Here is a 72,089-nt window from a genome sequence, read left to right on the forward strand (position 1 = left end):
AGACACAGAGACACGCGACAAGGCTCGTTTGGAACTAAATGCGATACCTTACGCAAGTGTAGCATATCTGGAGCCAGTTCCTCAAAGTGAAGCTGACTGTGACTTCCACTGGACAGCCCATGTGCAGTCCGTTAATATGGAAAATTATATAAACAATGATTAAAGTAAAGTAACATAATATCACTTTCGTTTTGTTATTTACGACAATATAGGAATACCAAAATAAATGCTTTTATATAGAGTGTGTTGTGGATAACATCAGTGTCAGATTTTTCGCAAGTTGCCTAAAGACACCTGACTTGATTATTATCACCATCAAACGGCAAGTAGTCGCTCATGTCTAATCGGTTAATCTGGTAATAATGAAATCATCTTTTTCGTCCACTTATTTCCTTCAAAGTTTCCATTATAAAACAAATTGTGGTTTTAACTTTAAAATAAACTTTACTGTGAAAGAAAAAATATATAAGTCTGTAGAAACAACAATATTGTTTATAAAGATCGTATCGATTTAAAGACTAAATTCTAACTATTAAAAATAGTAAAATATTACTATTTTTTAGAGTGAGGTCTTCGGTATACTTTCATTTTGCAGTTGCCGTTTATCCGTCGTTTGACTGGTGTGAAAAGCCCATTAATTCCACCGATTATTTGTTAAATAAAAAATAAAATATAACAAATACATGTATTACACCCATTTAAATGGGTACAGGGTATCTAAATGTCATGGGTTCAGTCTCCTCATCGGAATAATACTTCGGTGCGCAGTTAGAGTTGTCATCTTTTACCAACGTCTCTGGGTCTACACCAATCTGACTCAATGGCTTGATGGCCAATGTCTTGGAAACCTCGTTCAGTGATGGTGTCCTTGATAATATCCATACGTATACTGAAAAAACATAAATAGTGAATTGATAATAGGCAAATTTAGGATTTTTGAAATTCAGTGGCCAATAGAGAAAGGACACTAAAAATAGTTACAGATGATAATATAATTCTTACTCATTACCCAAAATATATTTAATATTTAATAGGCACAAAATTTGCAATGTTATCTTTGATTTAGATTTTTAATATAGTGCAGCCACGGGCTTCGCTGATAAATCAAAAGGTATTTTCGAAATTAATTCAGATAATAATGGACAATACACAGAAATATCTAATTATTGACAAAGATTTGTCGCAATCACAGAAACTGCTGACATGTTACTATAAATACAGGAATAATAGCTTGTTATTAAAATCTATTTCAAGATAGAACTGTACTTAGATGTTGTTATATTTATCGAAATAAATTGATGAAACTCACTGAAATGTTTGTTGATGAGTGGGCTGTATTGACACGTGTACACAGTGGCGTAATGGTGGTAGTTAGTGGCCAGAATATGGAATGGATATCTTCTATTCTTTACTGAAATCATAAAATAGATGTGTACGTACATATGTGGAACTAGCTTGCTCGCGACTCCTCCCACGGTAGTCTATATTTGAATTAGGGTTAATTATGTAATGGGTAAATTTAATCGCTTCGTCCAAATCAAAATCCACGAGAGGATATATGGTCCTATTCTAGGACGGAACCACACAATACCGAAGTAGAACTTTTAACGTATATCGCCATCAGCTACCAATAACTACTAAAACTCACCGTCACCTGTGAAGCGGTGTTGGCCCACGACTATGGACCGAAAGGTATACCAATTGCTTCCGATGAATGAAAACATTCTGAGGAAACATACATTCTAGTCGATGATTTATCATCTAGTGTGTGAAATAGAGAAGGCAATGGCCAACGACTACATTAAGAATGCGAAGAAATTCATTATATATCTCACATAATGGTAACCCTCAGCCTTGAGAATACGGAAGAATATAGGAAAGGAAAACTCACTTCTTCTAGGAGCATTCTGATAAGTGAATGTGATGTCCAAATTCGATCCCTTCTCTATGTCACTAGGTATCTCCAGTTTCCCTAAACTGTATCTGTGAAATAAACCCCGGTCTACCCTGGACTGGTTGAGGTAGATTCCTGTGGGTGTGTTGAGTAACTTTAACGTAGAACAGTTGTTCTTCTGTTGTCCGTCACTCGCGAAATGATAGGCTTGGTACCAGGTATCGTAAAACTGGAAAATAAATTTAATAATGTTACTCAATTTGTCGAAGCCATTAAAGTTCGGCGAACTGTTTGCCGATAGTATTTCTTTCTTTTCGAATGTTTTACTTGGTAACACTACTGGTCTAAGATTTTATTTGTCACCTAAGGTTTCTGACATGTCTTTAACGGCTACCTACCGCTACTAGTATAAAGCTGGCATTAAATTTATCTCGGATATTATTTATATATTCAAAGGTGTAAGTAAGTTATTTGAAAGAATAAAGTTTAATAAATAAACAATTTAACTAGCAGGTAAATTACAAATTTACACAAATTTAAAGTTTTTATAAATCAAATGTTATTTAACCCTATAAATATTTTTATTTGACCCCATTCACATCAATATAAACACAATTTTACTCGTAAGTAAATAGATGGTTTGGACTTACATCTTGAAGTCTAAAATATTCTTGCAAATTAACATTTTCTGGACATTTGTCTGGTAAAGTGAAATAGGCGGAAGCACCATACAAACTTATACAAAATATAACAATCTTAAACATAATGAACGCGACCAAGGCACTCTGAGATTTCAATACAAATAAACTTCAGTAGTTAACAACTTATAGGTTATCTCAGTTCAAATTGCAAATGTTGTGACGCCAGATAAATCACTTTAATTCTAAGAAGATTTATTTGTAAATAGCCACACAAATAGATTAAATCAATATATTTTTACAACTACTAACTAACGAGGAAAAGCTGACTATAAACGATGAAAAGGAACGGAAGAATGTAACTAGCAGGAGCTATATAATTTTAGTTATAAGCCGTGCTAATTCTCTGAAGTAGTGCGATGCGTTACGATACGAAGCGATACGATACGAAGCGATACGATACGAAGCGATACAATACGAAGCGATACGATACGGTATGATGGGGTGCGACTAAACAACAAAGTACCTTTTTCCATTTAGGTACATAATTACGTAATACATACCACGTCATACCTTTAGAAGTAAGACATAGAAGTGAGAAAAAAACTATAGCAAAGATATGAAAATACAGTTGTTTTCTTCATATAAAGTAGGTGTGTAAATGCAATGTTAAATATTCATAATCGTAAAGTTTCATACTTGGTGTTTTTTGACTAAATGTCAAAAAACAACAAAAAGCAGGCGAAGTCGCGATTATATAGCTATAATCGCGACTTCGCATGCTTTTTGTTGTTGTCCTATATAAATATAATAACAATTCTTAGTAACAAATGTTATTATCACTTTCGACGAATTGTTTATCGCAATATTGATTCCTTTATGAATTTGAACCCGGTAACCTCATTACGAAAGACGCGTTTACATTAGTTCCGAATTATACCGTATTTTAAAAATATACCTGCTCGATTTTTTTGTAGCTCGATGCATAATGCCTTGTCAATGGCCTTTCTGACCCGTGGAAAACCAAAGTGGTTCTCCTAGGTGTTCCGCTATTCAAAATCTTGGACCCGTAGTTCACTTATTTCGTAAACTACTAGTAATTTCTGTTATATAGTGCCCAGGGTTCACATAACGTAAGAAATCGCCGGAATGGAACTAAATGATTTCCAAAATTTCAGATCCATCGGTCGAACATTTCTGCCTCCAAATTGGAGTTACAAAAATCTACCCGACAAACATATTTATTTATTTACCATACGATATTACAAACTAGTTTTAGCCCGCGGGATTTTCCACAAGATCAGTTATTTTTCCGGGATGAAAGGTGTCCTTCTACGTACATCAAACTATATGTCTGCAAAATATCAAGAAGATTTGTTGAGTAGATAGAATATGAAGAGGTAACAATCAAACTTAACTAAAAGCGAGTAAAATGAGGAATTCTTATAAATCTTGGCCACCAAATTCCAATGCAAATAACGTTCCATATTTCTAAAAATAGTTAAGGATGTGCATATTAAAAGACAATATAGATGATTTACGCGACAGTATAATACCGCTTTAGAAGGGGTCCGTTTATTGAATAATTGCCGCGTGGGTCCACTCGAGATCTTACGTTCGTGTAGCTTGCTTGTTCTAACATGCAGCTGTTTATATTATGTTTGGTATTTGTTGGCGCTCTCTCAGCTGAGTTCACCCTGCCTGGGGAATGTCCCGATGTTAAATTACAGGAGAACCTGGACTATACAAAGGTACAAGTATTTCTTGATTAATCTTTTCCTTTACCCTTTCCCATTCTAATAATGATTTACGGAACATGTCTCTTCCTTACATAGTTGATCTTTACTCACTCCCAAACGTTTTACAACATTTCTAATACGCGAGGTTCTTTCTTCCTCTTTTTATTCCTTCTCTTTCTATTTTCCTCCTGTCCTTGGTCATCACAAATCATTTTTTCTATTTATAAAATACTTCCAAAGCCGAAGAAGGTATTTAGAAGAAGTCAAACTTTATTTTCATTTCAATCCATCCTCCTATATATTTATTTATCCATTACATATTTAATGATATTAACAATCGTAATCCTTTCGATAAAATAGTAATGAAAAAAAAATCTATTAACTTAATGTCAAATATTTACATGCCCAATTTAATTAATAATGTTTTCTTATCATTATTTTTTGTCGTGTATAGATGACTAACATTAGATGTAGGTAGGTACAGTCTGCATGTTCCAATATTTTAAAATGATAATGGTAGATAATTTTAATTTCAATTAAGTGATTTCAAGTAAATTGTAATTTTTGTCATGCAAACGTATTTTACATAAAAGGATATTCAACTAATCCTAACTTATAATTAGTCATGCGAAAGTAAGTTTGTTACCTCCTCACGCTCTATCTACTCAACAAATCTTCTTGAAATTTTGCATACATGTAGTTTGAAGTATGGAGAAAGACATAGATTACCTTTCATCTCGGAAACTTAATGTGGGCGAAGCCGCTAGCATAAGTTAGTAAGAAACATTTTAAAATTTCTATATCTCATTGTCTATGGTTTGGATGCGGCCGGCAGCGCTGCTCCCATATATCTTCAGAAAAATCATATTTAAACAGACATCATATGTAAAAATAAGACAGTAACAGTCACATACTTATAATTCCAGCTACAAAAACTCAGATAAAGCGCAAAAAATAGACATAATTACACTCATATAGGATATTTCTATTATGTGAATACATTTATATTACTCATATTAAATTATAATTAACTATGTAATCATTAAGATCATCGTTGTGCACTCAGCTGGCAAATAAATAAATATTACTGATATTCATTTCCAGTTTTCGGGCATCTGGTATAACGCAGCCAGCTTCGCGAGCGATGGCCGCGCCATCTACGACTGCGCTACCCTGGAGTTTAAGGAGGACAACATGGGCTACACCCTGAGGGAGACCTTCGTCACTACTGATGGAAACAGGACCCAGAAGTCATACCTCGCTAGAGTTGACCCTACTTTCGATGCGGGGAACAAAGCGCAGTTTATTGTTAGTCATGAAGATGGAGGTAATTTTGATATATGGATTTTTTTGCTAATCTGTAATTGTCCCACTGCTGAATCTGCCATTCCGTCTTCCAATGAATCTCTATTGATGGCAGTTTGCTGCCACCCTGGCAGGGAATCAACCAAATCATCACTCCTTAAATCAAACTAAAACATAATTTTATTTGAAAATCAGAAGTTTCTGACTGAATTTGACCCAATAGCAAATACAGTTGAAGATACCAAAAAGAATACAGTATTATACATTCCTTAAATGGGAAGACAAAAAAATTGCATGTGTGACATGTATAACAAATCCATTTAAATAAAATAGATATACCTTTAGTAAGTTTTTTTAAACAGCCAAGTTTGGTAGGATTTTTCACAATTTTTTGTTTTAAATATCTAACTTGAATGCCATGTGTGCCAGAAGGGCGTAAACACAGAGGGAGACCGCGAAACAGATGGTAGAACGATATTGATGGGTTCCAACTGTAAACTGCTTCTTCTGATAAATTATTTTAGTTTCTAAATTAGGTATGATATAAATTTTTATTTTCAGACAAAGTCCTGCAATTCCCTTTCTACATTCTATCAACGGACAACGATAACTATGCAATCGCATATACCTGCAAATCTTTAAAGAAAAAAGCGAGAATGCACTATGGTAAGTAAAAATAAAGATTAGAAAAATAATGATCAGTTTTCTAGAAAATGGAATGGAGCATAGTTGTTAAATTTTACGAACAGCTACAAAATAATAATTTAAAACTTTGGACGGTGATTTCAATTTACTTTTAGACTAGACTATTATAATTATATTTTCGATATTTGTTTAGTGAAATTTTATTTAATAGGACAAAGACAAAGCATAGATATTCTCGTCGTGTCGAATAATATAAACCAATACCTGCAATTTGGCAGTCGTCAATACATGTTTGATGTCATTATGTGATGTATATGTGAAATAAAGTTTTACCTTAATTTAGAAATGTAATTTGTATTTCAGTATTCACCTGGATCTTATCTCGAAGCAAGGATACTCTTCATGGCGACACTTTGAAGAAGATGGAGAACGCGCTGTCCAAATACACGGAATTGGCTGCGCACCGCAACGCTTTCGTTTTTAAAGATTTCACCGAAGAAAGCTGCTCGTACACAGACCAGTATGGAGTAGATTTCTTCACCACTAACTTCTGGTAGTTTGTAGATTCTATGTTGTTATATATCTGTGATTTAAAAATTGTCTTCGGAGTTTGATTTTGTTTTTTTTTTTTTGTAAAAACAAATCCATAACTTATACTTACCTTACAATTACTAGTTGCTCCCCGGGGCTTCGCTCCTGTGGGAATTTCGGGATATAAAGTAACCTATATTCTATTCCAGGTTATATTCTACTCGAGTATCAAATTTCATAATAATCGGTCCAGTAGATTTTGCGTGAAAGAGAAACAAACATACATACACACATACTTTCGCATTTATAATATTAGTAGGATTCGTAGGAAGGATGTTTAGAATCCAAATAAGTTTAGCAATCTCTTCACTTAAATCGATTCGATGAACCAAATCTCCTATTAGAGCTGTTATGGTTAATGTGGTGGATGGACTGGTACAGACACCACAATCGCATGCAGGTGAGTCTCGCGGACCACATTTAAACATTAATCACCACAACGCCCACAATCAGTGACACAACTCTCAAAAAAAGATTGATGAACCAAAGAAACCGTAAAACTTCCTCCTTTTACATTCATAGTGTTTTTCCCAATAGGCTCTCCGACTATTTTTTCTACTTCGTAGGTTCTTCACCGTCCTTCGTCATCAGATCGGGGGCACGAATGTTCTATTTTCTGTTTGACGACCTTCAAGCCAGCACTTTTTGGACCTTATGCCAGGACCGCATGGTACGGCCTGACATTTGTTCCCGTTATATTGGTTTACTCAAGACGTGGCCGTACCGTCACGACAGGAATCGGCTACTTACTACGTAGTAAAGCTAAACACGTGCAAATGAAAGTGAGACTTAATCGGGTGGGATTATCAATTAAAATGTCAGGTCCAGAATTGTTTTGTCCGAATAAGTAATAGTAAGAAAATATTATTTTTTATCTATACTATTATTATAAAAAGAGAAAACACTACCGAACCAATATCAACAATTATTTTACCACTTGAAAGGTAGGTATATTATCCAAGATGGCTGTAGGCTATATTTTGTCTCAAAATTCCCATAAGAGCGAAGCCCCGCGTGACATCTAGTATTTAAATATTTATTTAAATATATATTCACATAGTTCAGGTCCTACAGATAATGCTATGTGGTTGCAAAAAATGTACTCACATCAGGACCATTAATAGTTTTAGCACTAAGTCGGCCTGTTGTGCAATAAAGCTTATATAAAAAAAAATATTAATTTTATTCTTTCAAGTGAGATAATTGTTTTCAGTGATTGATGTCCAAACCCAATAGCACTGAATATTGCTCTCGAGAATTTAGATCTAGGTAAATTAGAATTATTATATTAGTTGAAATTAATGAAGCTAAACAAGACCTACTTTATGAGCCAAATAGTTACTAGCCACAACCTGTTATCGAAAATTATATGCTCGACTTGCAGGGGCAGATAATAGCCATTCCGACTCGACATAAAAAAGATAATAAACAAATGAAATACCAGTTTCGATCAGAAAATTGTATTTATTTAAAAAAAACTGCCAACCAAAACTTATTCTAGTAACATGTCTTCAACTTGCTCTTTTCTAGTCACTGTTTCTTTTGCGCCTGCGCCTGAGTAACTGGGCTGCTGCTGGTGAACTTGCACGCTTCTTCAGTGAAGTCTGTCACGATCAGCTTGGTGGAGTCAATCTCCTTGGTGTGGGCTTTGAGGAAGTTGTCCACGGCTTTCTTGGCGTCTCCTTCAAGGCCCTTGCTACGGGAGAGGATCCATGCTGAGTCTGAGAATGAAAAATCACAGGAATTAAAAATCATCATTGCTCCATTGGACTTTACATTTGGTGCCGACTCTATGCAACACTATTTTATCACTCTAGTGTGACACATACGATTTATTTGAAGTGAAAACTTCTTTAGCGGCCTTGTGCACTTCTTGTGATAGGTAAATAAAAAATGTTAAAACTCGCGTCAGGACACGTGACATGGGGGCGAAGTGCGGATTTGCATTTCACTTCTCACTATCGAATCGATTCGAAGTGATACGCAACGAACCAATCACATTGCGGTATGGTTGATGTTGCGTCACAATGGCACACTGTGATTGGTTAGCTGCGTCTTACTGCGAAACTGATCGAAAATTCGTAAGACGTCAAAAATGCGCAACGTTAATATTCTAGATTTCACTTCTGCCGGCACTACCGCAGTACAACCCGTTTTTTTTTTTCTTAACTGTCACATTATCTAGTATAACAGATAATAACATAGCAAAATAGGACATAAGCGTCATACTTGGCCAGAATATCGTTCTGTCTTACTTAACATTGCTTGTACCGGCTTGCATTACACTACTACACACGGAGTCTACAAAAATATTGAAGATTCAGCTCTAGGAAGTAAAGGACGAAAGTATACAATATAAAAATAAGTTGATAAATGTACATATAAATGAAAAATTAAGTAATGTGTAGATAATACATAGATTTGTGCAAGCATCTTTGATAATATAGTTACAAGAATTACAGTTACGTCAAAGTGATGACGCGTGGAAAGATATGATGATATGAAATGTATTTAAGTACTTTTTAAAGACAAAATGTAAATATAATATTATCTGTATCGTGCATAAATCAGAGTTATTATTTAATCTTATCAAATTTTAATAAGTTTTTTGATTGAATTAAGACGATTACTGGGCAGGATTTATTATATCTAAATGCAACAAAAGGAAGTAGTTTTATATCATCTTTAATAATTAATATATTTGCCAAGCTACTAGTTCTTATCAATGTAAGATTTATCACCCGTGAATACAAATTAAATGTGTAAGTATCAATATAAAAAAAAACTTATAAAGAAAGGTCACAATGTCGTAGTTAAGTAAAAAATTGCAAAAAACTCAATTCACATACAAAGCTTTTCATATTGATCTCGACAATTACTTACATGAAACAATCAAAACAAATTAAGAAACTCACTGCTTACCCGCGGCTTCGCCCACTTATAAAACAGAATTGTATTTAAATATGTAGGTATGTTTGAAAATTAAAATTTTGATTCAGAAATTAAAATTTCTGCGGCTAATTTCCTCATGATAATTTATTGGTAAATATTTATGAATTATTACTATAAGAGAGTTACAATTACTATGAACTTTAAGAACTTGATCTTACCTGTGTGTGCCTTGGTCTGATCGTCGTACTTGCAGCTGTACGCAACAGCATAGTGGGTATAGTCAGTAGCGACTACGCTCAGTGGTGTTTCACGACTCTGATCTGAAAATATACAGAAAAATATCTATTATCATGTCTATCCCTTGCGGGGTAGACAGAGCTGAGAATTGCGACACTGGACGCCCAAGTTTTAGCTGTCTAGTGTCATTATTATTGGAATTGAGATTAAATAGTGACAGGCTGCCCATCCTTGATTGACTTTTATAATCAGCGTGATAGGAGAAGCAGCTGGAATATTGTATAAGTATTTCTTTGTATCGCTATTGTATTATTATATTAATTGTATTATTCGTCATCACAATTTTGGATTTTGCTAACATGGCCAAGAGAGAAGTCCATATTTCAATTTCAGAAATCCTTCAATAAATTCGTGATTAAACTCCATCCATCCATTGAAAGTGGTATGGTTTATATTATTATATTATATCTACTATAACCTAAACACTGCTTGGGTTTTTTAATAGATAATAAAATTATGTTGCAATAATGTCGTATGAAATCTCTCATCCACTAGTTTTTACTATAGATAGAGTTTCTTTCGGCATTTCTTCTCAGCAGTGGTCGTTCTGAAATGCTAGTAGTCTGTAGCTTTGGTAAATATCATTTAATTTAATATATGACGTGAAAAAGTGCCTGTGAAGGCCTAATTTCTGAATGAAATGATTTGATTTTGATTTTGTTTATCGTAACTAAATTTATAAATGCGAATTTTTTTTTTTATTATTTATATCTTTGTTACGTCTTCACGCTTTATCTACTCAACCAAACTTCTTGAAATTTTGCAAACATATAGTTTTAATTACGGAAAAGAACATAGGGTCCGTTTCATCCTGTAAAATTAACTGCTCCTATGGGAAATATAGAGACGCAAAAGCTGGTCTCTTGAATAGCTTTAATAATTTACTTACCACCAACTTTAAGAGAAACCACCAACTTGGCACTCTTGTTTGCATCCGTAGCCAATTTGGCTGTACCTTCGACGTACTTCTGGACTCCGTCTACCACATGGGAGTTCTTCACTTTGACCGTCTCCCCCTCTTGCTTGTACTCAGCTTGGCCACACTTCCCTCCCTGTTCGTTCAGGTTGGGCGTTTTTGATACTTCATACCAGGTGCCTACGTACTGTAACATAGAATGAGAAAAATATTTAGCCAAATATTACTCTAGCTGGATCTTTCTCTGGGCTTCGAAGATTCCAGCAAAACGTTCGATGACAGATTATATTTATATATTTCAACTAAAAAAAGGGCTTCAAAAAACTCTGAAAAGTTAGAAATTGGCTATGATGTTACAAATGGCCACCTATCTATCAGCTGCCTAGGCTCTTTGTTCCTTAATCGCCTCGTACGACCTCCACGAGTGGAAATGGAGTGGTCCTATCCTAGGGCGGAATAACACACGCCATATTCCACAAAACATTATATAAATATGTCTACTAAAATATGATACCTATTGTAGGATCTTGTCTGAGTATATATTTATAAAGAATTATACTCGGTATTTGACAAAGATTATTTATTTAGGGCTGGTAAATCACGAGCAATACATTTAAAATACCAACAGCCAAGAATCGTCCACCTATGACGATTACTGATTCCTGATAACGCTTGGACTTTTTATCACATGCTGTTATTATTTTATTATCATTAGATCAATATTATTGATAACAGTCGTACCTAGAAACACCTTCACCTTATTTATTCATATTACTTAATTATTATATTTCTAGCTGCGCCCCCGGGCTTACGCTCCCATGGGAATTTCGGTCGGTCGAGTAGATTTTACATGAAAGAGTAAAAAACATACATACACATCCTCACAAACTTTCGCATTTATAATAGTAGCAGAATTTACGCATATTTGTTACATCGTGGAAATAAACTGTTTTCATTTTGTTTTTCATAAAAAATATTTGGTCTCATTTTTTAAATACTGAGCAAGCGAACAGGCATACGGCCCACCTAATGGGAAGTAGTCACCGCAGCTGGACCCCTGCAACACCAAGTTTATCCGGCCCTGAATGAATATTTTCGCACTCTTTTTAAAGATCTCCATGTTGTATTCCCTAGGGAAACGGCGGGCATACATTCCACAACCTCAGATAGTAAGAAGGACTAAGTTACTTTTACTCTGTATGCGACATTTTGGGTTCTAAAGTGTGAGGATAAATTCCCCAAGGTTAAATTTAACAAAGTAAACCATCACACCCACTCATCTTCTGGGCTACGACGCCGCGAAGCCCAGAGTCAGCATAAAAATAAACTTTAAAATTTTGAAGATTTGCCTATTATTTTACAACCGGCCGCAGGCATGTTAACCCTTATTGGGAATTATATTATTGCCATTAACTAATGGCAATGGTGAAGACTTTAGTTGCCTCGTACGACATCTATGGGATATAGGGTGGTAGCGGGACCACAGGCCATAATTAATAAAATAAAGCCATCATCATTGATGAATGTACAATTTGTGATTGAAAAATTGGATTTTCAATTGTTGACTAAACGGTGGATCGTTCTGGCGATAATCGGTCAATTAGATAACTCACGGTTGGTGACGCGCGAAGGTCATCTGAACCCACCAATTGGTTTCCTATACAATGTCAAGGTCAATTCTGATCAACCGGTAGACTGTTCGAGGTATGTCGTTCAGAGCACCGATTCAAATAGCTCCTTAGGCTTGCTTGTTGACGCGATAAACTCGGAATACATATTCGTTCCACGAGAAAAGGAATCTTATGAACAGCGTTGCCAGGTTCATTTTAAGAGAAAAGCGGAATTTTGAAATCTATTAGGTAAAAAAACGGGACATATATCTTTTTCACGTGTTCAATAAGAACACAAATGTTAAATTTTATTGAAAATTTAAATTACCTATTTTATAGATTTGTACAAAAGTAAGCCGATCTCGTGTTCTTTTTTTTTTGCTTCTGACTGCAAATCCAAAAAAGCGGGACAAAGCCCGCGCGGGAACAGTACATTTTTGAGTCAAAAATCAGGAGGTCCCGCCAAAATCGGGACGTTCCTTTGCTGCTTTTGGGGGGCATTTGCTTATACAACATTTTATGCGCATCTATAGGATTTTTATCTCATGGAACGTCACAGTCATAAATTTGTTAGTGTCAAACAATGATATGAAAACCCCGATTTTGCGCGACTTCGCCCGCATTCATTTCGTGCGTCCGCTCAATGTTATTATTGTCAATATCTCGGATTCTAAGCAACGTTTCGCGATGAAGCCTATACCAGATTTTAAATTAGACCATCCGCCATACAACTGTTAACCTGTTAACTGTAAAAAATAGCTATCAAATAAAAAAACCGCATCCAAATCGGTTCACCCGTTGATGAGCTATGGCGCCAATCCAAACATTGAAATACAAAATCTTTTGAAACGCATGCCCATAATTTAATTACCTAACACTTATTTTGCTTAGCAAGTCTCTCACGTTCTCCATCAAAACTGATCTTCATAGTATCGTAGCGATGATTTCTTCTTAATTTTTTTACTACTTTTGGATTATAACACCAAAAGAACTTTGCAGCATTTTAATTGAAAAAGTATTTTGAAAGAAAATAAAACAATCACTGACCATGAAGCTGTTCCCCATTTCCCACAGGAGCGTCTCCCATCGAAGTGCAGCTAGTAATATTAAAAAAAAGGAAAACTTACAGCTGAGATGTTAAAATTCTCCACAGGTTTGATGTCTGGACAGCCACCTTCATGGACGACGCTGGCCGAAGCGGCCGCGACGAGCCCCAACACGAAAAAACGCAGCATTTTAATTTTAATAATATTAAGTCCTATCTGCCAACCTGTCTCCTCGGGAGTCAAAGGTAAACTGGCTATTCTGGACGCAAATCCACCCTTATATACTAGCCGTGGGGGTCACGGACGTTATTCAATTTTCGTTGGATTAGTTAATTGAAGAAATCGCTCAGTTGCAGAGTTCTAGAGCAATCGATGTGATTCTAGATGACCTATTGTTGCGATCGAACAGTCTTGCTTGAAGATTGTGAATAGAATGCTGCTCCTATCTTATGGAATCTTATCGATATCATGTCGATTATTCGGTGGATTTTGCACATAACTTAATTTTATTTAGGCTTTCTAATTAGAAAGGCTACTAGATATGAGTTTGCATACTAATCTGACTCAAATATAGTATGAGACAACCGTTATTACGATTGAAGATGCCCCTGAACTTAATAGGCTTTGATTAGGTCTTTACCTAGCCCGTAATTGATAAGTACAAAATAAGTATGTATAACAGTAAATTGGAAATCCTGTTAATTAGACTTCCATCAGAAGCCGTCACAATCATAAATCCTAATACGATTACTGTGAAACCTCTCTTCATAGCCATATTCCTCTTGGCTAAGGTCTTTCTTGGCACTAATAATGCAGTGTTTGCCATTGCCTTCTCCATTTCACACACAAGTGGATAATCAAGCAATGTGCAGGTTTCCTCATGATGAGTTCCTTCACCGGAAGTAAGTGGTGGTCAATGAAAACTACTACACATGAGTCACATTGGTATACAAACTCATATGACACAAGTAGGATTCGAACCTGGGCCCTTTCGATCCTCAGGCGGGCGTCGTAACCATTACACCACCACCGCTTCTCCTCTCTCCGCTCCATCTCTGCTGTACAAAGGGCATTATCGCCGATCATCCACGACCATTTTACACAACATTCAGAGCGTGAAGCCATCACCGAGTCTAATCTACTGCATCATTGAAAGCCCTTTTTGAAACCCAATGAGCATACGACCTGATGTCATCCACAATAATATTATATTTTTGGTATTTTACTTTACCTTATTTATTCAAGGATTTCTTACAAACTAGTTACCTACATAAAATATATTCCGAAAATGAGGAACGATACGGTACTTCAGGGGATGGGTAAATTGTTTGAATTCCTAACATTAATAAAGAGAAGGAAGCTGGATTGAGAGGTCCCAAGTAAGAACTGCAGCTAATTATGCAAGGAAGGAAGCCGAGGCAAGAGAAGCGTCGGGAGAAGAAGAATATACATGGCTGATAAATCTACTCCAGGTTCCAGAGAAGCACTGAGAGCTGTATCTGTAGCTGCAGCTGTAGCTGTTGAAATCGCCTTAATGATTGACATACTGCGGTAGCAGATGATAACTACCACGAGAAAAACAATAATTTAGATAATTTTAATATTACAATTACTGATAAGGCTTCGCTCTTAAAGAAAGAGTCCATTTTTTAAATGCGAAAGTGCTTCTCTCTCGCTAGTATAATACCACCTTATATCCTGACCTGGATGTTGTTCAAAGCGACTAAAGGGACATAACTTTGGAAACTGATGGACAACAATAGCATTCCCAAGGAGGGTTAACGTAAGACCACCTCCTTCACAAGAGAGACGGCTGTAAAATCACAACCGAATCTTCAATATTTTAAGGTTCATATTTTAGGCTGACGCCGGCCGGGCTTTGAGGCGTTGCAGCCCTGAATACAAATGGGATCTCGCAAAGAGAGAGGGAAAATAACATGTCTGTATGTTAGCTAGCATAAATAACATTTATATGGAGCACAAACGCACTTGATGGAAAGTTTTGAGGATGAGAGTGATTCGATAATTTGGCGATGCGAGCAATTGCTGTGTCCGGCGCGCGTTGCTGCGCAGACGCACGGTGTTAGTGGCTATCCTGTTCGGGTTTTCTTATGTGATGATGACTCATGAATTAAGTAACACATTGAAGTCAGTATATTTTTGTCTTTTCAATTTAATTTCTTAATCTATTCTTACATATTATAAAATAAATCCCACTGTCGCGTCTGTGAGTAAAATGCGATAAAACTTCCAGACCGTTTTTTGTACTGTTTTCAACAAAAGATAGTGTGTATCCTGTGGTAGGTTTAGGTGTATAATTTATTATGGTTTTACCCGAGCGAAGCGGCGTCGGGCCGCTAGTTTATTAACATGAAAGTGTGTTTATTTGTACTTCTTTCACGTGGTCACCACCGGAGTGTTGTAAAATAAACTACGTTTTGAAAACTTCCTTTGAGATAAGTCTCTCATTCTCGCATTTCTCGGTTCAGTTATATCATTTAATTAATATTTCACTAATTTCCTATATTTCAATTGATGCAAATGTAAAGATAACTGATAAGCTGACGTATTATATTACGATAAAATAAAATGTGTTAATTATATCGACATAGTTTATGTGAAGTGGTGGGACTATTACCATCTCATAATGTGTAAATTAAAATGTTTAACGTTCGTGACAACTTTTTTGGGTCTGTTTGGGATTAGTGCGTCGACCATATTGCAAACGGGACGATGTGAAAGTATAAATGTTGAAAGTGACTTTAACATTACTGAAGTGAGCGCTCTTTTATCTACTTTCACGAGCTTTTATTTAACTTTCTATATATGTATAAATGTAACTATGTTAATAAGGGTCATGCAAGTCAATTTTTAATAGTCGTATACGCTTTTTTAGTTGGGATGACATCACGTTATTGTATTGTGCATGAATGCATTGTGAACCCAGGATCGGCTCCCGATGAGGGAACTCTTCAACTGTATACTATAATGCACGGGCATGTTTTTGTTGCGCGTTGAATGCAAAAAGATCTCTCTAATGGCAATAAAAGCATAATTTGTACCTAAAATGTGTACGAAATATCAAAGACTTCGTGACTTTCATATTAAAATTAGAATAAAATTAATTCTGGATAAATTGGGTACTAGTAAACTTTATCTTATATCTTACCAGAGGTCCGAATCTCTGCCCGGCTTCGCTCAGGTTAAATCATAATAAATTATAAACCTAAGGAATCACAGTATCTATTCGTGGAAACCGTACAAAATAATACATCCGTAGTTTTTGAGTTTATCGCGTTTATACAGGCAGACAGACAGACACAACAGGGCCTTGTTATAATATGTCCATAAGAAATCTTGTTGTAAATGTTAATGCTAGGGTTAATTATGTCAATGGTCACATTTTTTATGATTGCATAAGCGATCGTAAGGTGCGATTTCTTCGATATTTAGCTTATTTATTGCTTGTTGACGAAATTAATATATACTTATTTCTTTTAAATATACCCCAAAATATTTATCTAACAATCTTTCCTCAAATTGAGATTACAATCTAATCACAAGTAATTAACTTTATCAAGTAATGTATCGATTATAGCATTTTGTTGATAAATGCTAAACTGATTAATTGGTACTACAATGTTATGCCAGAAAATTCCAGAAAATATAGAAAAGACCTTCGACCCAGGCTCTGATAATATCTCAGATCAGGAAAGTGGAGATTGAAAATTAGAAACATAAAATCACACTTCTGAGACAGACAACTGAAGTGTGTGTCACAGATAATATGTGTAAATCCGATTTGATCAAAGTGGACATAATATTTAGTGGTCATTTAACGGTATTACGAGGAATGTCTGTCTGAAAATTAAGTTTAACTTTTTATATTTCATATTAAATCTGTTTTTCTGTTTCGTAGGCAGAATTTTGACATGATTTGATTGATTTTGATTCTCCTCGTTGGTACTCCCTGAAAAAAGTCCGGACGACTTTTGTGCTTCAGTACGAAATACCATGCATGTTTCACTTTTTGGATACTTTTTGGCCACGTACAATATACGTAAAAAATTAAGAAAAACAACGTTCCTTTCTCATTTTTTTTTATGTTGACATTAAAATGGCCACATTAAATTTAATTTTTACATTTATATTGATAAACAGGTAAATTCTTTTTATAGTATCACTTCCATTGTAGTTAAAATAATAAAGACTTTTCACACTAAGTAATTACGATGACGATTATGAAGTTTGAAACAAATACGTTGATTAATATATGAGGCTAGCATGAGTTATTCTGCGAAATACGGAACACAAACTTTTACCCCCCATTACAGTCAAATGGGAGTTAAGATTTGAAAAAATCTACTCTATGTTCGAGCGGGCCTTGCTACTACTTACTATATGCATACCAAATTTCATGAAAATTAGTCCAGCGGTTTAACCGTGAAAGAAGAACAGATAGACAGACTTTCGCATTATATTATTTATATGGATTATGTTTTATTTCCTCACCGTAACCAATTGCTATTGTGTCTCGATTCTCCGCGATCAACATGTTAAAAATAGTAATTTTAACTAATTTGATCCTAAAGAGTATGATGTACCGATTTCTTCTAACACTTTTGAATAATGTTCTGATTTATATTGATTTTTTCAGTTCGCAGGATCATGGGAGGAAGCGCGGCGTTCTGGCAGCGTGACACAGGGCAGCGACTGTTCCAGGGTCGAAGTAACTGAGACTGAAGATGGAGTATCGTTCGTGAATAGGGCTGTCGACAGCAACTTCTTGGTCATCACTGAGGGCAACGGCGTTGAGGCTAATGGGATCATAACTTTGGATGTCAACGGGAGTCGTATGTTCCTTTAAACACACACTTTATTGCGTTTCCGCTGACGTTATAATTTCAACACAGTATTGTAAATTATCGTGCTGTACAGTCACTAGCTCTCTCTCTATTTCATCTCATTTCATCTTTCATCTGCTTTCCAGTTTCTTCCTCAGCCGTTGAGCGTTGAAGACCAGGGTTCACTTTCCTACTTTTTCGTCTCCACTTCGCATGAACACATATTATTACACGTGTCTCACAACTATCTTGTTTTATTTCAGCGGTGGTAATAAACGTCCTTCTTATCAATTACAACATTTATGCTCTCATGTACAGCTGTGTTGACATCGGAGAGTCGAATAGAGAAGGTACGTTTAATCTTACTTCTTCTAAATGTAAGATATTTAAGTTCTTCATTCGTCAGTTCGCAGTCGTTCAGTGTTCATGACACTGATGCCAGATTTCACCAAAAGCCATCTGCATGACTTATACTACTACCGCCATCAAAAGGCTGAACACATAGAACTCACTAGATAAATATTTAAACGGAAACCAATGGTGGTCATTTAAAACTCCTATACAAAGCCAGATGGTGTGTAAGCTGGTATATACTCGTATAGCACGAGTGAGATTCGAACCAGACGCGCCATTGTGACGCAACGACAACTACACTGCAATGTTATTGGTTCGCTGCGTCTCACTTCGAATCGATTCGATGGTGAGAAGTGAAATGCAAACCCGCACTTCGCCCACAGGAAACTATGTATCACAGGAGGAAATCTTAATCACTGGACCGCTACCGCTTTTAAACTAGCCATTTAATATATTTCTATTCGTCCTCATAGAGTGATTTCAATAAGATGTTTTACGTTGCAGTGACTATCTACCTCCTGCAAAGAGAAGATGCCGTGCTAACAGAAATGATGACTGAGCTGATTATTTTCACTTTGAACAGCAACTTCGGCATAACTCTCAATGACCTAAGGCAGATAGATCATTCAGAAGAGGCATGTTTTGAACTGCCTGTGATAAATCCTGGTCTTCCTGTGGTTCTAGATGGGTTGTGTGATCAGAACATCCCTGCTGTGCCTGGGTTTCAGCCTGAAGATGTAAGTTTTTGTTTTTAATACACATATTATGCTGTGCAGTTTCAGATAGCTTCATAAGTGATATGGTAAAAGAAAATAGAAACTTTAGCACACATGTTTCCTGACGAAACAATTTTTCATTTGCTAATGTTTTATATCATATTTTACAAATAATATTACTTACAATTATATTATTATCTTAATAAATTAGGGATAAGCATTGAAGACTTCTTAAAAATTAAATAACATCATCTAGTTTTCAAAAAAATTCTCCAATTTTCTCTTTGTTCTCTGCTATCAAGGGAATTTCGAGATACAAAATACTCTAATCTAAAAAATACTCATATCTTAAATACTCTAATCTCAAAATGACAAATGACAGAACGAAATGAAAGAACCTTACATTATTGTAACAACTTTGTTAGTAGCAAAGGTCAAGGAGAAAAAGATAGGATAGCCTACTTATTTGTTTTTGAAGCTTACTTTGGCAGTGACGCAATATTTACGATAATGTCTCATTTGTTCATTTATTTGGCAGTTCATCGGTGTATGGCACCAAATCGGCAGCTACTACTCCGAAAGCTCGGTCGGCACGTGCTCTCGCGCAGAATACAGCCTCGGCAATGACGTCATCAATGTATTGAACAGTGAAGTCGTCCAACAAACGCTTTCAACCATCTCTGGCACTGCGTCTATCGTAAGCGCTGATGGAAGTGGAAAACTCCAGGTTCTTCTGGAAATTGGGCCAGAACGTAATGATTCTTTTATTAGAAACTCTTTGACTAAAACGTTTTTTTTTACATAAATATTATAGTTACATTCCAAGGTATCAATCAATAAATGAAAATGTATAAACGAAGGCAGATCACAAGACATATTATTTAAAATTGAGTTTATCGTTAACGAAACATTAATTTTCAGTTGTGGCAGAACAAGAGCTGTACATAATTGGAACAGATTACAATAGCTTTGCTGTGTCATACTCTTGTCTCAACTTGACGGAAACCAATCAGAGAAAAGGTGAGTTTTGACGATACTGTTGTACAGACAATAGCAGATCCGTCTATCCTAATTTATTATTAATTCTCCGCTATTACCGCGGCATAGAGATCCATGCTTGACAATACATGACATGCGATTGATTGTACATTATGTTCAATTCGTATTTTTCTTTTAGTATTTCTTGAACTGTATTTTACCTATAAGTATTATTTATCATATTGTTGTGCCTATTCTAACCTTGAATTTTCCGATTTGCTTTATAGATATATTGTTTCTGCAAAAATTAATCACTACTGTCGCTTGAAGTTACTTGGATAAAATTTCTTTAATTATACCTTCTCCTCGCCTCGATCTATGATTGCATGCATTATATATGATGAAAATATAGTTCATAGCTCAAATTATATAATTTTGGATGACAGTTTACAGTTGGATCCTAACTAGGTCTCCGCAAATAACGAGTGAAACCCAAACCCTGATTGACGAAACTCTCCACTCGTTCAGAGACCTCAACCAGAGGTACTATCAAGATACTCCAAGAAGTAATGATGACTGCTTCTACTTCCCTGTACCTGATGGTTCTCCTGTCGTCTTTAGAGGACCGTGTGATCAGAGTATCCCGGTTATGCCTGACTTTGATCCCGCGGAAGTAAGTTTCTTAAATTGTTTTATGCAAATTTATCAAATACTGTACACTTATATTAATTTTAACTTCCTTGTCTACTTGTAACGTAACAATTTCGTCAATTGGCCTATATATCTCCTATAGTGGCCGCTTATACAAGCGTATTTTAAATCTGTCTGTTCTTGTTCATTAAAATTTATCCAAAAATCATCCTTAAAAACATTTTTTATAGAATTTCCCTACTTGATCAAAAGATCAGTTTTTAGATACCTATTTAATTTAAGATAAAATGACAACGATATCAATACATATGATATATATAGGTATTAGAACAACAATTTATAATGATTTTGATCTTGGTTTTCGTATCATAAAATCTTGAAACGATTACTTCTTTTCAGTATCTCGGAATATGGCACAGCATCCAATCTTACCCATCCCAATTCATATTCGGTTCATGTGTCAACGCCGAGTATTCTCTTATCGATGATAGTAATATTGAAGTCCGGAACACTCAGGTCGTTGGAGAAAGACTTCTCACTATTGAGGGTACTGCAGTTGTGGTTAATGCTTCTGAGGCTGCTAAGTTGTCAGTCACTTTCCCCATTGAAGGAACTAATCGTAAGTAATAATAAAACAGGAAGCGTAATGAAACACAACTCAAAATAAACATTTTGAATTGTTTTTGGTTACACTTCCAGTTTTATTTTATGTAGATAATAGCATGTGCATAGATCTTTAGATTTCAAACGTCTTCTAAAATCATTATTTTTATTTCAGTAACAACCACAACTGATTACTGGGTACTGGATACGGATTACACAACATATTCTCTGGTATACACGTGTGTGGATGATTTGGAAAATAATGAAAGAGCAGGTAAATTATAAAACCATAGTCTATATCACAAAGCATCCTTCTTTTGAGATTTAAGCTAAAATAGTCATGTTCAGAGATTTTTTCCTCGTGATTGGATGTTTATATACATATGTCTAAATTATAATAAATAGCATCATTAACTTAGCCCATACCATACAAGTGTGTGACAACTACTTGTGTGATTTGTGTCTAAATAAATTCATTATCATTATTATTTTCAGTCACCAGTTGGAAGCTCAGCAGAACGAAGTCCCTTAATACAACAGTATTATCTCTCATGGACGATATAATTGACACGATCCCAGTCCTCAAGAACAGCTACTACCTGACAGAAGACCAATCTCTAACAGGTTGTTTCTACTACCCTGAAGCTGTGCCTGGTCAAGTGGTCATCTTTCCTGGACAGTGTGGAGATATTGAAACAGTGCCAAACTTCAATCTGACCGCGGTTAGTGTTTTGTATTTTGCAAACCTCTTATGTAGCTGTTGATTTTTTTTTTGTCAATGATTTTGGCAACAATTTAATTTTTTTATCCTTCTTGTATAATGATAAAAACTTATACATTGCAAACTATGATTTTGTTTCTTTTGGAATTAATTATGTCGCTGGAAGATCATATGAAATTATATACAAAATTGCCGGCAAAAAATACTTACCTTGTTAATGAGGTTATAGCCCGTGGTCAAGAAATATTTTTGGGTCAGATATGAAGCAGAACGCTGATTACATCTACTCAATAGCACGTCAGCCGAATTCAGATTTTTTTACCATTTTACTACTAATCCTGAGGGGATTGGTAGAAGAAAGGTAAATGAAAATCAAATAATTAAATATTTTGATTATATCAGTTCGCCGGCACCTGGTTTGAATTGGAAGCCTACCCTAAAGACCAGCAAGGCGGGCAATGCATCAGTCACGAATACGAATACACGGGAGACAACACATTAAGTCTGCAGTCTTCACAAATCGTGAATCACCGCCTTGTAGTCTCCAACGGTGTTGTTACTTCTGATAGTGCCAATAGTGCGCGATTGACTATCAGTATTACTTCTGATGGCGAGAGTAAGTTTATGGTTTGTTTCATAATAATACCAAGCTTGTTTATTTTATGTACCATCATAAAGCTAAACATGACCGTTCGAGTCTTTAATAGGGGAGACCGGGGATGGTTGACTATAGGGGTAGGTGGACTAATCGTCGAAAACACTCCGGCATCACGTGTTTCGTGACCTTCAATCAGGCGCAAGGATCGAGCCCAGCGCCCCGCTCAGTCGTACGAAGTGGCGTATTGCCGACGCGCGTCGTTTTTGTGTGGTGCGGAGAAATCGAATTTTGACCAACGTAAGTATTATTTTCCTACTTCCCACTTTTTGTTGTCACGTGTATAAATACGTTGTGAAGTTTATTGTTCGTATTTCACAGATAGTTTTAAGCATATCTCTTTCCGATGCATAGCTTTATTTTCTGTTAAGCATGTTTGTTTAGGATATGCATGCGATAAAAATCTAAAATGGCGTCTGGGGCTGATTGACTAGTTTTCTATGGGGCTGGTAGACTAATAAGTCAACCAACCCCAATAAACCTAACAGATAACAAATTCATTATGTCTTGATTTTGAATAATTTCTTTTGTTACAGAAAATGAGAACATATAAGAGAAAAACAACTAGAGCTGATGTACCCCAAAATATAGTGGAAAGAGCTTGCCATAATGTAATTTTTGATAACATGAGTATTAATTCCGTATCTAAACAGTTCGATATTCCATATAAAACATTGCATCGATATGTGTCCAAATTAAAACAAAATCAAAAAAGTAATCCAAGCTTATCACGAGCTGAGTTAACTCTAGATTCTGTAGGGTACAAAAAAAATAGACAAATATTTACTGCTGACGAAGAAGAGGCTCTCGAGGATTATTTAAAGACATCTTCTGATATTTATTTCGGTTTGACGCCATACAAAGCACGTAAATTTGCTTACGAGTTTGCAGAAAGAAATAGTAAAAACGTTCCGGAGTCATGGAAGATTAAGAAGGTAGCTGGAGAGGATTGGCTCGGAAATTTTCTAAAACGGCATCCCACATTATCAATAAGAACACCTCAAGCCACAAGTTTATCCAGAGCCACTTCATTCAACAAAACGAATGTGGGTGACTTTTTTAAAAATCTGAAAACAGTTTACCAACGCTTGAATCTGGGTCCAGGGGACATCTGGAACGTTGACGAGACAGGTCTAACCACAGTTCATGTCCCTAACAGAGTGATAGCACGCCGTGGTGTAAAGAACTTAGGTCAAATTACTTCTGCTGAACGAGGCGCGTTGGTAACAGTTGTAGTGGCAGTTTCAGCACTTGGCAATATGGTTCCTCCATTTTTTATATTTCCGCGAGTTCATTTTAAGGATCATTTTGTACAATGTGGGCCTGTAGGTTCAGATGGCGATGCTAATCCATCTGGGTGGATGAAAGAGGAGAATTTCATAAAATACGCTAGACATTTTGTTAAATATGTCAAACCCAGTAAAGAAAAACCTGTACTCTTATTGTTAGATAACCACGAGTCGCATTTATCTATAGAAGTTATTGATTTTTTCAAAAACAATGGAGTGACAATTCTCTCGTTCCCTCCTCATTGCAGCCATAAACTACAACCCCTTGATAGAAGTGTTTACGGGCCACTGAAAAAATATTACAACAAAGCAAGTGATAACTGGTTGGCTAGCCATCCTGGCAAAACGATCACAATTTATGATATACCAGGATTAGTAAAAACTTCTTTACCTCTGGCTGCTACCATTGAAAATATACAATCTGGTTTTAGAGTATCCGGTATTTCACCACTCAATGAAAATATATTTTCTGAATCGGAGTTTAATGGAGCTTATGTGACGGATAGGCCAGTGCCAGTATCACAAGATATTGCTGGTTCTTCGACGGCTAGGATGAACGTAAATGCCATACCATCAGTGCCAGAACAGAATATCGACAGTGCAGGGCCTTCCAGAGCTGAGCATTTGATCACCCTTCCGAATTCTGCTGTACCATTCGATAATATGGTTGATATTGAAAATACTTCAGAAGAACCAGTTGTTTCAAGTGAATTGTCTACTGCTTTACCATTACGCTCAAGATCTGCTAGTACTAATTGCGAATCACCTTCAATTCTTGAACAACCTGAATTAGGAGAAGAGCTCAGTTTACAAATACCCGAAAGTGAATATCAATTGGAAAAACACCCAAGTGTGACTCCACCGTCTTCAACTTCTGATACCCCTTTTACTTCTTTTATTCATCCAACAGAGATAATGCCCTTTCCTAAAGCTCCAGCTCGTTTAGAAAATCGAAGAAGTATACGCAAACGTAAAAGTACTATTTATACAGACACGCCTGAAAAAGAAAAACTTATGGAATTAAAACAGAAACAATCGTGTACAGAATATTTGAAGAAGAAAAAAACTGAAAAACTTACACCTAAAAGTCAGGAAAAGGGAAAAGGAAAATGTAAAGGGAAGGTTAAGGGTAAGGGAAAAGGTAAGGGAAAAGGCAAGAGCCGTAACAAAGGAGCTAACAACAAAAATAAAGATAATGATGCAGCAGCTTCAGATGAAAGTGATGATGATGATGACACGATTTGTATAGAATGTACTGAATCGTATTCTGTTAGTCTTCCTGGTGAAGAATGGATTCAGTGTATTATCTGTAAACTATGGGCTCATTCAAAATGTGCAAAAGGCAATTTAATGTTTTATGAGTGCAAAAATTGTGATACTGATGAGGAAAATTAATTTGAAAGTTCCTAAAAGAGACTGATACTTAATTATAGGAGTAAGATACTTCATTATAGGAGTCAGATTTTTTGGTAAATATTACAAGACTAGAAGCGAGAAAGACAAGACTGATTACTGTCTCAGTATTCATAATTAGATTTAATTAAAATTGTTACTTTATATGCCATGATCAGTTAAAAAAATGTTTTGTTTAAGATTGAGTTTCTTTATGTTAAATTTTGTGAAAATAAGGTTTTCATCTGGATTGCAGAAGTTATTATGATTGTTAATTTTATTAGTTTTTTTTACTAAGTTACCTGATATTTTTATTATTAAATACTTCGATACTGAATTGTTAGATACCTTTGCTTGGTAAATACTACAAAAAAAGTACAAGACTGATTATTATGAAAGTAATTATTAGATTTAATGTACCATGTGAAGTGGTGAAAAGATTTTGTTTACGTTTGAGTTAATTTATGTTCTTAATTGTTGTTCAAATAAGAAGTGTTCCATCTGTATTAAAGAGGGTTAATGTGATTATTAATTTTGTAGCTTTATTTTATTTTCTAAATTAGATTTCTCTAATTTGTGTTGATAAATCATCATCGTCAGTACCATAGGTCAACTTACCCCCTGAATATGGTCAACATACCCCGTGTTTGGGGTAGATAGGCTAAAGGTAAGAGCTCTTAAAAAATCTATAAATATCTAATTAAATGTTAATATATGTTAATGAAATAAACTTTTTTAGTTAGAGGAATATATAATTAATCATGTGAGTTAAAATTTTGGTATGTTTATCTTAAAACTCCAAAGTTATTAAGGTTCAAACATAAAACTAGTCAACCATCCCCGGTCTCCCCTATATTAAGCTGCTCGTTTTTAGAACTCAGGTGAGATTAAACGATTGATAAATTATCTAAACTTTAAATTTGTTTTCAGTTATAACAATTCCATTCTGGATTGTCAGCACCGACTATGAGAACTATGCTCTTGCATACAGTTGTGTTGAACGAAATGAAGATTTCAGGGCAGGTAAGACGAAATATACTTTTCTTAGAATCATCTCTTGGCATCTTTATTGGAATTGATATTTTTAAGATTGGAAAGAATGTCTTGTGAAATGAATTCTTCGTGAATATAAGAGATAAAAAATGAATATTATTTATTTCAGTGTACAGTTGGAAACTTAGCAGATCGTACGGTCTCAGCGAAGACTCTATCAATTATATCGAAGCTGCTATGCTTCCTATTGAAGTTCTCAACAACACTTACTTCGAAACAATCGACCAATCTCTAAGTGCATGTTTCTACCTCCCTGACTTAGAGCCTGGGGAACCAGTGGTTCTTGTAGGACAATGTGAATATGATTTGCCTCTGGTGCAAGACTTTAGGCCAGATTTGGTAAGATTCAGATATTACAGATACTGGTGTCTAAACTAAAAAGAGTTTGTACTATAGTACACAACCCTCTCAGATTTGAACATAACGATGAAAACATATAGGTATCACCAAACAAAAGAATTTAGATACATAAGCATAATTTTCTAAGTATCATGGTAACTATGACTAGACTAGTTAATATAATTAAACTTATCTTTTAGTATACTGGCAAATGGAGATTACTCTCGACATACCCTGCGGAATTTCAAGATGGAACCTGTAACGACGCCACATACACTCTCCTAGATGATGACACAGTAGAAGTGTATAATACGCAGGTGGTAGACAAGACATTAGATACTATTACAGGATCAGCTGTTCTGGCTTCTGAAAATGGAACTGGAATATTGCTTGTTACTTTCCCTGGCAGTAAGTTATCACAAATGTTTACACCGCTTAAAGAACATCTGCTCAACACATCTACTCGCATAGGTAGATTATTTCGATCGGATTTACAGTGAATTTCTTACAACAATTATCTATATGTTTGTTTTTAATGTCTTTATTGTACAAAGAACACATCATACACCATCGAATAATTTTATTACTAAAGTTGGCCTTTTTAGGTACCTGGTACATTTTGTTGAAGTCTTATATTTGACTTCTTACTCTGTCCATCACAGTTAATAGTTATTTATTTTAATTTCAGATCCTATACAATCCGAATATTATATACTAGATACCGACTACACCACGTATTCATTAGTATATTCCTGTATCAATCTAAACGAAAGAGAAAGACGAAGTAAGTACACTTCAATGTTTTCCATTATACATCACATAGGTAATCTATCTTTTATTCTCGTTACTATGTTTACATTTTCTTTCATAGGCCATTAAATGATAAATTAATTTTGTACTTCTCTTGGTAATTATTTTTTCTCTCTATATATTATGTTTACTAACTTTACACCTGAACTCTAACAATAAATCTGTAAACTAACAACATAAAACTTATTTCTTAACGCATCAATAATTACAATATATATATTTTTAACATAATACTGAAACGTATTTTCATTAACAATATTTTTTACCATTTTCCAGTCTACAGCTGGATCCTCAGCCGTAACGAGACGTTACCAGAGGAGTCTCTCGCTAGCATTGACGCAATCATCTATAACGTCACAGTGTTAGACCACAGGTTCTACCAAACCGTCAACAGATCTGATGAAGACTGCTTCTACTTCCCAGAGGCTGATGGTAGACCAGTGGTATTTAGAGGACAGTGCGATCAGAATATTCCTGTTGTTCAGAACTTTAACGCTGCAGGTGTAAGTACATAGCAGATTAAAATATAATATGAGGGGTCTAAGAGGGGGAGGACTACCTGCTCCCGTCACTCCAACATATAAAAAAAATTGAAAATAATCAATTCAGATACAGATACACGGCTTCTCCTAAATTATATGTATTTTGATAAAATATAACAAATATCTTTCCAGTATCTCGGCCTATGGCATAACATTCAGTCGTACCCCTCATTGTCCCAAGTGGGTACTTGTAATAACGCTTACTACGCCCTGGACGATGGATTGATCGAAGTCTTCAACACTGAAGTCATCAACCAAACGCTAAGCACCATCAATGGCGTTGCTTATATCAATGAAGAAGATCCTGCTAAGCTGGTAGTTTCATTCCCAAGTGTACCAGAAGGTAATTATTCTTTCGCATATATTTTATTTTTAAACAATTGTAAACGACTTTGTTTTTAAAATGTATGTTTCTTTACAGTGACTATAGACTACTGGATTCTAGATACCGATTACGTGTCCTATTCCTTAGTATACTCATGTGCCAACCAGGGTGACGAATATCGTCAAGGTAAGATAAAATTTAGCGTTATTCAAATAATATACATTCCTTACTATAAAAATTACCAACATCATTAAAAGTAGCATATATACAAAATTAACAAAATAATAAGTAAGTTGACAATGTGTATTAGAGATTCATACCGTGATATTGTCTAGAATCAAGGAAATTGTAAGTAACTTTATTTGAAATCTAATATATTTTGTCTATTAACTACCATGTTCTTCTACAGCTAAAATGTTGTCGAATTTGCCTTTGACATTAGAAATTACTGGCATTAATCCTGTCATAAAAGTCAAAGAAAACTATAGACAAGAGCTAAGCGTAGCCACATGAGAGAGAGCTATGCAAAAACTCGTTAGTAAACTGCCAGCTCAAGAAGGAAAAAGATATTAGCGCATTATTCCGTTACCCTTCACGTTAGAACTACATAACGGGTAATGGAATAAAGCGTTTTTGTTTCTTGTATGAGCGAAATTGACGATATGACAATGTCTATAAGATCCTTTTGTCTACTACATATACTATAGAAGTTTATACTCTCATTAAGAAATTTACTTTCAGTGTGGAGTTGGAAGCTCAGTAGAACAAAAGACTTTCCCGTGGCAGCTGATTCAGCTATCAATGAAACTATGAGCAACATTGAGATTCTAGATCAAAGGTACTACGTGGTCGGTGATCAGAGTCCTGAAGGTTGCTTTTACTATCCTGAACCGATCCAAGGCGTACCTGTGGTTTTCCCAGGACAGTGTGATGCTAACATCCCTGTTGTTAGCGATTTCAACATAACGAGGGTGAGATTTTATATTAACCTTCCAGTCCCGAATTCGCTCGTCTAGACCACCCTTATCGCTTAAGTGTATAAAAATTTGTTAAAAACATATTTTCAGACCTGCTGAATATTATATAAAAAATTCGGTTAAGTCGTTTCGGAGGATTATTAGACAGTAACTTAAATATATATACGAGAAATTTATATAGGTATCAGATTTGCATGACAACAATAATTGGCCATTGACACGAAAGTGACTCTAACTAAGTAGGTACACGATTGATTAATACAATTTTGTTAATTAAAAATACAGAAATATTTATTAATTCACTTGTTATTTGGATGGATAACATTATATCATTACTCAAACCTTCTGAATTATTAATATCATGTAGATTCTACCTTATTAGTCGTTTAATAATTATTTATTTTAGTTTGAAGGCAGATGGATTGAGATAGAAGCTTACCCTGACGAGCAAGAAGGGGAATGTTTGAGTCACACCATCTCATCTGGAACTGGCAACTCTTGGAATGTGGTCTACAGCAGTGTTACCAATTTAACTTTGAATACAAGCGATGCAGTTTTGAGTCAATCGACGACCGAGCCCGGAAAACTAACAATCACTTTAACTACACCAGCTGGAGGTGATTTAAAAAATGTTGATCCTATGATATATTTTTTCAAATATTCAAATTTCATTGGATATTAATACAAATTATCATATAAATAATATTTTACCATAGAGTGATTAATATTTTTCAAATTGTTTCAGTCGTTACAAGACCGTTTTGGATTCTGGACACCGATTACGAAAACTACGCTTTGGCTTATAGCTGTGTTGATAATGAAAATGACGATACACGAAATGGTAAATGTAACTTACTATATATATATATATATATATATATATATATATAATCATAAAAGAGATGATGTGTCTTTCTACTTCATTTCTACAAGCATTTAGTAATATAATTAGATATTTTATCCATTGTAATTTATCAAATAGGTAACCACTTAATACACATGAAAAATTGATAGACTAATTTGTTAATTGTTTATAGATGCTTAAATATGCGTTTTTTAGGAATTCACCATTTCACACTTTTGTTTCAATTTTCAGTGTACAGTTGGAAGCTCAGCAGAACGAGGGACCTGCCTTCAGAATACAACGATCTATTCGACAGTACTATCGACAACATAGATGTACTTCGTAACAGTTACTTCTGGCCAGTAGACCAAGCAGACGATGCTTGCTTCTATTTACCAGATCTACAACCAGGAGAACCAGCCATCTTCCCTGGACAATGTGACCAAACTATACCTGTTGTTTCTAATTTTGATGTTGAAAGGGTAAGATTAAATGATGATAAAATTCAATAACTAATCAAAAAATAACTAATTAAATAAATTCAATAACTAATTAAATTACAAAAGCAAATCTAAAGATCAAGAAATATTTATATATGTACTGATAGATCAAGTAATATGTACTGAACAGATAAATAAAGCAAAAACCTATCTAATAAAAAATAAATAATCTAATAATGTATGCTTTATTTTTAGTATCTTGGTCGTTGGCGCCTCATCTCCAGCTACCCATCAGCTTTGCAAGAAGGCACTTGTAATGAAGCTTACTATGATTTAGCTGATGATGGAGCCATCATTGTGTATAATACCGAGGTTGTCGACTTGGCATTAGCGTCTATCAATGGATCAGCTCAAGTTATTGCAAACGGAAAACTGCTGGTTAATTTATCTACAGGTTCGCTGTTTTTTTTTTAATGTTTTTAATATAAAAAGTTTTTATATTGTCTAGTAAATACCTTGTTATATACAAATGAGACATTAGAATTAACGTAATTATTTTTTAAATTAAAGTTATAATCTCGTAAATAGACATTTTGGAAGACAGGGTTAATTTTCAAAAGGTGCTCATAATGTAATATTATTATACTTCATGTAATTTGATTGTCAATTTTTATACTATACTAATTTTTATACAAAAGTCTGATGATTAAACATGACTTGCAGCTCCTGAACCGGTTGAGTACTGGATTTTGGATACTGACTACGACACATATACATTGGTTTACAGTTGTGTTAACATCAATGAAGAGCAACGTCAAGGTAAACTGGAAAAATTACACATACTTAGGGTTTTTATATCTTTACATAATCGCAAAGATCCCACATCGCCTCTCAAACTTCTCCATCTGGAGCTATCTATAGTTTCTGAAATGGTGACCCATTGATAGCCTCCCTGACTACAAAACGACGTGATGGTTTTATATCATAGTTTTTTCATTTATTAACTGTTTTTTTTTCAGTGTGGAGTTGGAAGATGAGCCGTAGTCATTCTCTGAACGAGACAGTACTAGAAGCCATGGATGAAATCATAGATTCAATCAATGTTCTAAACAATGTGTACTACACTGATGTTCTTCATAGTGAAAACGACTGCTTCTACTTCCCTGAACCTAACAATCAGACTGTCATCTTTAGAGGACAGTGTAATGAGAGTATTTCTGTACTTCAGAACTTTAATGTGACTGCAGTAAGTTACTCGTTCTCATATTAAAATCGTCAAAAATCCTATTAGCTACCTAGTTTACTGTGCGTTTAAGAGAATCCGACTTGATGATGATGTGATTTGATGCCTTCAGAAATTTTCATATAATTACAGTACTTAGGCGAATGGTACGCCATCGAGAGCTACCCCCTCGAGTTTCAATTCGGGACTTGCCAAAAAGCTGAATACTCCTTAAACGACGAAGGAGGTATCGATGTCTACAACACTCAAGTCTATAGACAAAGACTGGATGCCATCAGAGGCACAGCTGTTGCGAGCGATGATGGAAGTGCTAAACTGAATGTAACGTTCCCGATTGGTGAATGTAAGTTCTATTTATGATCGGGTTCGAGGGACCGTTGTTTCTGAATGTTTCAGTGGAAAATTTTGAATTCAAGATACAATTTGTTTTATTAATTTATTATAACTAAATATACAAAGATACCGAATAAAATACTATGTGCTTATAAAATTAATTCAATTAATAATAATCTGTCTTTATTACAGTTGAAGTAGTCAGTCCATATTGGGTTCTAGATACTGATTACGAAAACTATGCTCTGGTGTACTCGTGCGTCAATATTAATGAAGATTACTATAGAGGTAAGTCTTTATTTCTTCAATACGCAAACTAAACAAATTTTGTTCTCACTTTTTATTTATCTATTCATGTCCAAACTGTCCAAGGCATAACTCAGTTTTCCATACAAATTTCAGTTAATAGCTGGAAATTGAGCAGAGGATGGGAGTTGAGTGACAGTATCAATTATCAAATCAATTCAGTCATGCGTGAAATCAGAGTACTAGACCAGAGGTACCACATTACGTGGGGCCATGGTGAAGAGGAATGCTTCTTCTATCCACCACTGACTGATGGCAAACCTGTGATTCCTGGCCAGTGCGAGGATGACATCGCCAATATCGTAGACAATTTCAACGCTGCTAGAGTGAGTGTTAATAAATATATTCAGCCGTAAACTTCTAGTTTAATGAAAAAACTAAAAAGTATAGGAACCGTAATCTGATGGCTCAGCAACCAAAAGATATTATTATTAAATATCACTAATCGCATCATTTAGACGAAAATGAAAAAAAAAAACTTCATTAGAAAAAAGACCTGATTTCTCATTCACAGTTTGCTGGTACCTGGTATGAAGCGGAACGTTTCCCATCAGAGCTGCAAAGCGGTGAATGTGCTACCAACATATTTGAACAAACTTCCGCCAACACGTTCTCCCTGAGCAAGAGCATTATCTACAATGAAAGGTTGGAGACGTTTACTGGAACAGCCACGCTTGCTGAAGATGGTAGCGGGGTATTGACTGTCAATCTTGTCTCTGAAAGTGGAGGTAAGTTTAAACATTGTATCAACATTTTTTTTACTCCATGTTATTTTTCGAATTTGTCCGTTATTTTTGCATTAAACATTATATAAAAATCTTGATTAAACAAGTCTGACTTGTTCCCACAGCTAGTATCAACCTGGACCTGTATGTATTGGACACGGATTACGATAGCTACGCACTGCTCTATAGCTGCAGAAATTTCGACGAGGATAGAAAACAAGGTATTATTGTTTCAATATTATTAACTAGTTCGCTTTGGATACATAATCAATTTTCCATGAAACTTTAGTCGTCAAACATATAAAGATAGGTATCTCTTTTTGAATAAATATTCTAGAAGTTCACTGTTAATTGTGAAACCTCTCCCTAAAGTAGTATTAACTCATAATGTATTCCAGTTTACAGTTGGAAGCTCAGCAAGTACCAAGAAGGCCTCACAGACGAAGCAAATGCAGCTATCGATCATATAGTTGCCGAAACTTACGATCTATTCGAGGACTACTATGAAGTTATCGGTCATAACATCGATACATGTTTCTACTATCCTGATTTTGATGGAATTCCAGAAGCTATCGAGCTACCTGGATCATGTGATGATAGAATAGTTGGCGTTGCTAACTTTGATGCTAGTGCTGTGAGTTATGATTACTTTTTTCCTTCTTTTTCTTCTCAGATTTTGAATTGTTTTTTTTTAATTTGAATGCTGTGATGTATCAACTTTTTATATTATGCGAATTTAAAGTCTCATTTCATTTTATACTTATTCATTCAGTTCAAATTGTCGAAGATCTTTAAATACGCACGGAAGTAACATTAGCATTATGTCAAATTGCTTGCACTATTTTTCCAAATTGATGTCGTTTAATTATGTCGTAATTATGTCTTCTTTTTGCATTCAGTATACTGGAAGATGGTTCGAAATCGCGCGCTATCCACTGTTTGACCAAACTGGCACTTGCAGTCGAGCGCACTACACCGACCTCGGCGATGACATAGGAGTCCTTAATACAGAAGTTCTCAACCAAACTCTCAACTCTCAAGAAGGAACCGCACAACTGTCTTCCAATGATGGCAGTGGCGTTATTAACGTTACCTTTGTTGTGGGCAACGGTAATTTCGTTTAACTAGATTTCGTAAAAATAACATTTCTGCTGATACATATTTAATACTTACTACGAGTATATTATGATCTTTTTTTAACACAACTTGTTATGCCATTTATATCGGACTTTTCTACGTAGCTTCTTGCGACCAGTCTTACATTTTGAGTGAATGTTTTCACAACTCTTTAATAAAGACAATACCTTATAGGATAACATCCTAATCCTTTCATGAAGAAAGTCAGCAGGCCCAGCAAAAGAATTAACATGAATGCTGATAGTCTATCTTCAAAAAACATTTTGAATTGTTCTTTCTAATTTGGTTGGTGGAACCTGTTTGCAATTATTTTCTCAGATCTTATCCTATTATTTAGTACCTACTATCTAAATGCTTTTACAGAGGAGAGAGTGGCAACTCTTTACGTGCTTGCCACTGACTACATTTCCTACTCATTGGTCTACAGCTGCCAAAACTTAGACAATGGAAATAGACTAGGTAAGGATTCATTTGTCAGAAAAACATTATTACCTAACCGTATTATACATATTATATTTGTTAACATAAGCCGGTAACGTTAGTAAGAAACAAATTATATCTGGCTGTCCTCCTGGCAAAAAATGGCAAACCCAGAAAAAGCTGTGTTCATATTGATATGAAATCAGCATCTTTAGTTGTCAGAGTATTGATACTCTGACAACTAAAGATGCTGATTACCGAAGAAGAGCAAAACATCGGAAAGGGGACCTTTTGCTGAAGAATCCGAGAAAACTGATGAGAGAGATAAACACTAATATTGGCCAGATTGTAGAACAGCTTTAGGTTAGTTTGACCAAAAATACCTACCTAATGCAACATTCTCATGTAACAGTGAGCAGTTGGAAGTTAAGCAGAGAAAGGACACTCAGTGCTGGAGCTACTGCCATCATAGACGAAATAATTGGAAAAACTCAAGGCCTGGACAACGCTTACTTCTTGACTACCGACCAATCCGACGAGGCCTGCTTCTACATACCCGAAGTGAATGATCAAGCGCCTGTGTTCAGACAACCTTGCGCAACTATCACTGGGCAACAAAACTTCGACATTCAACAGGTAGATACGTAAATACAGATAATTGGCGTGTGGTTCCGCCCTAGAATAGAAGCACTCCATATCCTCCCGTGGAAGTCGTACAAGGAGACTAAGGAACACATGGCCTTGACAATTGACAGTTGTTTTTACGCCAACCCCTAGATTACCAATTGATATTTGTTTTATCGGTTATCCAGTGTAATAATAAAATGTTTGTTCAATGGGAGAAAATTTCCAATGGTAAAATATCATTTGAATATACCTATATATTGACATTTTTATTTCATAAGTAACTATTTTAATGAGAAATTGTACTGGATGAATTCATCTTATACAACTTTCAAAAAATACTTGGTTTTATAGTTCATGGGCTGGTGGCACGAAATCGAGAGCTACCCTCGAGACAACGAAGCTGGAGATTGTCTCAGCTCCAACTACGAGACACTGGGCGATCAGATCAGGGTCGTTGACACCGCAATCTTCAACGTGACTGCCCAGTTCACCTCTGGAACTGTCCAAGCTGATAGCAATGGTAGATTGCTTCGCTTCCTCAGCAATGGGACCACGTCATTCATACAAGGTTTGAGTGAAGTTTATTGTCTATTTTAGTTCACGGCACTACTAGGAAGTTTAAATTACATGTGTATTGTGTAAATTGTAGATATCCTTCTCAAGTATCTTTAGAAGCGAGTCAGTGATAGTTTATTACATAAATTCTGCCATCATACGGAAAATAGACAAATCTGACATTATTTTTGATATTGTGTAATAATTATTATATTGCTTTCAAATATGTAAAAGCTTTCAATTAACGATTAATTATGTTATATTTAGATGTCTGGGTGCTAGCAACAGACTACAGTACCTATGCGCTTCTATATTCCTGCGAGACCATCGATAACGAATACAGAAAAGGTATGTAAACTCTTACGTTTTATTCTCATCACAGCCCATGAGTTTTACCTATATAGACCATCTTACATTACCTATATAGGTAGAACATCTTTTAGCTTTTTATTAGCTTTAGTGTAAAAAAATCCTTTCTTCCCATTCCAGTGACAATTTCAAAATATTCTATCTTAGTGGTCTGGTCCCCTACAATCCCCAAGGGACCTCTACTTCCTACGCCTTTCGGCTGAGCATTGTCTGTCAATCAACTACGGAAGACATATAATAACTGCATCATTAGATATTATTAAACAAAGCCGTCCTACCCCTCTGTCTGTTTCTAAGCTTTCTTCTATTACTACACTATTATTTAAACAATTTATTTCCAAGTTTTATAAATACAAAAATTCGCCAATTAGTTAGGTATACTTATATTGATGAACTCCTTATTTTTTTTCAGTTTGGAGCGCGAAATACAGCAAGTCTCGCATCGAAGAGTTCCCCGCAGCCGCTCAAACAGCGATGGACGCCGTGATCTCCGAAAACCAAGTCTTGTACCCTCAGTTCTACAGCACGACCAGCCAGACTGCAAACGCCTGCTTCCACTATCCTGAGCAGGACGGCCAACAGGTCATCCTGCCTGGACAGTGCGATGACTTCATTACCAATGAACAGAACTTCAACGCTATTGAAGTAAGATTGGATTTTGTCAGGAGATTTTAGGATTTTTAAATTTTGAAACTAATGTCTACTGACGTGGTAAGGTCACTGGGTCATATTCAAAAGAATAATATGTAATACTTACATATCAAGACCAAAAATACAATAGCTCAATCTAGCCCCACTTCCTCCGACGCAAAAATATCAAATTTATAGACGTCTATCGCAAGCGGCCAGAACAGTGGGCAAAATTACACACTTTTTAACCTAAAGGGCCAAAGAGAGGTAGAGGCAGACCAAGGAGTAGACGGCGGGATGACTTAAACATTTTTTTATAAGAAAAGCCAAACTGTTACGTTCCTTGGGCACAGAAACTGCTTTTTCTTACAGTACACGGGCACCTGGTACCAAATAGAGCGTTACCCGTACCAGTTGGAGAGCGGTTCGTGTTCCGGCGCCAGGTACTCCCTGGACCAGGGCACGGAGACAGTGACTGTACTAAACTGGGAGGTCGTCAACGGTACCCTGGAGACCATCGAGGGAACCGCCGTTGTCAGTTCAGAAGACGGCAGTGCCAAGCTTACTGTGTCACTGCCCGTTGCTGGGACTGATGGTAAGGACTTTTATTTAACAAAAATGTTACACAGTATAAACATATCGACTCCCAAACTAGGGAAAACCTGTATCTTGGGAACCTGGAGCACCAGTGAGAGAGGCTATCGGTTAACACAATAGTGACGGGACGATGGCGCTCCAGTACTAAACGCCTGTGATCAAAGGTTTAGGTTCGAATTCTGAGATTATTACCTACGTGTTAGTATATACCTATCTATATATATAGTTTTTGTGTAGTATAGTTTTCGTGACACCTATTCCTTCCGGTGAAGGTTAACATCGTGAGGAAACCTGCACATTGAACAATTTAGGTCACTTGTGTGTAGTGTATGCGACTATTTGCCACTAGACAGCGGCAGGTAGTCGTAAGTCGAGTCAGATGCCTTTAAGGGACTCGAATAAATGTGATATCAATTTTAGCAAGAATACACTCGATAAAAAAGAAAGAACCGACCTTTGGAGGTCCTATTGAGGCATATAGTATTAAGAAATCTGCAATTAGCTTCTCTGCTGCTCTGCATTCTCTCTCTCTCTCATGTTGGTACAATAATGAAGAGGAAAACGAATCTAAATCCATTTTACTGGGAGTCGTCCGAATCTAAACATTTAATACTAATGTTCTCCCAAATATCTACATTTCTAATTTGTTTCAGTGATGACCAATTCGACCCTGTACGTACTGACTACGGACTACGTATCGTACTCGCTCGTGTACAGTTGCGTCAACATCGACCTGTACAACAGAGCTGGTGAGTGATATTTCCATTCATTCGAACATTAGATGTGATTTTTTTCTAAATTTGCATTTACACCAAGCGAATGCTCATTCTACCGATACAGATACAAAAACATTTTTAAAATCTGTTCTACCTTCTACCCCTACTCTTGACTGCCCCATGGAGTTAGTAGGTATTCCGTCTTACTAAATCCATGCTTATACCTAATCTGCATCATCAACCATAATGCATTCACCATATGTGGCCGTCCAAATCAAAAGGGACCTTATGGCGGCTGGCACTTAGGTCTTTATTGCCGTTGTTCCAATATAAAACAACGGCAATAATGGCGTAAGTGCCGGGCGACATAAGATTGATTTTGACGGCCACATATGACTCGATATTCTAAACAATTATGTCGAAGTGAGATCACGAGTTCAGAGGAAAAAGCGTACCTAACACATTATAATGAGAACTACAGAATAATAAATACCTTACTTAATATAAGAGAAATAACGACGCGCCTCGTGGAGGCAACGGGAGACTCGAGGGCTGGCAGCTTTTTTGCTCAGCGTGTAAGCCTCGCTATACAACGGGGCAACGCTGCCAGTATACTGGGCACGTTGCCTCCCTGTGGCACGTTGGAAGATTATTTTTATTTGTAAAACGGCATTTTTGTTTTGTATTTATGATGCTTTTTGTAAATATGAATAATAATAATAAACTTAATATTATAATCAATAAATTGATTGTTTTTTTATGGTACGCTATTACCTATTAATATACCCTATTTATTTTCAGTCACCGCCTGGAAGCTGAGTCGCACGCGCACACTACCAGCAGCCGCCGCCACGGCCCTGAACCTATACATGGATACCAGGGAAGAACTCCACCAGTCATTCTTCATACAAGTGGAACAGAACGAGGACTGCGAGGAACCCAATTCTTCCGCTTTTGTCACCAGTAGTATTATTGTGACGGTAGTTTGTCTCGCTGTTAGGATGCTAGTGTAAATTTTAATTGTAGGTTAGGTATATTTTATAAATTGTCCCACGATTGTCTCTTGTTTTTCATAAAAATCGTTCACTAGTTATTCCTCTTTTCGATTATGCAGATACTGTAATCCTTATGAGGAACTCAAAATTTCTGCATCAAGTTCATATTTGTTTTTCGCAAATACGATCACTTGAGTGTCGCAAGCATCTATATTCCTATTAGAACTCGACGTAATTTTTAATCCTTTCTCCCCTATTTATCTCCGCGAAAAGTTCACTTTTCGCAATAATGACAATCGTCTGCATTCCGCTAATAACCTTCTTTCTACACCAATGCAATACTCTCATTCCTTTTAAAAGTCCTTCTTCAATAAAGCTTAGAGCTCTAATGGAATTCTCTCCCATTAAGCTCCCATTGGACACAATGGCAACATCCATCAACTCTTAAAGATCTCGTTTCAAAATTCTACCATACATGTTTAAGTAACGGAGTATTTTTGCAGAGATTTATGTTAAGAACTTTGATAGGTATTTGTAATTTGATAGGTACCTATAAGGACATTGTAATTTAGAATTTAGACCGTCATTGTAAACACCATTTATTGCTAATAAATAAATTGAATTGTACTTAGCGAGATTTGTCCCCGAAAATTTATTTCGATCTCACAATCATAGATTTAGTGTTGTGGTATTGCAGTGCCTGTATCGACAATTAAAGTTAGGGCTAAGCACATGATTATTAAGTTGTAAGGAAAGGAAGTATAAATATATGTGAAGTACCAACGCAAGTTTTATTTTTCTTCTACATATTATTAAATAGCTATTACATAATTCTAAGTAATTTTTGAACACATTTAGCACATACCTTACGAGTCTATAAATAAGTATAGGCATGTACATTATGCTTTAAGTAAATGTTAAATAATAGGAAGGTTTGAAAATAAAACCACACGGTTACAAATTTAACAATTTTATTAATTTAAGTCAACACCAAAACCTATTTACATCGTCTGATATGCTCGGCAAAACAATTTCTGACGCAGAGGTTTCGTGTTCAAGTAAAACCGACCTACTGGCATATCGTCTCTTCGCTGTTAAAATCCATATTAACATCAGAAAAATGCTAGGATTTTCTCGATTTTTCCCCAAAGGCGGGTCCAACTGTCAAATAGCACAAAACTGTCATTTAAATTTGACAACCTAACGCATATGCCAAATTATTGACCAATGAAAACACAGCGTCGGACCCAACGCTTAGGTACTAACATCTGTTATTTCTGGTGTACAGAAAACCCACATTAGGCAAGAAAGAGATGGCGTCACTCACTAAGGCTTGTTGAGTATTTTGTGTTGAAGTAATATTTTTCACAACAGCATTTTACTCTGTTTATGTCTATTTCTGTTCCTGACAGATTTAGCTTATGGATTCTGACAGCGAAAGAGTATTGGCGCCGTATCCAGCGCTCGTGTATTTCTATATTAATATTTATAATTACCTATTATTATAATTATATTGAAAAGTATGCTGCTAAGCATAATGTTTTGTAGCGTTGGTGTTCACTATAGTAAACTAATTTGTCGTAATGTCAATGAACATGGTATAATACAAAAAGACATAGAAAATAGATTTCTATCTCCTTATGATGTAGAGGCGCAAAAAAAATACCTACGTCAACATATCGAAACCATGAAATACGTACGATAAATACCAATAAAAATACATACTTTTTCCTTACTGTAGTGAACACCAAATTGTGTAAACTGAGTTAAATACATTTATTTGGAGCCGTGAGGCGGTGGTAAGCTTACGTATCGCTAGTGTGTACTTAACATTACAACCTATAACGTTGGTCGTTACAATTCGATATTATTGCATGATTATAAATATATTTCAATTCAGTTTGCTGTGAAGGTGGGGTCATTATGTTTAATATTCAAAACGGCTGCATTAGAGTGATGTGCACGAAGAAACGCAAATATTAAATTTGAGCTTTATTATAGTGACGGGTAAGTGGAGATTTCAGCGAACATTCTGAAATCGCATTTTTGAGCCACATAAGTGTCAGTTTTCAATATTTCAGTGCCAAATGAATGTAGACTTTGCGAAGAGAAAAATAAGATTTAAAATCAGCAAAGTGTATTTTTACACGTGCATTTTCTTTTCCATTAAATATGCAAATACAATTTTAATAAAAAATATGTGAAAAGATTAATATACATGTTTTAATATAAGCATAATTTTGCACCGCAATAAATAGGTAATCTAATCGCATTTAATTTAAAATTGAGCAGTACTGACTTAAATTAAAAACAAAGTTTACAATTGAGTGTATAATATCTAAATATATATCGATTATTCTATACTAATTCGGTATTTTCATGAATTTGACATAATTGAAATCACATATTGTCGCTCAGATATAATAGATATATAAAGATGAATCGTTGAAAAAAGAGCGATTAGTACAAGACGCATGCCACTACTGGACAAAACTGGACTTAAAAGTCTCCCCAAGGTTTGAAAAAAATACTTTTAGATAAAAACAGTTTACTTTTAGCCCTTGTTACATGCGCACAAGGATTTCAAAAGACATACTTCAACAGCTAAACATAATAACCCATGAACCAGTACATTAGCTGTATATTTACTAAATGCATCGCTTTAAAACTTGGTAACTTGTAAAAAAACAGTTATAAATGCGAATCATCTTGTTCGGTATAAATAAAACATCGTGTATATACATTTTAATATTAATAAAAAAAAATCTTTGACATCGAGTGATGTGGTGACGAAATAAAATTTGTTCTACAACAAAATAAAACTAAATTATTTAATTACGCAACATAATTGTTATATTGGTCTATTTTTAGCAGTACAGCCAGACAGACTTCACTGAGGAAAATCAAAACAGATAATGCAATATCAAGTTATTATATTATTATTAGTAAGGGTGTAACTCAATAACTACTGCAAATATTTCTTTGAACAAACAAAATCTTCAGTCTTATGTTATAATTGCTGTTCTTTTATTATTATTCGACAGAAAATGGTCTGCATCAGTCTATGTCAATTTCTCAACTAATCAAACGCCGAATATTGCAAACTATTTCAATTTCAACTTATAACAAATTTAAAATCCGTTTTTTGATGACATTATTATCGTAAGCTCTCTTGGAGGTTACATAAATTATAGCTATTTTACAATGTCGGACATGAAGAGATAAAAGCATTGTCCTAGTTCAGGAATACCATACAATTCCCTCACTGCGAATCGTAAATTACAAAAATAGGTATTTTTCAATGCAGTGATAAGAATGATTATTACGTAACCGACCTTTAGGCATAAGGAACGACAAAACACCGAAATATTTTAATAAAATTCGGTATTATGTACATACCTACGAGTCAGCGTAGAAAGAATATACGGTTGTAGAACTTTTAATATTAACGAAAATTTGTGAAAATATGGCTACGACTTACATCTAAAATTTACAGAATTATGCAGTCGCGAATACATTGCTTGTAAAGCAGCTTATGTACGGTGGAGTCGATAAGTCCTTTTTATTATATTCGATTATACATAATGAAATAATGTGTAGTTGTTAACAAATGTGAGAGATTTTTCAACATTTTCAAAGTTTCAAAAAAGAAAATCTGGAATCTCGCGTCAACTCCATAACTTTTCTGATTGGTATAAACCCGAAATGGATCATTACAAGCAAAAGTATTGTGTAATTTTAACAATAATTCTGCAGACCTCAAATAAATAAATATGTCAGGACAAATCCACACAGATTGAGCTAGCCCCAAAGTAAGTTCGAGACTTGTGTTATGGGATACTAACTCAACGATACTATATTTTATAACAAATACATATATAGATAAACATCCAAGACTCGGGCCAATCAGAAAAAGATCATTTTCCATCATGACCCGACCGCGGATCGAACCCAGGACCTCTCGGTTCAGTGGACGTGCAAGCTCGAATGACCGCTCATATCTATTAAAGTATCTATATTTAGATGATACATTATACAAAGGACTTAGAAACTCCAATATACAATAGCATTTAGTATTGTCTTAGAAATATATCCCATGGATAGAAGGCGATAGTTACAGTTACCTCCATTCACAGTTCATTGGTAGTACACTCCCAGTTGATTGTCAATCAAATATAATTATAGTCAAGTAAGGCACGGTCTAACCAACGGCTTTTGATATGAAATTCTTAGTATATTTTGCACGTTTCTTCGAAGGGAATCAGCTCCGTATCTAGGGGGGACATTTCAAAGGTTTTAATAATTAATGTTTTTGGCTATAGATATATAAATCGAAATAGAGCTTTAATATAATGATATTATAATATTAACATCGTCAATTAATTGAAAAAACCTTTTAAATCATAACAAATAAAGAGTACTTACAAATTGATAAAGAATTATTTTTGTTCCTTTCACACAAATGCCAACCATTGGTTTTTTTTTGTAGGAGTAAATTATCTTAAATGCTGCAGAGGGGTCCCGTTACAGTTTCTGCCCCTGTTTAAAAATATGCTGTACTTCTTGGTGAGTTGGCTTCTCAAACAAAGCGATGAATTATTGTATTTATCATATAGGTATCTAGTATGCACATAATATAATCGAAATACGCATTGTAATTGACAGTAAACATTAACGAAAGAACGGACATTATTTACTTGCTAGGTTTAAATAGGCATTAATAGTCGTGTGATTTACTGAAAATGGATTTAAAGTAAAATAAAACGCAGGTGGCGTTGGTATGACCGCACCTTTAAAAAAACATGACCTTTCCACTTGCGAATTCGCAAACGCACCATAAATTTAAAAACAAAAGAACGCATTTAAATTTTGGTTTAATAAGATTCGTAGAAAAATGTATAATTTTATTTATTTTGTCAAAATAGAACGTACATGTCGTCCGTGTATTTAAAAATCACTATAAAAATTTAGATTATGATAGTAATACATGGCGGAAGACAAGCTTGTGAATTTTTCGATACAAAATAATAATTTACGGACATCTCGGAGCGAAACTACAATCTACCGTGAGAAAAGAACTGAAATTAAATTTTATAAAGGCGTTGTCATAAAATGACATAGACAAAAAATCTAATTTTAAATAAATCAAACGGTTACTGGCCAATTTTGATGGATATAAAAAAAAATAAAACGAGGCGAATACCCATTAATGTAAAGTAACTAGACTTAACTGGTGTGGTGGCTTGTTATGTGTGATCAATGAATGTAGAGGAGCGCACGACTCAGTCGCATCACTGGCAGAGCAAGTTGAAGAAGGAATGCGCGTATGCCATCGGCTTCACGTCGGGGTGGGGCTGGAAATAATAAAATCAAATTAATGAAATGAATTAATTAATTTATTTTATTCAAGTGACCAAGACTTAAAATTGCGCCTTAACAAACTACATTTTCACTTCACATTTATACAAATACGAACACTTATATACGTATTGAAATGTGACGTATCACTTGAATAAACAATTTTTCACTCATTATTTCTCTCAAAAAGCTACAAACTACTAGTATCGCGGAACGACCACTGCTGAGAAGAAATGCCCAAAGAAACTAATTTAAACAATCCTATCATGCCCGAAGGGTTTACCTCTCTCTTCTTTAAACCTTCAAAATTTACTTGGACGTTAACCCTACTTGGATATTCTATTGTGGCCTGACAACTAACAATAACAAGGCTAGTGTCCCTTAGTCGCATTCTACGACATCAACGGTAGAAATGGAGCAGCCCTATTCTAGGACGGAACGACACGCCACAAACGGTACGGTTTACGATACAATTAAAATAATCATAATAAACTCACCACAGCTTCATACGTAGTGAAATTAGGCTTCAAGTCTTTACCATTCATTGTGATAAAAGCACCAAGATTACCCATTGTATCACTGAAAAGCAAACAAAAATGTAAAATTTATAATCATGACAACATACAACAGCGGGAATATATCGAAAAACATACAAATATTAGCATTTTAATTTTCGATTTGATTGCCATCACCGTTTTCAGCCTTCAACAACCCACTGCTGGGCAAAAACCTCCCATCTTTCAATCAATTTAACTATATTCTCGATGTCTTCTAAAGTACTATTTAGCAATGCAATATTTTTTTATACTACCAAGCAGGCAAATAAAATACTTAATTTAAAATAATTAAAATTTTCTTAGACATGAACATTTTTATTTGACACTGGAAACACATACATATTACAAAGAAAGAAAAATTTTAAACATATATAATATGACACACTAATATTCTTGTACGTGATAAAGCCTAAATTATTTCAATAGTAAAACACTGATTTCCAGTCAGACCTTATGTCCGATCGTAGACCGAGGTTAAATCATTTACAAAATAAAAATAGATTTAATGTTTTCTAATGATACTAACGGTTAATTTTAGGCAAAATCTCGGAACAAATCAAAGAAAATTTCTCAGAACAATCTCAGTGTGAAAATCTAATTCAATCTTAATAATTTCAAATTCTCACCAGTAATTAGGGGCGGAGAACACCGTAATACACTTCCCATCGTGGGCCACCTCGTAGCCGTCGTTCTTGACCTCGTGACTCCTGATGATGTAATCCAAACCGTTGCGGGCGAGGAAGTTGCTGGTCACGTCCGGCCCGAACTGGCAGCCCACCCCGCGCTTGGACGGCGCCCGCCCGCCCATCGGCTGGGGATCCGACCACAGGAGCTCGCACATTATACCTGAAATTAAATAGGACAAACATTATCATTGTAAACAGGCTATCTCATGAGTGTCTGTGAACTTGGCATACCAAGTTATAGAATATCAAAGTTTCATTGGAGTTCTAATTGCATCCACATGAGTTCTATAGTTCCTGACACATTTCAAGAATAGTTCTGGCGTTTATCAATAAAAAAAAATTTTTGAAAAAATGATATGCTAAGTTCCGGTAGCATATCATTTTCTAAAATACTAATATTAAATAATCAAAATCGATAAACACGGGATATATAAATAGTTCCTCATATATATTATAAATAGTTCTGCATTATTAAAGTAAAAAAAAATATATCAAAGTTTATATATATATCGACGACATGCTACTATAAAAAAGAATAATATTTTGCTCAATGCTTACTATATTGATAGTAATCATATAAAAAATAGTTTCAAAAATGAAATTAAATGAATAAATAAATATATCACCAAAAAAGAAAAACGCCATGTAACAAAATAGCAGCATAGTAAATTAGAAGGTTATTTGGAGAAATGCCGAAATAATACAAATATATCAAAAGGTTTTGGATCGACGATAAACGTAATTTCAAGAGTAGTAAAATATTGAAAAACACAATCAGCATTTTTCTCCGAGCTCTATTCCCAGAAAAAATAGTAGTTAGTATATCACACTTGAATATTAGAAAATTAGAAATTTTACTAGATGATATTCGAATAATCTTAAAAAAATGTTCTGGTTACCCAGGAACCTAGAAATCCGCGGATTATAAAACAACACTAGTATATCAATAAATAAGAATAAGAATTTCAACCAGAACTCTTTAAAAAATATCAGCATATCACACTTGAATATTGGAAAGTTAGAAATTTTACTAGCTGATATTCGAAAAAACTTAAAAAAATGTTCTGGTTACCCAGGAACCTAGAACTCCGCGGATTATAAAACAACACTAGTATATCAATAAATAACAACAAGTATTTCAACCAGAACTATAAAAAAAACATCAGCATATCACACTTGAATATTGGAAAGTTAAAAATTTAACTAGATGATATTCGAAAATTCTTAAAAATATGTTCTGGTTACCCAGGAACCTAGAACTCCGCGGATTATAAAACAACACTAGTATATCAATAAACAACAACAAGTATTTCAACCAGAACTCTAAAAAAAACATCAGCATATCACACTTGAATATTGGAATGTTAGAAATTTTACTAGATGATATTCGAAAAATCTTAAAAAAATGTTCTGCTTACCCAGGAACCTAGAACTCCGCGGATTATAAAACAACACTAGTATATCAATAATTATCAATAAGAATTTAAACCAGAACTCTTTAAAAAATATCAGCATATCACACTTGAATATTGGAAAGTTAGAAATTTTACTACTATTTTTTTAGATGATATTAAAAATTCTTAAAATATGTTCTGGTTATCCAGGAACCTAGAACTCCGCGGATTATAAAACAACACTAGTAAATCAATAAATAACAACAAGTATTTCAATCAGAACTCTTAAAAAAATATCAGCATATCACACTTGAATATTGGAAAGTTAGAAATTTTACTACTATTTTTTTAGATGATATTCAAAAATTCTTAAAAATATGTTCTGGTTACCCAAGAACCTAGAACTCCGCGGATTATAAAACAACACTAGTATATCAACAAACAACAACAAGTATTTCAATCAAAACTCTTAAAAAAATATCAGCATATCACACTTGAATATTGGAAAGTTAGAAATTTTACTACTATTTTTTTAGATGATATTAAAAAATTCATCAAAATATGTTCTGGTTACTCAGGAACCTAGAACTCCGCAGATTATAAAACAACACTAGTATATCAACAAATAACAACAAGTATTTCAACCAGAACTCTAAAAAAAACATCAGCATATCACACTTGAATATTGGAATGTTAGAAATTTTACTACTATTTTTTTAGATGATATTCAAAAATTCTTAAAAATATGTTCTGGTTACCCAGGAACCTAGAACTCCGCGGATTATAAAACAACACTAGTATATCAATAAACAACAACAAGTATTTCAACCAGAACTCTAAAAAAAACATCAGCATATCACACTTGAATATTGGAATGTTAGAAATTTTACTAGATGATATTCGAAAAATCTTAAAAAAATGTTCTGCTTACCCAGGAACCTAGAACTCCGCGGATTATAAAACAACACTAGTATATCAATAATTATCAATAAGAATTTAAACCAGAACTCTTTAAAAAATATCAGCATATCACACTTGAATATTGGAAAGTTAGAAATTTTACTACTATTTTTTTAGATGATATTAAAAATTCTTAAAATATGTTCTGGTTATCCAGGAACCTAGAACTCCGCGGATTATAAAACAACACTAGTAAATCAATAAATAACAACAAGTATTTCAATCAGAACTCTTAAAAAAATATCAGCATATCACACTTGAATATTGGAAAGTTAGAAATTTTACTACTATTTTTTTAGATGATATTCAAAAATTCTTAAAAATATGTTCTGGTTACCCAAGAACCTAGAACTCCGCGGATTATAAAACAACACTAGTATATCAACAAACAACAACAAGTATTTCAATCAAAACTCTTAAAAAAATATCAGCATATCACACTTGAATATTGGAAAGTTAGAAATTTTACTACTATTTTTTTAGATGATATTAAAAAATTCATCAAAATATGTTCTGGTTACTCAGGAACCTAGAACTCCGCAGATTATAAAACAACACTAGTATATCAACAAATAACAACAAGTATTTCAACCAGAACTCTAAAAAAAACATCAGCATATCACACTTGAATATTGGAATGTTAGAAATTTTACTACTATTTTTTTAGATGATATTCAAAAATTCTTAAAAATATGTTCTGGTTACCCAGGAACCTAGAACTCCGCGGATTATAAAACAACACTAGTATATCAATAATTATCAACAAGAATTTCAACCAGAACTCTTTAAAAAATATCAGCATATCACACTTGAATATTGGAAAGTTAGATATTTTACTAGATGATATTCGAAAAATCTTAAAAAAATGTTCTGCTTACCCAGCAACGTAGAACTCCGCGGATTATAAAACAACACTAGTATATCAATAATTATCAACAAGAATTTCAACCAGAACTCTTTAAAAAATATCTGCATATCACACTTGAATATTGGAAAGTTAGAAATTTTACTAGCTGATATTCGAAAAAACTTAAAAAAATGTTCTGGTTACCCAGGAACCTAGAACTCCGCGGATTATAAAACAACACTAGTATATCAATAAACAACAACAAGTATTTCAACCAGAACTCTAAAAAAAACATCAGCATATCACACTTGAATATTGGAATGTTAGAAATTTTACTAGATGATATTCGAAAAATCTTAAAAAAATGTTCTGCTTACCCAGGAACCTAGAACTCCGCGGATTATAAAACAACACTAGTAAATCAATAATTATCAACAAGAATTTAAACCAGAACTCTTTAAAAAATATCAGCATATCACACTTGAATATTGGAAAGTTAGAAATTTTACTACTATTTTTTTAGATGATATTAAAAATTCTTAAAATATGTTCTGGTTATCCAGGAACCTAGAACTCCGCGGATTATAAAACAACACTAGTAAATCAATAAATAACAACAAGTATTTCAATCAGAACTCTTAAAAAAATATCAGCATATCACACTTGAATATTGGAAAGTTAGAAATTTTACTACTATTTTTTTAGATGATATTCAAAAATTCTTAAAAATATGTTCTGGTTACCCAAGAACCTAGAACTCCGCGGATTATAAAACAACACTAGTATATCAACAAACAACAACAAGTATTTCAATCAAAACTCTTAAAAAAATATCAGCATATCACACTTGAATATTGGAAAGTTAGAAATTTTACTACTATTTTTTTAGATGATATTAAAAAATTCATCAAAATATGTTCTGGTTACTCAGGAACCTAGAACTCCGCAGATTATAAAACAACACTAGTATATCAACAAATAACAACAAGTATTTCAACCAGAACTCTAAAAAAAACATCAGCATATCACACTTGAATATTGGAATGTTAGAAATTTTACTACTATTTTTTTAGATGATATTCAAAAATTCTTAAAAATATGTTCTGGTTACCCAGGAACCTAGAACTCCGCGGATTATAAAACAACACTAGTATATCAATAATTATCAACACGAATTTCAACTAGAACTCTTTAAAAAATATCAGCATATCACACTTGAATATTGGAAAGTTAGAAATTTTACTAGATGATATTCGAAAAATCTTAAAAAAATGTTCTGGTTACCCAGGAACCTAGAACTCCGCGGATTATAAAACAACACTTGTATATCAATAATTATCAACAAGAATTTCAACCAGAACTCTTTAAAAAATATCAGCATATCACACTTGAATATTGGAAAGTTAGAAATTTTACTAGATGATATTCGAAAAATCTTAAAAAAATGTTGTGGTTACCCAGGTACCTAGAACTCCGCGGATTATAAAACAACACTAGTATATCAACAAAGAACAACAAGTATTTCAACCAGAACTCTTTAAAAAATATCAGCATATCACACTTGAATATTGGAAAGTTAGAAATTTTACTAGATGATATTCGAAAAATCTTAAAAAAATGTTCTGCTTACCCAGCAACCTAGAACTCCGCGGATTATAAAACAACACTAGTATATCAATAATTATCAACAAGAATTTCAACCAGAACTCTTTAAAAAATATCAGCATATCACACTTGAATATTGGAAAGTTAGAAATTTTACTAGCTGATATTCGAAAAAACTTAAAAAAATGTTCTGGTTACCCAGGAACCTAGAACTCCGCGGATTATAAAACAACACTAGTATATCAATAAATAACAACAAGTATTTCAACCAGAACTCTTTAAAAAATATCAGCATATCACACTTGAATATTGGAAAGTTAGAAATTTTACTAGATGATATTCGAAAAATCTTAAAAAAATGTTCTGGTTACCCAGGAACCTAGAACTCCGCGGATTATAAAACAACACTAGTATATCAATAATTATCAACAAGAATTTCAACCAGAACTCTTTAAAAAATATCAGCATATCACACTTGAATATTGGAAAGTTAGAAATTTTACTAGATGATATTCGAAAAATCTTAAAAAAATGTTGTGGTTACCCAGTTACCTAGAACTCCGCGGATTATAAAACAACACTAGTATATCAACAAAGAACAACAAGTATTTCAACCAGAACTCTAAAAAAAACATCAGCATATCACACTTGAATATTGGAAAGTTAGAAATTTTACTAGATGATATTCGAAAATTATTAAAAATATGTTCTGGTTACCCAGGAACCTAGAACTCCGCGGATTATAAAACAACACTAGTATATCAATAATTATCAACAAGAATTTCAACCAGAACTCTTTAAAAAATATCAGCATATCACATATGAATATTGGAAAGTTAGAAATTTTACTAGATGATATTCGAAAATTCTTAAAAAAATGTTCTGGTTACCCAGGAACCTAGAACTCCGCGGATTATAAAACAACACTAGTATATCAATAATTATCAACAAGAATTTCAACCAGAACTCTTTAAAAAATATCAGCATATCACACTTGAATATTGGAAAGTTAGAAATTTTACTAGATGATATTCGAAAAATCTTAAAAAAATGTTCTGGTTACCCAGGAACCTAGAACTCCGCGGATTATAAAACAACACTAGTATATCAATAAATAACAACAAGTATTTCAATCAGAACTCTTAAAAAAATATCAGCATATCACACTTGAATATTGGAAAGTTAGAAATTTTACTAGATGATATTCGAAAATTCTTAAAAATATGTTCTGGTTACCCAGGAACCTAGAACTCCGCGGATTATAAAACAACACTAGTATATCAACAAACAACAACAAGTATTTCAACCAGAACTCTAAAAAAAACATCAGCATATCACACTTGAATATTGGAAAGTTAGAAATTTTACTAGATGATATTCGAAAAATCTTAAAAAAATGTTGTGGTTACCAGGAACCTAGAACTCCGCGGATTATAAAACAACACTAGTATATCAATAAATAACAACAAGTATTTCAATCAGAACTCTTAAAAAAATATCAGCATATCACACTTGAATATTGGAAAGTTAGAAATTTTACTAGATGATATTCGAAAATTCTTAAAAATATGTTCTGGTTACCCAGGAACCTAGAACTCCGCGGATTATAAAACAACACTAGTATATCAACAAACAACAACAAGTATTTCAACCAGAACTCTAAAAAAAACATCAGCATATCACACTTGAATATTGGAAAGTTAGAAATTTTACTAGATGATATTCGAAAAATCTTAAAAAAATGTTGTGGTTACCCAGGAACCTAGAACTCCGCGGATTATAAAACAACACTAGTATATCAACAAAGAACAATAAGTATTTCAACCAGAACTCTTTAAAAAATATCAGCATATCACACTTGAATATTGGAAAGTTAGAAATTTTACTACTATTTTTTAGATGATATTAAAAAATTCATCAAAATATGTTCTGGTTACCCAGGAACCTAGAACTCCGCGGATTATAAAACAACACTAGTATATTAACAAAGAACAATAAGTATTTCAACCAGAACTCTTTAAAAAATATCAGCATATCACACTTGAATATTGGAAAGTTAGAAATTTTACTACTATTTTTTTAGATGATATTAAAAAATTCATCAAAATATGTTCTGGTTACTCAGGAACCTAGAACTCCGCAGATTATAAAACAACACTAGTATATCAACAAATAACAACAAGTATTTCAACCAGAACTCTAAAAAAAACATCAGCATATCACACTTGAATATTGGAATGTTAGAAATTTTACTACTATTTTTTTAGATGATATTCAAAAATTCTTAAAAATATGTTCTGGTTACCCAGGAACCTAGAACTCCGCGGATTATAAAACAACACTAGTATATCAATAATTATCAACACGAAGTTCAACTAGAACTCTTTAAAAAATATCAGCATATCACACTTGAATATTGGAAAGTTAGAAATTTTACTAGATGATATTCGAAAAATCTTAAAAAAATGTTCTGGTTACCCAGGAACCTAGAACTCCGCGGATTATAAAACAACACTTGTATATCAATAATTATCAACAAGAATTTCAACCAGAACTCTTTAAAAAATATCAGCATATCACACTTGAATATTGGAAAGTTAGAAATTTTACTAGATGATATTCGAAAAATCTTAAAAAAATGTTGTGGTTACCCAGGTACCTAGAACTCCGCGGATTATAAAACAACACTAGTATATCAACAAAGAACAACAAGTATTTCAACCAGAACTCTTTAAAAAATATCAGCATATCACACTTGAATATTGGAAAGTTAGAAATTTTACTAGATGATATTCGAAAAATCTTAAAAAAATGTTCTGCTTACCCAGCAACCTAGAACTCCGCGGATTATAAAACAACACTAGTATATCAATAATTATCAACAAGAATTTCAACCAGAACTCTTTAAAAAATATCAGCATATCACACTTGAATATTGGAAAGTTAGAAATTTTACTAGCTGATATTCGAAAAAACTTAAAAAAATGTTCTGGTTACCCAGGAACCTAGAACTCCGCGGATTATAAAACAACACTAGTATATCAATAAATAACAACAAGTATTTCAACCAGAACTCTTTAAAAAATATCAGCATATCACACTTGAATATTGGAAAGTTAGAAATTTTACTAGATGATATTCGAAAAATCTTAAAAAAATGTTCTGGTTACCCAGGAACCTAGAACTCCGCGGATTATAAAACAACACTAGTATATCAATAATTATCAACAAGAATTTCAACCAGAACTCTTTAAAAAATATCAGCATATCACACTTGAATATTGGAAAGTTAGAAATTTTACTAGATGATATTCGAAAAATCTTAAAAAAATGTTGTGGTTACCCAGTTACCTAGAACTCCGCGGATTATAAAACAACACTAGTATATCAACAAAGAACAACAAGTATTTCAACCAGAACTCTAAAAAAAACATCAGCATATCACACTTGAATATTGGAAAGTTAGAAATTTTACTAGATGATATTCGAAAATTATTAAAAATATGTTCTGGTTACCCAGGAACCTAGAACTCCGCGGATTATAAAACAACACTAGTATATCAATAATTATCAACAAGAATTTCAACCAGAACTCTTTAAAAAATATCAGCATATCACATATGAATATTGGAAAGTTAGAAATTTTACTAGATGATATTCGAAAATTCTTAAAAAAATGTTCTGGTTACCCAGGAACCTAGAACTCCGCGGATTATAAAACAACACTAGTATATCAATAATTATCAACAAGAATTTCAACCAGAACTCTTTAAAAAATATCAGCATATCACACTTGAATATTGGAAAGTTAGAAATTTTACTAGATGATATTCGAAAAATCTTAAAAAAATGTTCTGGTTACCCAGGAACCTAGAACTCCGCGGATTATAAAACAACACTAGTATATCAATAAATAACAACAAGTATTTCAATCAGAACTCTTAAAAAAATATCAGCATATCACACTTGAATATTGGAAAGTTAGAAATTTTACTAGATGATATTCGAAAATTCTTAAAAATATGTTCTGGTTACCCAGGAACCTAGAACTCCGCGGATTATAAAACAACACTAGTATATCAACAAACAACAACAAGTATTTCAACCAGAACTCTAAAAAAAACATCAGCATATCACACTTGAATATTGGAAAGTTAGAAATTTTACTAGATGATATTCGAAAAATCTTAAAAAAATGTTGTGGTTACCAGGAACCTAGAACTCCGCGGATTATAAAACAACACTAGTATATCAATAAATAACAACAAGTATTTCAATCAGAACTCTTAAAAAAATATCAGCATATCACACTTGAATATTGGAAAGTTAGAAATTTTACTAGATGATATTCGAAAATTCTTAAAAATATGTTCTGGTTACCCAGGAACCTAGAACTCCGCAGATTATAAAACAACACTAGTATATCAACAAACAACAACAAGTATTTCAACCAGAACTCTAAAAAAAACATCAGCATATCACACTTGAATATTGGAAAGTTAGAAATTTTACTAGATGATATTCGAAAAATCTTAAAAAAATGTTGTGGTTACCCAGGAACCTAGAACTCCGCGGATTATAAAACAACACTAGTATATCAACAAAGAACAATAAGTATTTCAACCAGAACTCTTTAAAAAATATCAGCATATCACACTTGAATATTGGAAAGTTAGAAATTTTACTAGATGATATTCGAAAATTCTTAAAAAAATGTTCTGGTTACCCAGGAACCTAGAACTCCGCGTATTATAAAACAACACTAGTATATCAATAATTATCAACCAGAATTTCAACCAGAACTCTTTAAAAAATATCAGCATATCACACTTGAATATTGGAAAGTTAGAAATTTTACTAGATGATATTCGAAAAATCTTAAAAAAATGTTCTGGTTACCCAGGAACCTAGAACTCCGCGGATTATAAAACAACACTAGTAGATCAATAATTATCAACAAGAATTTCAACCAGAACTCTTTAAAAAATATTAGCATATCACACTTGAATATTGGAAAGTTAGAAATTTTACTTGATGATATTCGAAAAATCTTAAAAAAATGTTGTGGTTACCCAGTTACCTAGAACTCCGCGGATTATAAAACAACACTAGTATATCAACAAAGAACAACAAGTATTTCAACCAGAACTCTAAAAAAAACATCAGCATATCACACTTGAATATTGGAAAGTTAGAAATTTTACTAGATGATATTAAAAAATTCATCAAAATATGTTCTGGTTACCCAGGAACCTAGAACTCCGCGGATTATAAAACAACACTAGTATATTAACAAAGAACAATAAGTATTTCAACCAGAACTCTTTAAAAAATATCAGCATATCACACTTGAATATTGGAAAGTTAGAAATTTTACTAGATGATATTCGAAAATTCTTAAAAAAATGTTCTGGTTACCCAGGAACCTAGAACTCCGCGTATTATAAAACAACACTAGTATATCAATAATTATCAACCAGAATTTCAACCAGAACTCTTTAAAAAATATCAGCATATCACACTTGAATATTGGAAAGTTAGAAATTTTACTAGATGATATTCGAAAAATCTTAAAAAAATGTTCTGGTCACCCAGGAACCTAGAACTCCGCGGATTATAAAACAACACTAGTAGATCAATAATTATCAACAAGAATTTCAACCAGAACTCTTTAAAAAATATTAGCATATCACACTTGAATATTGGAAAGTTAGAAATTTTACTTGATGATATTCGAAAAATCTTAAAAAAATGTTGTGGTTACCCAGGTACCTAGAACTCCGCGGATTATAAAACAACACTAGTATATCAACAAAGAACAACAAGTATTTCAACCAGAACTCTTAAAAAAATATCAGCATATCACACTTGAATATTGGAAAGTTAGAAATTTTACTAGCTGATATTCGAAAAAACTTAAAAAAATGTTCTGGTTACCCAGGAACCTAGAACTCCGCGGATTATAAAACAACACTAGTATATCAACAAAGAACAACAAGTATTTCAATCAGAACTCTTAAAAAAATAACTTTCCAATATTCAAGTGTGATATGCTGATGTTTTTTTTAGAGTTCTGGATGAAATACTTGTTGTTGTTTGTTGATATACTAGTGTTGTTTTATAATCCGCGGAGTTCTAGGTTCCTGGGTAACCAGAACATATTTTTAAGAATTTTCGAATGTCATCTAGTAAAATTTCTAACTTTCCAATATTCAAGTGTGATATGCTGATATTTTTTAAAGAGTTCTGGTTGAAATACTTATTGTTCTTTGTTGATATACTAGTGTTGTTTTATAATCCGCGGAGTTCTAGGTTCCTGGGTAACCACAACATTTTTTTAAGATTTTTCGAATATCATCTAGTAAAATTTCTAACTTTCCAATATTCAAGTGTGATATGCTGATGTTTTTTTTAGAGTTCTGGTTGAAATACTTGTTGTTGTTTGTTGATATACTAGTGTTGTTTTATAATCCGCGGAGTTCTAGGTTCCTGGGTAACCAGAACATATTTTTAAGAATTTTCGAATATCATCTAGTAAAATTTCTAACTTTCCAATATTCAAGTGTGATATGCTGATATTTTTTTAAGAGTTCTGATTGAAATACTTGTTGTTATTTATTGATATACTAGTGTTGTTTTATAATCCGCGGAGTTCTAGGTTCCTGGGTAACCACAACATTTTTTTAAGATTTTTCGAATATCATCTAGTAAAATTTCTAACTTTCCAATATTCAAGTGTGATATGCTGATGTTTTTTTTTGAGTTCTGGTTGAAATACTTGTTGTTGTTTGTTGATATACTAGTGTTGTTTTATAATCCGCGGAGTTCTAGGTTCCTGGGTAACCAGAACATATTTTTAAGAATTTTCGAATATCATCTAGTAAAATTTCTAACTTTCCAATATTCAAGTGTGATATGCTGATATTTTTTTAAGAGTTCTGATTGAAATACTTGTTGTTATTTATTGATATACTAGTGTTGTTTTATAATCCGCGGAGTTCTAGGTTCCTGGGTAACCAGAACATATTTTTAAGAATTTTCGAATATCATCTAGTAAAATTTCGAACTTTCCAATATTCAAGTGTGATATGCTGATATTTTTTTAAGAGTTCTGATTGAAATACTTGTTGTTATTTATTGATATACTAGTGTTGTTTTATAATCCGCGGAGTTCTAGGTTCCTGGGTAACCAGAACATATTTTTAAGATTTTTCGAATATCATCTAGTAAAATTTCTAACTTTCCAATATTCAAGTGTGATATGCTGATGTTTTTTTTAGAGTTCTGGTTGAAATACTTGTTGTTCTTTGTTGATATACTAGTGTTGTTTTATAATCCGCGGAGTTCTAGGTAACTGGGTAACCACAACATTTTTTTAAGATTTTTCGAATATCATCAAGTAAAATTTCTAACTTTCCAATATTCAAGTGTGATATGCTGATATTTTTTAAAGAGTTCTGGTTGAAATTCTTGTTGATAATTATTGATATACTAGTGTTGTTTTATAATCCGCGGAGTTCTAGGTTCCTGGGTAACCAGAACATTTTTTTAAGATTTTTCGAATATCATCTAGTAAAATTTCTAACTTTCCAATATTCAAGTGTGATATGCTGATATTTTTTAAAGAGTTCTGGTTGAAATACTTGTTGTTATTTATTGATATACTAGTGTTGTTTTATAATCCGCGGAGTTCTAGGTTCTTGGGTAACCAGAACATTTTTTTAAGTTTTTTCGAATATCAGCTAGTAAAATTTCTAACTTTCCAATATTCAAGTGTGATATGCAGATATTTTTTAAAGAGTTCTGGTTGAAATTCTTGTTGATAATTATTGATATACTAGTGTTGTTTTATAATCCGCGGAGTTCTAGGTTGCTGGGTAAGCAGAACATTTTTTTAAGATTTTTCGAATATCATCTAGTAAAATTTCTAACTTTCCAATATTCAAGTGTGATATGCTGATATTTTTTAAAGAGTTCTGGTTGAAATTCGTGTTGATAATTATTGATATACTAGTGTTGTTTTATAATCCGCGGAGTTCTAGGTTCCTGGGTAACCAGAACATATTTTTAAGAATTTTTGAATATCATCTAAAAAAATAGTAGTAAAATTTCTAACATTCCAATATTCAAGTGTGATATGCTGATGTTTTTTTTAGAGTTCTGGTTGAAATACTTGTTGTTATTTGTTGATATACTAGTGTTGTTTTATAATCTGCGGAGTTCTAGGTTCCTGAGTAACCAGAACATATTTTGATGAATTTTTTAATATCATCTAAAAAAATAGTAGTAAAATTTCTAACTTTCCAATATTCAAGTGTGGTATGCTGATATTTTTTTAAGAGTTTTGATTGAAATACTTGTTGTTGTTTGTTGATATACTAGTGTTGTTTTATAATCCGCGGAGTTCTAGGTTCTTGGGTAACCAGAACATATTTTTAAGAATTTTTGAATATCATCTAAAAAAATAGTAGTAAAATTTCTAACTTTCCAATATTCAAGTGTGATATGCTGATATTTTTTTAAGAGTTCTGATTGAAATACTTGTTGTTATTTATTGATTTACTAGTGTTGTTTTATAATCCGCGGAGTTCTAGGTTCCTGGATAACCAGAACATATTTTAAGAATTTTTAATATCATCTAAAAAAATAGTAGTAAAATTTCTAACTTTCCAATATTCAAGTGTGATATGCTGATATTTTTTAAAGAGTTCTGGTTTAAATTCTTGTTGATAATTATTGATTTACTAGTGTTGTTTTATAATCCGCGGAGTTCTAGGTTCCTGGGTAAGCAGAACATTTTTTTAAGATTTTTCGAATATCATCTAGTAAAATTTCTAACATTCCAATATTCAAGTGTGATATGCTGATGTTTTTTTTAGAGTTCTGGTTGAAATACTTGTTGTTGTTTATTGATATACTAGTGTTGTTTTATAATCCGCGGAGTTCTAGGTTCCTGGGTAACCAGAACATTTTTTTAAGTTTTTTCGAATATCAGCTAGTAAAATTTCTAACTTTCCAATATTCAAGTGTGATATGCAGATATTTTTTAAAGAGTTCTGGTTGAAATTCTTGTTGATAATTATTGATATACTAGTGTTGTTTTATAATCCGCGGAGTTCTACGTTGCTGGGTAAGCAGAACATTTTTTTAAGATTTTTCGAATATCATCTAGTAAAATTTCCAACTTTCCAATATTCAAGTGTGATATGCTGATATTTTTTAAAGAGTTCTGGTTGAAATTCTTGTTGATAATTATTGATATACTAGTGTTGTTTTATAATCCGCGGAGTTCTAGGTTCCTGGGTAACCAGAACATTTTTTTAAGTTTTTTCGAATATCAGCTAGTAAAATTTCTAACTTTCCAATATTCAAGTGTGATATGCAGATATTTTTTAAAGAGTTCTGGTTGAAATTCTTGTTGATAATTATTGATATACTAGTGTTGTTTTATAATCCGCGGAGTTCTAGGTTGCTGGGTAAGCAGAACATTTTTTTAAGATTTTTCGAATATCATCTAGTAAAATTTCTAACTTTCCAATATTCAAGTGTGATATGCTGATATTTTTTAAAGAGTTCTGGTTGAAATTCTTGTTGATAATTATTGATATACTAGTGTTGTTTTATAATCCGCGGAGTTCTAGGTTCCTGGGTAACCAGAACATATTTTTAAGAATTTTTGAATATCATCTAAAAAAATAGTAGTAAAATTTCTAACATTCCAATATTCAAGTGTGATATGCTGATGTTTTTTTTAGAGTTCTGGTTGAAATACTTGTTGTTATTTGTTGATATACTAGTGTTGTTTTATAATCTGCGGAGTTCTAGGTTCCTGAGTAACCAGAACATATTTTGATGAATTTTTTAATATCATCTAAAAAAATAGTAGTAAAATTTCTAACTTTCCAATATTCAAGTGTGATATGCTGATATTTTTTTAAGAGTTTTGATTGAAATACTTGTTGTTGTTTGTTGATATACTAGTGTTGTTTTATAATCCGCGGAGTTCTAGGTTCTTGGGTAACCAGAACATATTTTTAAGAATTTTTGAATATCATCTAAAAAAATAGTAGTAAAATTTCTAACTTTCCAATATTCAAGTGTGATATGCTGATATTTTTTTAAGAGTTCTGATTGAAATACTTGTTGTTATTTATTGATTTACTAGTGTTGTTTTATAATCCGCGGAGTTCTAGGTTCCTGGATAACCAGAACATATTTTAAGAATTTTTAATATCATCTAAAAAAATAGTAGTAAAATTTCTAACTTTCCAATATTCAAGTGTGATATGCTGATATTTTTTAAAGAGTTCTGGTTTAAATTCTTGTTGATAATTATTGATTTACTAGTGTTGTTTTATAATCCGCGGAGTTCTAGGTTCCTGGGTAAGCAGAACATTTTTTTAAGATTTTTCGAATATCATCTAGTAAAATTTCTAACATTCCAATATTCAAGTGTGATATGCTGATGTTTTTTTTAGAGTTCTGGTTGAAATACTTGTTGTTGTTTATTGATATACTAGTGTTGTTTTATAATCCGCGGAGTTCTAGGTTCCTGGGTAACCAGAACATTTTTTTAAGTTTTTTCGAATATCAGCTAGTAAAATTTCTAACTTTCCAATATTCAAGTGTGATATGCAGATATTTTTTAAAGAGTTCTGGTTGAAATTCTTGTTGATAATTATTGATATACTAGTGTTGTTTTATAATCCGCGGAGTTCTACGTTGCTGGGTAAGCAGAACATTTTTTTAAGATTTTTCGAATATCATCTAGTAAAATTTCTAACTTTCCAATATTCAAGTGTGATATGCTGATATTTTTTAAAGAGTTCTGGTTGAAATTCGTGTTGATAATTATTGATATACTAGTGTTGTTTTATAATCCGCGGAGTTCTAGGTTCCTGGGTAACCAGAACATATTTTTAAGAATTTTTGAATATCATCTAAAAAAATAGTAGTAAAATTTCTAACATTCCAATATTCAAGTGTGATATGCTGATGTTTTTTTTAGAGTTCTGGTTGAAATACTTGTTGTTATTTGTTGATATACTAGTGTTGTTTTATAATCTGCGGAGTTCTAGGTTCCTGAGTAACCAGAACATATTTTGATGAATTTTTTAATATCATCTAAAAAAATAGTAGTAAAATTTCTAACTTTCCAATATTCAAGTGTGATATGCTGATATTTTTTTAAGAGTTTTGATTGAAATACTTGTTGTTGTTTGTTGATATACTAGTGTTGTTTTATAATCCGCGGAGTTCTAGGTTCTTGGGTAACCAGAACATATTTTTAAGAATTTTTGAATATCATCTAAAAAAATAGTAGTAAAATTTCTAACTTTCCAATATTCAAGTGTGATATGCTGATATTTTTTTAAGAGTTCTGATTGAAATACTTGTTGTTATTTATTGATTTACTAGTGTTGTTTTATAATCCGCGGAGTTCTAGGTTCCTGGATAACCAGAACATATTTTAAGAATTTTTAATATCATCTAAAAAAATAGTAGTAAAATTTCTAACTTTCCAATATTCAAGTGTGATATGCTGATATTTTTTAAAGAGTTCTGGTTTAAATTCTTGTTGATAATTATTGATTTACTAGTGTTGTTTTATAATCCGCGGAGTTCTAGGTTCCTGGGTAAGCAGAACATTTTTTTAAGATTTTTCGAATATCATCTAGTAAAATTTCTAACATTCCAATATTCAAGTGTGATATGCTGATGTTTTTTTTAGAGTTCTGGTTGAAATACTTGTTGTTGTTTATTGATATACTAGTGTTGTTTTATAATCCGCGGAGTTCTAGGTTCCTGGGTAACCAGAACATATTTTTAAGAATTTTCGAATATCATCTAGTTAAATTTTTAACTTTCCAATATTCAAGTGTGATATGCAGATATTTTTTAAAGAGTTCTGGTTGAAATTCTTGTTGATAATTATTGATATACTAGTGTTGTTTTATAATCCGCGGAGTTCTACGTTGCTGGGTAAGCAGAACATTTTTTTAAGATTTTTCGAATATCATCTAGTAAAATTTCCAACTTTCCAATATTCAAGTGTGATATGCTGATATTTTTTAAAGAGTTCTGGTTGAAATTCTTGTTGATAATTATTGATATACTAGTGTTGTTTTATAATCCGCGGAGTTCTAGGTTCCTGGGTAACCAGAACATTTTTTTAAGTTTTTTCGAATATCAGCTAGTAAAATTTCTAACTTTCCAATATTCAAGTGTGATATGCAGATATTTTTTAAAGAGTTCTGGTTGAAATTCTTGTTGATAATTATTGATATACTAGTGTTGTTTTATAATCCGCGGAGTTCTAGGTTGCTGGGTAAGCAGAACATTTTTTTAAGATTTTTCGAATATCATCTAGTAAAATTTCTAACTTTCCAATATTCAAGTGTGATATGCTGATATTTTTTAAAGAGTTCTGGTTGAAATTCTTGTTGATAATTATTGATATACTAGTGTTGTTTTATAATCCGCGGAGTTCTAGGTTCCTGGGTAACCAGAACATATTTTTAAGAATTTTTGAATATCATCTAAAAAAATAGTAGTAAAATTTCTAACATTCCAATATTCAAGTGTGATATGCTGATGTTTTTTTTAGAGTTCTGGTTGAAATACTTGTTGTTATTTGTTGATATACTAGTGTTGTTTTATAATCTGCGGAGTTCTAGGTTCCTGAGTAACCAGAACATATTTTGATGAATTTTTTAATATCATCTAAAAAAATAGTAGTAAAATTTCTAACTTTCCAATATTCAAGTGTGATATGCTGATATTTTTTTAAGAGTTTTGATTGAAATACTTGTTGTTGTTTGTTGATATACTAGTGTTGTTTTATAATCCGCGGAGTTCTAGGTTCTTGGGTAACCAGAACATATTTTTAAGAATTTTTGAATATCATCTAAAAAAATAGTAGTAAAATTTCTAACTTTCCAATATTCAAGTGTGATATGCTGATATTTTTTTAAGAGTTCTGATTGAAATACTTGTTGTTATTTATTGATTTACTAGTGTTGTTTTATAATCCGCGGAGTTCTAGGTTCCTGGATAACCAGAACATATTTTAAGAATTTTTAATATCATCTAAAAAAATAGTAGTAAAATTTCTAACTTTCCAATATTCAAGTGTGATATGCTGATATTTTTTAAAGAGTTCTGGTTTAAATTCTTGTTGATAATTATTGATTTACTAGTGTTGTTTTATAATCCGCGGAGTTCTAGGTTCCTGGGTAAGCAGAACATTTTTTTAAGATTTTTCGAATATCATCTAGTAAAATTTCTAACATTCCAATATTCAAGTGTGATATGCTGATGTTTTTTTTAGAGTTCTGGTTGAAATACTTGTTGTTGTTTATTGATATACTAGTGTTGTTTTATAATCCGCGGAGTTCTAGGTTCCTGGGTAACCAGAACATTTTTTTAAGTTTTTTCGAATATCAGCTAGTAAAATTTCTAACTTTCCAATATTCAAGTGTGATATGCAGATATTTTTTAAAGAGTTCTGGTTGAAATTCTTGTTGATAATTATTGATATACTAGTGTTGTTTTATAATCCGCGGAGTTCTACGTTGCTGGGTAAGCAGAACATTTTTTTAAGATTTTTCGAATATCATCTAGTAAAATTTCTAACTTTCCAATATTCAAGTGTGATATGCTGATATTTTTTAAAGAGTTCTGGTTGAAATTCGTGTTGATAATTATTGATATACTAGTGTTGTTTTATAATCCGCGGAGTTCTAGGTTCCTGGGTAACCAGAACATATTTTTAAGAATTTTTGAATATCATCTAAAAAAATAGTAGTAAAATTTCTAACATTCCAATATTCAAGTGTGATATGCTGATGTTTTTTTTAGAGTTCTGGTTGAAATACTTGTTGTTATTTGTTGATATACTAGTGTTGTTTTATAATCTGCGGAGTTCTAGGTTCCTGAGTAACCAGAACATATTTTGATGAATTTTTTAATATCATCTAAAAAAATAGTAGTAAAATTTCTAACTTTCCAATATTCAAGTGTGATATGCTGATATTTTTTTAAGAGTTTTGATTGAAATACTTGTTGTTGTTTGTTGATATACTAGTGTTGTTTTATAATCCGCGGAGTTCTAGGTTCTTGGGTAACCAGAACATATTTTTAAGAATTTTTGAATATCATCTAAAAAAATAGTAGTAAAATTTCTAACTTTCCAATATTCAAGTGTGATATGCTGATATTTTTTTAAGAGTTCTGATTGAAATACTTGTTGTTATTTATTGATTTACTAGTGTTGTTTTATAATCCGCGGAGTTCTAGGTTCCTGGATAACCAGAACATATTTTAAGAATTTTTAATATCATCTAAAAAAATAGTAGTAAAATTTCTAACTTTCCAATATTCAAGTGTGATATGCTGATATTTTTTAAAGAGTTCTGGTTTAAATTCTTGTTGATAATTATTGATTTACTAGTGTTGTTTTATAATCCGCGGAGTTCTAGGTTCCTGGGTAAGCAGAACATTTTTTTAAGATTTTTCGAATATCATCTAGTAAAATTTCTAACATTCCAATATTCAAGTGTGATATGCTGATGTTTTTTTTAGAGTTCTGGTTGAAATACTTGTTGTTGTTTATTGATATACTAGTGTTGTTTTATAATCCGCGGAGTTCTAGGTTCCTGGGTAACCAGAACATATTTTTAAGAATTTTCGAATATCATCTAGTTAAATTTTTAACTTTCCAATATTCAAGTGTGATATGCTGATGTTTTTTTTATAGTTCTGGTTGAAATACTTGTTGTTATTTATTGATATACTAGTGTTGTTTTATAATCCGCGGAGTTCTAGGTTCCTGGGTAACCAGAACATTTTTTTAAGTTTTTTCGAATATCAGCTAGTAAAATTTCTAACTTTCCAATATTCAAGTGTGATATGCTGATATTTTTTAAAGAGTTCTGGTTGAAATTCTTATTCTTATTTATTGATATACTAGTGTTGTTTTATAATCCGCGGAGTTCTAGGTTCCTGGGTAACCAGAACATTTTTTTAAGTTTTTTCGAATATCAGCTAGTAAAATTTCTAACTTTCCAATATTCAAGTGTGATATGCAGATATTTTTTAAAGAGTTCTGGTTGAAATTCTTGTTGATAATTATTGATATACTAGTGTTGTTTTATAATCCGCGGAGTTCTAGGTTGCTGGGTAAGCAGAACATTTTTTTAAGATTTTTCGAATATCATCTAGTAAAATTTCTAACTTTCCAATATTCAAGTGTGATATGCTGATATTTTTTAAAGAGTTCTGGTTGAAATTCTTGTTGATAATTATTGATATACTAGTGTTGTTTTATAATCCGCGGAGTTCTAGGTTCCTGGGTAACCAGAACATATTTTTAAGAATTTTTGAATATCATCTAAAAAAATAGTAGTAAAATTTCTAACATTCCAATATTCAAGTGTGATATGCTGATGTTTTTTTTAGAGTTCTGGTTGAAATACTTGTTGTTATTTGTTGATATACTAGTGTTGTTTTATAATCTGCGGAGTTCTAGGTTCCTGAGTAACCAGAACATATTTTGATGAATTTTTTAATATCATCTAAAAAAATAGTAGTAAAATTTCTAACTTTCCAATATTCAAGTGTGATATGCTGATATTTTTTTAAGAGTTTTGATTGAAATACTTGTTGTTGTTTGTTGATATACTAGTGTTGTTTTATAATCCGCGGAGTTCTAGGTTCTTGGGTAACCAGAACATATTTTTAAGAATTTTTGAATATCATCTAAAAAAATAGTAGTAAAATTTCTAACTTTCCAATATTCAAGTGTGATATGCTGATATTTTTTTAAGAGTTCTGATTGAAATACTTGTTGTTATTTATTGATTTACTAGTGTTGTTTTATAATCCGCGGAGTTCTAGGTTCCTGGATAACCAGAACATATTTTAAGAATTTTTAATATCATCTAAAAAAATAGTAGTAAAATTTCTAACTTTCCAATATTCAAGTGTGATATGCTGATATTTTTTAAAGAGTTCTGGTTTAAATTCTTGTTGATAATTATTGATTTACTAGTGTTGTTTTATAATCCGCGGAGTTCTAGGTTCCTGGGTAAGCAGAACATTTTTTTAAGATTTTTCGAATATCATCTAGTAAAATTTCTAACATTCCAATATTCAAGTGTGATATGCTGATGTTTTTTTTAGAGTTCTGGTTGAAATACTTGTTGTTGTTTATTGATATACTAGTGTTGTTTTATAATCCGCGGAGTTCTAGGTTCCTGGGTAACCAGAACATATTTTTAAGAATTTTCGAATATCATCTAGTTAAATTTTTAACTTTCCAATATTCAAGTGTGATATGCAGATATTTTTTAAAGAGTTCTGGTTGAAATTCTTGTTGATAATTATTGATATACTAGTGTTGTTTTATAATCCGCGGAGTTCTACGTTGCTGGGTAAGCAGAACATTTTTTTAAGATTTTTCGAATATCATCTAGTAAAATTTCCAACTTTCCAATATTCAAGTGTGATATGCTGATATTTTTTAAAGAGTTCTGGTTGAAATTCTTGTTGATAATTATTGATATACTAGTGTTGTTTTATAATCCGCGGAGTTCTAGGTTCCTGGGTAACCAGAACATTTTTTTAAGTTTTTTCGAATATCAGCTAGTAAAATTTCTAACTTTCCAATATTCAAGTGTGATATGCAGATATTTTTTAAAGAGTTCTGGTTGAAATTCTTGTTGATAATTATTGATATACTAGTGTTGTTTTATAATCCGCGGAGTTCTAGGTTGCTGGGTAAGCAGAACATTTTTTTAAGATTTTTCGAATATCATCTAGTAAAATTTCTAACTTTCCAATATTCAAGTGTGATATGCTGATATTTTTTAAAGAGTTCTGGTTGAAATTCTTGTTGATAATTATTGATATACTAGTGTTGTTTTATAATCCGCGGAGTTCTAGGTTCCTGGGTAACCAGAACATATTTTTAAGAATTTTTGAATATCATCTAAAAAAATAGTAGTAAAATTTCTAACATTCCAATATTCAAGTGTGATATGCTGATGTTTTTTTTAGAGTTCTGGTTGAAATACTTGTTGTTATTTGTTGATATACTAGTGTTGTTTTATAATCTGCGGAGTTCTAGGTTCCTGAGTAACCAGAACATATTTTGATGAATTTTTTAATATCATCTAAAAAAATAGTAGTAAAATTTCTAACTTTCCAATATTCAAGTGTGATATGCTGATATTTTTTTAAGAGTTTTGATTGAAATACTTGTTGTTGTTTGTTGATATACTAGTGTTGTTTTATAATCCGCGGAGTTCTAGGTTCTTGGGTAACCAGAACATATTTTTAAGAATTTTTGAATATCATCTAAAAAAATAGTAGTAAAATTTCTAACTTTCCAATATTCAAGTGTGATATGCTGATATTTTTTTAAGAGTTCTGATTGAAATACTTGTTGTTATTTATTGATTTACTAGTGTTGTTTTATAATCCGCGGAGTTCTAGGTTCCTGGATAACCAGAACATATTTTAAGAATTTTTAATATCATCTAAAAAAATAGTAGTAAAATTTCTAACTTTCCAATATTCAAGTGTGATATGCTGATATTTTTTAAAGAGTTCTGGTTTAAATTCTTGTTGATAATTATTGATTTACTAGTGTTGTTTTATAATCCGCGGAGTTCTAGGTTCCTGGGTAAGCAGAACATTTTTTTAAGATTTTTCGAATATCATCTAGTAAAATTTCTAACATTCCAATATTCAAGTGTGATATGCTGATGTTTTTTTTAGAGTTCTGGTTGAAATACTTGTTGTTGTTTATTGATATACTAGTGTTGTTTTATAATCCGCGGAGTTCTAGGTTCCTGGGTAACCAGAACATTTTTTTAAGTTTTTTCGAATATCAGCTAGTAAAATTTCTAACTTTCCAATATTCAAGTGTGATATGCAGATATTTTTTAAAGAGTTCTGGTTGAAATTCTTGTTGATAATTATTGATATACTAGTGTTGTTTTATAATCCGCGGAGTTCTACGTTGCTGGGTAAGCAGAACATTTTTTTAAGATTTTTCGAATATCATCTAGTAAAATTTCTAACTTTCCAATATTCAAGTGTGATATGCTGATATTTTTTAAAGAGTTCTGGTTGAAATTCGTGTTGATAATTATTGATATACTAGTGTTGTTTTATAATCCGCGGAGTTCTAGGTTCCTGGGTAACCAGAACATATTTTTAAGAATTTTTGAATATCATCTAAAAAAATAGTAGTAAAATTTCTAACATTCCAATATTCAAGTGTGATATGCTGATGTTTTTTTTAGAGTTCTGGTTGAAATACTTGTTGTTATTTGTTGATATACTAGTGTTGTTTTATAATCTGCGGAGTTCTAGGTTCCTGAGTAACCAGAACATATTTTGATGAATTTTTTAATATCATCTAAAAAAATAGTAGTAAAATTTCTAACTTTCCAATATTCAAGTGTGATATGCTGATATTTTTTTAAGAGTTTTGATTGAAATACTTGTTGTTGTTTGTTGATATACTAGTGTTGTTTTATAATCCGCGGAGTTCTAGGTTCTTGGGTAACCAGAACATATTTTTAAGAATTTTTGAATATCATCTAAAAAAATAGTAGTAAAATTTCTAACTTTCCAATATTCAAGTGTGATATGCTGATATTTTTTTAAGAGTTCTGATTGAAATACTTGTTGTTATTTATTGATTTACTAGTGTTGTTTTATAATCCGCGGAGTTCTAGGTTCCTGGATAACCAGAACATATTTTAAGAATTTTTAATATCATCTAAAAAAATAGTAGTAAAATTTCTAACTTTCCAATATTCAAGTGTGATATGCTGATATTTTTTAAAGAGTTCTGGTTTAAATTCTTGTTGATAATTATTGATTTACTAGTGTTGTTTTATAATCCGCGGAGTTCTAGGTTCCTGGGTAAGCAGAACATTTTTTTAAGATTTTTCGAATATCATCTAGTAAAATTTCTAACATTCCAATATTCAAGTGTGATATGCTGATGTTTTTTTTAGAGTTCTGGTTGAAATACTTGTTGTTGTTTATTGATATACTAGTGTTGTTTTATAATCCGCGGAGTTCTAGGTTCCTGGGTAACCAGAACATATTTTTAAGAATTTTCGAATATCATCTAGTTAAATTTTTAACTTTCCAATATTCAAGTGTGATATGCAGATATTTTTTAAAGAGTTCTGGTTGAAATTCTTGTTGATAATTATTGATATACTAGTGTTGTTTTATAATCCGCGGAGTTCTACGTTGCTGGGTAAGCAGAACATTTTTTTAAGATTTTTCGAATATCATCTAGTAAAATTTCCAACTTTCCAATATTCAAGTGTGATATGCTGATATTTTTTAAAGAGTTCTGGTTGAAATTCTTGTTGATAATTATTGATATACTAGTGTTGTTTTATAATCCGCGGAGTTCTAGGTTCCTGGGTAACCAGAACATTTTTTTAAGTTTTTTCGAATATCAGCTAGTAAAATTTCTAACTTTCCAATATTCAAGTGTGATATGCAGATATTTTTTAAAGAGTTCTGGTTGAAATTCTTGTTGATAATTATTGATATACTAGTGTTGTTTTATAATCCGCGGAGTTCTAGGTTGCTGGGTAAGCAGAACATTTTTTTAAGATTTTTCGAATATCATCTAGTAAAATTTCTAACTTTCCAATATTCAAGTGTGATATGCTGATATTTTTTAAAGAGTTCTGGTTGAAATTCTTGTTGATAATTATTGATATACTAGTGTTGTTTTATAATCCGCGGAGTTCTAGGTTCCTGGGTAACCAGAACATATTTTTAAGAATTTTTGAATATCATCTAAAAAAATAGTAGTAAAATTTCTAACATTCCAATATTCAAGTGTGATATGCTGATGTTTTTTTTAGAGTTCTGGTTGAAATACTTGTTGTTATTTGTTGATATACTAGTGTTGTTTTATAATCTGCGGAGTTCTAGGTTCCTGAGTAACCAGAACATATTTTGATGAATTTTTTAATATCATCTAAAAAAATAGTAGTAAAATTTCTAACTTTCCAATATTCAAGTGTGATATGCTGATATTTTTTTAAGAGTTTTGATTGAAATACTTGTTGTTGTTTGTTGATATACTAGTGTTGTTTTATAATCCGCGGAGTTCTAGGTTCTTGGGTAACCAGAACATATTTTTAAGAATTTTTGAATATCATCTAAAAAAATAGTAGTAAAATTTCTAACTTTCCAATATTCAAGTGTGATATGCTGATATTTTTTTAAGAGTTCTGATTGAAATACTTGTTGTTATTTATTGATTTACTAGTGTTGTTTTATAATCCGCGGAGTTCTAGGTTCCTGGATAACCAGAACATATTTTAAGAATTTTTAATATCATCTAAAAAAATAGTAGTAAAATTTCTAACTTTCCAATATTCAAGTGTGATATGCTGATATTTTTTAAAGAGTTCTGGTTTAAATTCTTGTTGATAATTATTGATTTACTAGTGTTGTTTTATAATCCGCGGAGTTCTAGGTTCCTGGGTAAGCAGAACATTTTTTTAAGATTTTTCGAATATCATCTAGTAAAATTTCTAACATTCCAATATTCAAGTGTGATATGCTGATGTTTTTTTTAGAGTTCTGGTTGAAATACTTGTTGTTGTTTATTGATATACTAGTGTTGTTTTATAATCCGCGGAGTTCTAGGTTCCTGGGTAACCAGAACATTTTTTTAAGTTTTTTCGAATATCAGCTAGTAAAATTTCTAACTTTCCAATATTCAAGTGTGATATGCAGATATTTTTTAAAGAGTTCTGGTTGAAATTCTTGTTGATAATTATTGATATACTAGTGTTGTTTTATAATCCGCGGAGTTCTACGTTGCTGGGTAAGCAGAACATTTTTTTAAGATTTTTCGAATATCATC

At 32.8% G+C, this 72,089-nt stretch overlaps 6 protein-coding genes across 7 annotated transcripts; 3 read left to right on the forward strand and 3 right to left on the reverse strand.

The window, feature by feature from the left end:
• Positions 1-671: 671 nt before the first annotated feature.
• Positions 672-2,679, reverse strand: LOC128682702 (apolipoprotein D-like). 2 transcript variants are annotated; one of them, XM_053767549.1, is made up of 4 exons: positions 2,545-2,679; positions 1,892-2,123; positions 1,310-1,411; positions 672-889 (listed from the first exon to the last, which is right to left on the reverse strand). In XM_053767549.1, exons 1-4 carry the CDS (start codon positions 2,656-2,658, stop codon positions 699-701), a joined length of 639 nt encoding a protein of 212 aa, XP_053623524.1. In that variant the 5' UTR covers positions 2,659-2,679; the 3' UTR covers positions 672-698. The 2 variants fall into 2 exon arrangements, with proteins under 2 accessions (XP_053623524.1, XP_053623525.1); XM_053767550.1 differs by lacking the exon at positions 1,310-1,411.
• On the forward strand, positions 2,678-6,835 carry LOC128682703 (lopap-like). Its single transcript, XM_053767551.1, has 4 exons — positions 2,678-4,283; positions 5,376-5,598; positions 6,138-6,242; positions 6,585-6,835. The coding sequence occupies exons 1-4, from the start codon at positions 4,173-4,175 to the stop codon at positions 6,776-6,778; spliced, it is 633 nt and encodes a 210-aa protein (XP_053623526.1). The 5' UTR covers positions 2,678-4,172; the 3' UTR covers positions 6,779-6,835.
• Positions 6,836-8,256: 1,421 nt separating this feature from the next.
• Positions 8,257-13,826, reverse strand: LOC128682704 (bilin-binding protein-like). The gene is made up of 4 exons (XM_053767553.1): positions 13,655-13,826; positions 10,891-11,104; positions 9,923-10,024; positions 8,257-8,533 (listed from the first exon to the last, which is right to left on the reverse strand). Exons 1-4 carry the CDS (start codon positions 13,760-13,762, stop codon positions 8,343-8,345), a joined length of 615 nt encoding a protein of 204 aa, XP_053623528.1. The 5' UTR covers positions 13,763-13,826; the 3' UTR covers positions 8,257-8,342.
• Positions 13,827-16,190: 2,364 nt separating this feature from the next.
• On the forward strand, positions 16,191-40,547 carry LOC128682706 (uncharacterized). The gene is made up of 40 exons (XM_064437053.1): positions 16,191-16,349; positions 18,231-18,426; positions 18,681-18,767; positions 19,276-19,508; positions 20,026-20,239; positions 20,409-20,507; positions 20,912-21,138; positions 21,516-21,735; positions 21,895-21,993; positions 22,215-22,441; positions 22,843-23,056; positions 26,707-26,799; positions 26,939-27,168; positions 27,369-27,576; positions 27,857-27,952; positions 28,255-28,481; positions 28,653-28,863; positions 28,942-29,031; positions 29,587-29,816; positions 30,229-30,439; positions 30,568-30,663; positions 30,919-31,148; positions 31,362-31,560; positions 31,830-31,925; positions 32,126-32,352; positions 32,482-32,692; positions 32,875-32,970; positions 33,085-33,314; positions 33,503-33,716; positions 33,839-33,934; positions 34,112-34,347; positions 34,613-34,823; positions 35,214-35,309; positions 35,683-35,906; positions 36,249-36,465; positions 36,720-36,800; positions 37,234-37,466; positions 37,824-38,046; positions 38,702-38,797; positions 39,566-40,547. Exons 1-40 carry the CDS (start codon positions 16,221-16,223, stop codon positions 39,775-39,777), a joined length of 7,065 nt encoding a protein of 2,354 aa, XP_064293123.1. The 5' UTR covers positions 16,191-16,220; the 3' UTR covers positions 39,778-40,547.
• LOC128682698 (uncharacterized) lies at positions 23,151-26,308 on the forward strand. Its single transcript, XM_053767546.1, has 2 exons — positions 23,151-23,335; positions 23,632-26,308. Exon 2 carries the CDS (start codon positions 23,635-23,637, stop codon positions 25,777-25,779), a length of 2,145 nt encoding a protein of 714 aa, XP_053623521.1. The 5' UTR covers positions 23,151-23,335; positions 23,632-23,634; the 3' UTR covers positions 25,780-26,308.
• A 166-nt stretch (positions 40,548-40,713) lies between the features above and the next one.
• LOC128682699 (serine/threonine-protein phosphatase 5-like) lies at positions 40,714-46,515 on the reverse strand. The gene is made up of 3 exons (XM_053767547.2): positions 46,301-46,515; positions 45,615-45,696; positions 40,714-45,113 (listed from the first exon to the last, which is right to left on the reverse strand). The coding sequence occupies exons 1-3, from the start codon at positions 46,513-46,515 to the stop codon at positions 45,051-45,053; spliced, it is 360 nt and encodes a 119-aa protein (XP_053623522.2). The 3' UTR covers positions 40,714-45,050.
• Between the last annotated feature and the right edge of the window lie 25,574 nt (positions 46,516-72,089).

Source organism: Plodia interpunctella, unplaced genomic scaffold (genome assembly GCF_027563975.2).
Source record: "Plodia interpunctella isolate USDA-ARS_2022_Savannah unplaced genomic scaffold, ilPloInte3.2 Pint_31, whole genome shotgun sequence".
Classification (NCBI taxonomy): Eukaryota; Metazoa; Arthropoda; class Insecta; order Lepidoptera; family Pyralidae; genus Plodia; species Plodia interpunctella.

Excerpts from the sequence above, each read along its gene's own strand:
- LOC128682702 (XM_053767549.1), bottom strand. The coding sequence starts at position 2,658 with ATGTTTAAGATTGTTATATTTTGTATAAGTTTGTATGGTGCTTCCGCC. Across the intron at positions 2,124-2,544 it reads AATATTTTAGACTTCAAGAT|TTTTACGATACCTGGTACCA; the intron begins GTAAGTCCAAAC and ends TTTATTTTCCAG. Across the intron at positions 890-1,309 it reads ACTCATCAACAAACATTTCA|TATACGTATGGATATTATCA; the intron begins GTGAGTTTCATC and ends ATGTTTTTTCAG.
- LOC128682703 (XM_053767551.1), top strand. The coding sequence starts at position 4,173 with ATGCAGCTGTTTATATTATGTTTGGTATTTGTTGGCGCTCTCTCAGCT. Across the intron at positions 5,599-6,137 it reads TGTTAGTCATGAAGATGGAG|ACAAAGTCCTGCAATTCCCT; the intron begins GTAATTTTGATA and ends TTTTATTTTCAG. Across the intron at positions 6,243-6,584 it reads AAAAGCGAGAATGCACTATG|TATTCACCTGGATCTTATCT; the intron begins GTAAGTAAAAAT and ends TTTGTATTTCAG.
- LOC128682704 (XM_053767553.1), bottom strand. The coding sequence starts at position 13,762 with ATGCTGCGTTTTTTCGTGTTGGGGCTCGTCGCGGCCGCTTCGGCCAGC. Across the intron at positions 11,105-13,654 it reads AGAATTTTAACATCTCAGCT|TACGTAGGCACCTGGTATGA; the intron begins GTAAGTTTTCCT and ends TCTATGTTACAG. Across the intron at positions 8,534-9,922 it reads TCAGACCAAGGCACACACAG|ACTCAGCATGGATCCTCTCC; the intron begins GTAAGATCAAGT and ends TTTCATTCTCAG.
- LOC128682706 (XM_064437053.1), top strand. The coding sequence starts at position 16,221 with ATGTGTAAATTAAAATGTTTAACGTTCGTGACAACTTTTTTGGGTCTG. Across the intron at positions 32,693-32,874 it reads AACGTTCCCGATTGGTGAAT|TTGAAGTAGTCAGTCCATAT; the intron begins GTAAGTTCTATT and ends TCTTTATTACAG. Across the intron at positions 38,047-38,701 it reads GCCCGTTGCTGGGACTGATG|TGATGACCAATTCGACCCTG; the intron begins GTAAGGACTTTT and ends AATTTGTTTCAG.
- LOC128682698 (XM_053767546.1), top strand. The coding sequence starts at position 23,635 with ATGAGAACATATAAGAGAAAAACAACTAGAGCTGATGTACCCCAAAAT.
- LOC128682699 (XM_053767547.2), bottom strand. The coding sequence starts at position 46,515 with ATGTGCGAGCTCCTGTGGTCGGATCCCCAGCCGATGGGCGGGCGGGCG. Across the intron at positions 45,697-46,300 it reads TTCTCCGCCCCTAATTACTG|TGATACAATGGGTAATCTTG; the intron begins GTGAGAATTTGA and ends TTTGCTTTTCAG. Across the intron at positions 45,114-45,614 it reads TCACTACGTATGAAGCTGTG|CCCCACCCCGACGTGAAGCC; the intron begins GTGAGTTTATTA and ends TATTATTTCCAG.